Source organism: Leguminivora glycinivorella, chromosome 5 (genome assembly GCF_023078275.1).
Source record: "Leguminivora glycinivorella isolate SPB_JAAS2020 chromosome 5, LegGlyc_1.1, whole genome shotgun sequence".
In the NCBI taxonomy this organism is placed as follows: Eukaryota; Metazoa; Arthropoda; class Insecta; order Lepidoptera; family Tortricidae; genus Leguminivora; species Leguminivora glycinivorella.
In genome coordinates, this window is record NC_062975.1 from 13,994,488 (window position 1) to 14,055,435 (window position 60,948).

The 60,948-nt window shown below is 37.7% G+C and overlaps 2 protein-coding genes across 4 annotated transcripts; one reads left to right on the forward strand and one right to left on the reverse strand.

Moving 5' to 3' along the window:
* Window positions 1–10,891: 10,891 nt before the first annotated feature.
* Window positions 10,892–39,402, forward strand: LOC125226059. Of its 3 annotated transcripts, none has more exons than XM_048129893.1 (9): window positions 10,892–11,108; window positions 31,714–31,792; window positions 32,462–32,716; window positions 32,819–32,935; window positions 33,164–33,205; window positions 34,155–34,303; window positions 34,423–34,523; window positions 34,609–36,828; window positions 37,050–39,402. In XM_048129893.1, exons 2-9 carry the CDS (start codon window positions 31,784–31,786, stop codon window positions 37,301–37,303), a joined length of 3,147 nt encoding a protein of 1,048 aa, XP_047985850.1. In that variant the 5' UTR covers window positions 10,892–11,108; window positions 31,714–31,783; the 3' UTR covers window positions 37,304–39,402. The 3 variants fall into 3 exon arrangements, with proteins under 3 accessions (XP_047985850.1, XP_047985849.1, XP_047985851.1); XM_048129892.1 differs by lacking the exon at window positions 10,892–11,108 and adding an exon at window positions 24,291–24,413; XM_048129894.1 differs by lacking the exons at window positions 10,892–11,108; window positions 33,164–33,205 and adding an exon at window positions 24,291–24,413.
* Window positions 39,403–39,544: 142 nt separating this feature from the next.
* Window positions 39,545–58,494, reverse strand: LOC125226522. Its single transcript, XM_048130508.1, has 9 exons — window positions 58,367–58,494; window positions 54,589–54,699; window positions 52,935–53,953; window positions 52,361–52,519; window positions 48,692–48,803; window positions 43,746–43,927; window positions 43,093–43,178; window positions 41,255–41,422; window positions 39,545–40,602 (listed from the first exon to the last, which is right to left on the reverse strand). The coding sequence occupies exons 2-9, from the start codon at window positions 54,697–54,699 to the stop codon at window positions 40,394–40,396; spliced, it is 2,046 nt and encodes a 681-aa protein (XP_047986465.1). The 5' UTR covers window positions 58,367–58,494; the 3' UTR covers window positions 39,545–40,393.
* Between the last annotated feature and the right edge of the window lie 2,454 nt (window positions 58,495–60,948).

Sequence of the window (60,948 nt, forward strand, 5' to 3'; positions counted from 1 at the left end):
TCTTTAAAGCAAGAGTAAATAGGTATCTCATAGGTAAGCGTGCTCCACCGTAGACCGCATCATCACTTACCATCAGGTGTGATCGTGGTCAAACGTCTACCTATCCATACTAAAAAAAAAAAAAAAAAAAAAAAAAAAAATACACTACCTATAAAGAAAAAGTAGCAATGAAGGGCTTTTCTAGTAAACACGTCCATCATATTTTCGATTTTAGCTGTTATAATAATGTACAGATGTAGTGCAAAAAGATTTGCCTTCGTATTGTTACGGAAACGTACGAACGTGTCATGCTATTTCATTATCTTGACAAATACGAACGTTTCCGAAGGAAACCCTTTTCGCCCTACATCTGTAAAAAAAAAAAAAAAAAAAAAAAAAAAAAAACCTGGCTACATTTATCAACGTGCCCGCCAAACTGTAAAAACAGTTTGTTGGCGGAGACATGCTCTCATATAACTAAGCCTATTTATAAGCTATAACAGGTTTATTACGTAAAATAAATAGTATGTGTCTACTTTAAAACTGTAATGAAAACAGTTGAATTCCACCATAAATTGAAAACTTTATTGCTAAATATTTCGAAATGAAATGTTTATACGGACAGACAAAAGCACTGCCCTTGTAAATAGTGTACACGAGTACATATCAGATATTCATTTTTATTAACACTTTCGAAACCGGGCTATTTTCAACGGGGAAACCCATGTAATCGGCTACGCTTCTACGAGCGGTGTATCGGGTTCTTGTAGCGAAAGTGTTAAATATTCAACGTAGGGCGGCGATGTTGTAATAAAGAAAGTGTGCAGAAGCTTACTTGTTATTCAAAAATATTCCGTTTTGATTTCATCTACCTTTTCCGTCCGTCCGTCCGTGTGATAATGATAACCCCAACGTGATATATTGTTGGATAGGTATTTATATTGTTGGAAAAAAAATGAATAAGGGTTTACTAAGATTGTTTTTTGATAATATTAATATTTTCGGAAATAATCGCTCCTAAAGGAAAAAAAGTGCGTCCCCCCTCTAACTTTTGAACCATACGTTTAAAAAATATGAAAAAAATCACAAAAGTAGAACCTTATAAAGACTTTCTAGGAAAATTGTTTTGAACTTGATAGGTTCAGTAGTTTTTGAGAAAAATACGAAAAACTACGGAACCCTACACTGAGCGTGGCCCGACACGCTCTTGGCCGGTTTTTGTTTACTTATGTCATCTTTACAAGTGTCGTGTAAGATTAGCTGGTGTCGATGGCGTCAAACAAAAGTGTTTCTACTTACTATTAATTTTATGTCCATGTTATCAAAATACTTATCATCAAGGAGAATATTTAAGCTTATTGTTCAAGTAAATCTTATTATAAATATACATTAACATTTAGGACCTCCGTTAACAATAGGTATATGAACCGAACCATATTACATATTTCACTGATATCTGTAGAGCTTAAAATTGTTAAATATTAATCAATACCATGGCTATATTACCAAATCTGAATTAATATAAGAACCAAAGCTGTTGTACCATCAAAACGTGGATAAATGTTTCCTGATTTTTCCGAGGTATTATTTATTTCATTTTATTTATCCAACTTTCGGTTTGCTAGCCTTATTTTGAAGGCTTTTCTACAAATATGTCATACTAGCTTTAGCCCGCGGCTTCGTTCGCTTTAGAAAGAGACAAAATGTAGCCTATGTCACTCTCCATCCTTTCTACTATCTCCACTTTAAATCACGTGAATTCGGCGCTCCGTTTTGCCGTGAAAGACGGACAAACAAACAGACACATACACTTTCCCATTTATAATATTAGTATGGATTAGTTCTTTCATCTACCGATGCCGCTTACTTTAATATTTATCATTTTATTCGATGACCAAGGTGTATTTGTGACAATCAGCACATCTCCAGCATGCACGTTGCCAATGCTTATTTATAAATTTTAAAAAGTTTATAGCAACCACTAATTGAGCGTTAGATTTTTGCACGAATGTATCTCTGTCGCGGCGTGGCCGTAGAGGCGGGTGCGCAAAAACCTGAGGTATAATTTCGGTGGAAGAAGGCTTGGGCCCTGGGGCGGCGGCGGTTACATAAGTTCATCTAGTTTCAAGGTCGAGGACGTTGATCCCAAATCGCTGATCGCGTCCTGTGGAGGGGCGACTGACCAGTTTGGATGTTCACTCCTTTTTTGTCTAACACTACATATACACATACTCAGCACGCATTAGATATTAGACGCAATAGATTTTAAAAAATCGGCGCGAATAGATTTATAAGAACAAAGATCCATACTAATATTATAAATGGGAAAGTCTGTTTGTTTGTCCGTCTTTCCCAGCAAAACAGAGCAACGAATTGACGTGATTTTTTAAGTAGAGATAGTTGAAGGGATGGAGAGTGACATAGGCTACTTTTTGTCTCTTTCTAACGCGAGCGAGCCGCGGGAAAAAGCTAGTTCTTAATAACTTCCTTTAGTGACATTTAATAAAGAAGCCATACTAATTAAAATGTATTATAGGAATGTGTTTCAGTTCAGCATTTGAAACAACCAAGAAATACCCTATGGATAAAATGTCAGTATCTCAACTCCAGGAAGACATTCGTGCGATGGGTATCCTACATATCTAACATGCTATCAGACATTCTTGCATAATGCTCGAGAACCAAATAGCTCACGATATGTGCCAATAGAATGAATGGTGCTAAAAATAAATATTATCACACCTTAAGACTATTGGATCATCATCAATATCTTGCGAGATAATAAGAATATTTTTTTGTGTGCAATTAAAATGCTTTAATTGTACAGTACACTACAAAAAATACATAATTGTCAACACTGTATGTGTTGACCTGTAGTGAGGAGACTGTTTTCTATTTACTGTAGTATTTACTTTACAACACAACTTTCTTGAGCTTACTCTCTATGACAAGGCTGATAGTAAATTATCATAGATAACGTACCTATTTAGGTATTATACACTATACAGGGTGACTGCTTATTCGATCTATTCATTCAAAGGGGTTATTCTATAGGTTATTTGCAATATTTTTAGTCCAGTCAACTAGCGGTCGAAACTCAGTAGTTTTTGGCACGTATTTAACCGGGCGACTAAATAACCATAAAAATGGGTATCAAAAATAATAGTTTGGCGACTAAAATGGGGCCTCAAATTATTTCAATATGAGGTAGCATTTTAATGTCATTACGGCTGCGGTTTATTCAGACGGGAGTACCAACTATTTCTTTGGCAACTGAATTATTATATTGGAAACCAATTTAGAGATACAGTTTAATAGGAAAACGGCTATCTATTAATATAAAATATACAGTTCTTTTAAAATATTTATATAGCAAATTAACATAAAAAGTACATTTAAAATTTATACATCGGCACTCATCACCTGAGCTGTCATTTCAATAAAAAAAGGATTCTTATAAAATATAATGGTCGACAAAATATTATACTTATGGGTAAGAAATTAGGTGTTTGGGAGTGCTGGCAACTTCGTCTCTATGAAAGAATTTAACTTTTCATGACGTTTACTCTATCGAATCTAAGGCCGGTCTTACGCAGTCTTAACATCACTCTGAAAGATTCAATTTTTTGGCAGGAAAACCTTACTCAGAATATGCCTTGGCATAAATCGTTCCGCAGATTTTATTATATCGAATATTATGCTGGCATAATGTTAATGAGCAAAATAATCTTCTAAATTAAGAGTACTTCCGTAGATTTTTGTTTGCATAATATTTAGGCAGTAAAAAGTTGTCCATCTTCTTCCTATTTCTGTTTTGATAACGAGTCTTGTGTGTTGAGGATGCAAGATACCTAACACTCCTCCTCGCTTCGCTCGTCGTCGTACCTAACGGTGCCTCTGGGACTGTATTTCATTTCCTTTTTGCTATCGTTGTTTTGTTCATACAAAGTACCTAAGAATTATGCCATAGCAAATTTGGTAGGACTTATATTCTACTAAAAAAAAATCTAACCCTAACCCACTTTTCTGCTAGCAGAAAATAATTCTGCTCTTGTACCTCTAATATTATACTATACGATTATCACGGTAATTTTTTTAAATACCATGTCGGTGGTAAACAAGCATACGATCGGCCTAATGGAAAGTGGTCACCGTAACCTATGGACGCCTGCAACTCAAGGGGTATCATACGCGCGTTACCGACCCATTAGAAGGTTATACACTCCTTTTTGCTGTGTACTTATTATAAAATTATTTGGTACGCGTTCCCTTATAGAGATATTTGCATAATGTTAATGAGCAAAATAATCTTCTAAATTAAGAGTACTTCCGTAGATTTTTGTTTGCATAATATTTAGGCAGTAAAAAGTTGTCCATCTTCTTCCTGTTTCTGTTTTGATAACGAGTCTTGTGTGTTGAGGAACTTGAGGATGCAAGATACCTAACACTCCTCCTCGCTTCGCTCGTCGTCGATAATTCTGCTCTTGTACCTCTAATATTATACTATACGATTATCACGGTAATTTTTTTAAATACCATGTCGGTGGTAAACAAGCATACGATCGGCCTAATGGAAAGTGGTCACCGTAACCTATGGACGCCTGCAACTCAAGGGGTATCATATGCGCGTTACCGACCCATTAGAAGGTTATACACTCCTTTTTGCTGTGTACTTATTATAAAATGATTTGGTACGCGTTCCCTTATAGAGATATTTAAATACTACTCGTGGTTTACGGGTCGCAAATACGATGTTTGAATAGAATAGAATAAACATTTATTCGTGAACACAGGCAAGACAAAATACACATAATAACAACAAGACAGAAAGGAATGAAGTGCCACGAAATGGCCACCTCACCGTGATCCTCACCTCACAATGATCACCTCAGCGTGTTGCTGGTGACTTCCAGCGCTGATCCTCCGATGAGACCATCGGTACGTAGCAACCTTCAACTCATTTTCATAAAGAAACGATTTTATATGTGTTTTAAAAAAACATACTTCCCATTAATTTTTTTAGTTGCCTCCACAATTTAAATACTACTTTTTTAAACGATGAGCTAAGTATAATTATTTAGGTGCTAACATCTATATGACTACAAATATTAAAAATCTTACGCTTTTCAATACTAGGTGCCAATTATTATTTTAGTCACCAAAGCATTGTTTAATCGTTTGAAATTTGCTGCCGTTTTATCAATAATAATGATGCTTAATATTTGAGGCTCATATATTTTTTTTGTCGCCACAATATTAAAACACAGCCAAATTATATTATTGTATGCCCGACTTAACTTCCCGTTTAATATTTTAGTTGCCCGGTTAATTATATGCCGCAGTTTTTGAGCTATCCGAGTTTTCGAAAAAATCTACCTCTCGGCCTATGAATGCAAATTGTAAAAAGTAAGTGCATGATTGGATGATAATTTTTATTATTATTTTGTAGCCCATGTATGAAGGATTATCTTTAACATTAAAATCATGTAAAACAAGTTATGCATGCTTAATAAATAAAAGGTTAAAGTCACAAAATGGAGTATTTTTTAAACATTTCTCTTAAACAAAGGCGATTTGCCAAAAAATGGGATACTTCGCGTAAAAATTACAGAAACACATTCTGTAAAAATAGTCACCCTATATGTATGTAATGATTAATATACTTCTTCAAAAATAATTAATACACCATGCGATACTTGCATATTGTATTGGATTTTAATAGGTAGGTAGGTATATAAAAGTACCAAACAACAGTTTTCAACTAAGCGTTTGCTTAAGTCGTAATTTGTTATTAATTAACACGATTAGGACGATGGCCTTGGCTATTCATCGGCCGAAGCAAATCCATTTAAGTCCAAAATGCGCCGAACGCGTTAATCTTTTTTTATCCGATCTCCATCCCATCACTCAAACAATAGGATAAGTAGTTAATTTATTGAAAAAAGAAGCTAGCTACCGAAACCATAAATCATTACTAGTCACTCCATTTATACGAAGCATGGCATAATTTCATTACAAATTTTACACCCCAGGGTGGTCACTCGCTTTCTTTTTAAATCAGGACAAAGTATGATAATAGGGCTACCCCTTTCTTTTATAGTCCGGCTACTGCACAATAAAACTCTTTCTGAAGGTTGTAAATGGTCTTTGACTGTTTAATTCATGCGGGATGCATAAAAATGCGGGCACTTGTACCTTGACAATCGTCAAAATTTAAAAGAAATTGGGTGGTTTATGATTTTGAATTCTTGATATCATTTACCCGTAGAAAGTAATATTTGAAGACATATCTCACACTGTATATAAAAATGTGACTTGTTTAGCTACATTTCCTAAATTCGAATTAGGTATTGATAACATTTATGAAAAATTTAAGTTAAGTAATTGAATTTGTAATCAGTAAAGATCGTTATCAGCGTACTGTATTGGTGGCAAAGTATGGTTGGCAAAAAAACAAATACACAAGTATTTAAAACATTATATACTTAACCAATTAAGAAATATATACATATTTATAATTACTTATCCAAATTACATTGAATAAATAACTAAAATTTGTTCAACACATTTGGCTGTCAGTCGTTCACGTCGATTAGAAAAAAAACACTTTTAAATAACTAAATTACCTGGGTGCGTAGCCGAATGGCACAAACGCTCACGAAACGAAACGCTAGTAGATATCTATCCCTATCGCTCTTGCGTATTGGCGCGACAGAGCCGGACTACGTTTCGTTTTCGTTTGGCGTCGGAGAAATGCCATTCGGCTACGGGGCCAGGAAGGTTGTTATAAAATCTGGGTATTGTGTCAAATCCATACTGTGAATGAAGATACTAGGATTATTCGTGCACTTTATTACACTCCCCCGTGCTCGTCGTCGTGCATTACTTTGGACTCTAACTAGGTACTTGAATAACAATTCTAGATAGTCGTATCTAGAGTGCATTTGATTATTTGGATTAAAATCGCGTAATGTATTTTTATGACATAATTAATGTCATTTGACGTATATTGTTTTAAAAATATATAGTTGGTTGGAAAAGGCTTTGTACCATAGAGGTGTAATCCTAAGAAGGTAAGTATTTATTTTGTAGTTAAGAACAAAATGAATATTTTAATGTGAGTATTTGTTTTTTTTTTTGCCAACCGTACCATTTGCCACGAAAAGTGCACCTTGATAACGATCTCTAGTAATCAGATATAACAAAAAAGACCGAACAGAGAAATATTTGATATTTTTTGGGTCTTATCTTTTATAATCTTAACCTATGATAATGTCAATTTGCCCAAGTTAATTTCAGCCTTTAGTAGTACACCAAACGCCCTTTGGTTTTCGCATTTGTCTCCAACAGTAATGTAACTGTTCCCTTTGAGTTTCTGAACAATCGCACATACTTTTGTCACAGGAAACGTAATAGTTTCTGTCTTTGTGTTTTTTTATGCTGCAATGTGTGTTTGGGTGGATGGAGGACCGTTAGATTTTTTACTTATGGCTATTATAATGGGCACCCTTTGAAAAAATAAGGCTCAGCAGGTAGAGCAAATCTCCCGATCAAGGACTACGATTATGGTCGCGATTGATCATGGTATAATATTTTGTGTTTTTTGTCCCGTCCCACATTTCTGCTTTTATGCAAGCGTAACATAACTGTAAAGGGCTTTTGAAGGGCTCAAGGAGGACGATTTGTAGCAAATGCCAGATATTACCGAACCTCCGTTTTAATCGCTTTCTTACTTCAGCAACATTCGCTGTTCTCGTAGATGTTATTTAATTATTTTATGTTTATTACACAAATGAAAAAAATCTTAAGGCACAAAAAGGACTTAATGTTTGGCATTATCTACCAGTCAACCTCGACACATAGGTTAGGAAATTTATATATAAAAATAAATATTGCTAGGAGACCTTACACTTACACAGATCAACCTAGACGTGCTAGGCGGCGATATACAATTATACATGCGTATATTAGGGTGGAGCGAAAAAACACTTTTCTGGAATTAGCAAACCTAATAGTTATCAATCAATGCCCCTTAGGCCTGATTTAGACGGCGTGCGAACTCGCATGCGATTTTGGTTACATTGCGGGATTTTGAGGTTACAAACAATTTTGCACAGCCATCAAATACCGCAATGTAATAAAACTCGTATGCGAGTTCTCGTTCCATCTAAATGGGCCCTTAGTCTATGAAGCCTTTGTGCAAATTTTCAGCTTTTTAAATCAACATCTTCTGCCTCCGCATTAGGTTTGAAATTTTGAAAATCTCATACAAACCTGAAAATTCAACTTTTAGATAAAAAATGTTTTTCGGCAGTATTATGTTCAGTATACATTATTGATACATATTATTACAAGAAACTACCAAAAATTGCGAAAATAGCGTTAAAAATCGCCAATTTTCAGTATTTTAGCGGCTATTTTGGCGAATGTACTGAAACTAAACAAACTTTGGCGATTCTTGACGCTATTTTCGCAACTTTTTGTAGTTTCTCATAATGATATGTATCAATAACATATACTAAACATAATACTGCTGATTTTTTTTTTAATATGAAAGTTGAATTTTTAGGTTTGTATGAGATTTTCAAAATTTCAACCCTAATGCGGAGGCAGAAGATGTTGATTTAAAAAGCTGAAATTTTGCACAAAGGCTTCATAGACTAAGGGGCATTGATTGATAACTATTAGGTTTGCTAATTCCAGAAAAGTGTTTTTTCGCTCCACCCTAACGTATATACATAGATAAATATAAATACATATGATATATGTATACACGGTGTCACATGAGGAAACCGAATATTTTTAACAGCGTATTCCTCATCATATTAGAAGAGTAAAATGTCATATAAACATTTCTGAATTTCGCCTACTTTCAGAGCATTTAAAAAATAACAATAACTTATTATTTGTCAGAACTAAACGCTATTTTGCCAAAATATAGCGTTCATCCAAAAACAGAACAGAATTACGAAGCAGTAATTACGTGCGCCCGATCAGGAAAATAATCCTGCATCCTGGGAAAAGAGAACTTTGGTAACATGAAAATTGTACGAATGCACCCCCCACGCATGTGGTAGCCTCCTAACTCGTAAACAATTATTTTCTTCGAGAGATTCATTTTTTTCTCAGTCACCTTTTCCAGTTTTACTTTTTAGGCTTATCTGTTTTGGAGTCATGACCACCTTCCCCACACCATTCAATTTTTTTTGTTTTTATTATGGCGAATAAAGTCGTAGAAGTATACTTGTAAATGGTTCCGTGCTGCTTCAGCTTTTTGCATATTGTAGGTAGGCAAGAACTTGGTTGTAAGGCTCTGAAAATCTAGGACTCGTTCAGTCTAGAGCATATTTAATCGATGACATAGGTAAATAATAGTCTATGTTGTACGGAACAAGGCAAAACTTTAAATGACAGCTGTTCATCAGAGCCTTGAAAAATGCATCGGGGCTGATATGTATTAGAGTACATATATATAGCGCAGCAGCTTTGTTATCGTGTAATTTACACGGGCTATGAAACTCGAAGTACCTATTAATTAAACTTACTCGTTTTGATAAGATACTTAAGTAGTTTCTAATTAGTTAACATTTGATAATCAACGTGATAAATTGATAATAATGAATTTAAACCTATTTTTCGTAAGTTTTATAAATGTTGTTACATAGGTGTTTTAGTGTTCTATTCAAATTGCATGTGACATTTTGACATAGTCGGTGGTTGTGATATATCGAACACTATAATTGCACGATTTGATATAGTAAATGTTCTGACACAGTAGACGTTCTGAATTGTTGGAAGTTCTGACAGAGTGGATGTTCAGATACCTACTATGTTCTAACGCAATAGACGGCTTGACATAGTGGACGTTCTAACACAGTGGACATTTAAATAGGTACAATGAATGTTCTAACGCAGTAAACGACTGACATAGTGGAGGTTCTGACAGAGTGGACGTTCAGATACAATTATTACAAGTTAGGTTCTAACGTAGTTCACGGTTTGAAATAGTGGAAATTCTGATACAGTAGATGTTCTGATATAGAGAATTTTCTCACACAGTAAAGGTTTGACACGTGAACGATGCAACGACACTGTTGTTCTTTTATTCTATTAGAAATATCTAGATTTGTAAAAAATGCTATACTTATTGTTCATAGACAGATTTTACACTGTGATGTATGTATGCTCCATTTAAAAGTAGAAATAAGGGATTATTTTACTACTTATCTGCGTACATATGTATATGTACATATGTACGTACTTATTAAAAGACAGGCTAACTTAGCGTTGTTATAACCTAACCACAAAATTAAAATTTTGAAAAAACCCCCGACCGCGACATAGTAGACCGATTTTCATGAAACATGGCTAAGAACACTCCCGACTTACTCAGCTTTCAGACAAAAAAAACGAAATCCAAATTGGTTCATCCGTTCGGGAGCTACGATGCCACAGACAGACACACACACAGACAAACAGACAGACAGACAGACAGACGGACAGACAGACAGACAGACAGACAGACAGACAGACAGACGGACAGACAGACAGACAGACACGTCAAACTTATAACACCCCTTCGTTTTTGCGTCGGGGGTTAAAAAACTGACACAAACAAGAGGAGTTCGCAAATATTTAAGGCAGTCTAATCCATTTGTGGACTGCGAGACCCCAAAAAAATTCAGACTCTAATTTTTTTGTTTGTTCCAGGTCTCGTCTAGGCAATTCCTAGCAACCACCATGGTTGTGGTGTCAGAGCGAGACGGAGCACGGGGCGTCCCTGTCTCGCGTTCATTCACCCGATCGCGGAAGAGCCGCAGGCCGCAGGTACGGCGCGCGCGCCGCACATGGCCGCTGCTCAGTCGCAGGAAGCCTCCGACCATGAACGCGATGTTTTATCAGTATCCCGGCACTCTCGGCCCGTCACGCCGCGCCGGCGACATGGACTAACACACCACACTAGACTGCTAGCAACATAGATCTCAAGAAAAGACTTATATTTTTTAATTGTAATTTTAAGTGACGTTCTTGTGAGGTGGATATTTTTAAGTGATATTATTTGTGAAAAGCCGGGATTTTTCCAATTTGGATTTTTCGGCGTAGCTGCTTTTGGATTTTTGGCGCACATGGTTAGTACACAAATACACATTTAATTTACGCATGTGCGAAAGACGCGCGTGATTGTCTTAGACAGTTAAAAGACATCAACGCGCATCTTACCCGCAGGGTCCAGGCTCTGGATGTTTGTAATTAACTTTGTTTACCTGTACCAAATTTCAATACCGACATCTTAATTGTGCAATAACAACCATCTAAGGCTGGTCCAAAAGTTTACAAAAACCTTATCAATTAATTTATGTTTGCCAATTGTTATATTTTATCGGTTTTTGTAAATTTTACGAGTCTCATCTCTACTACAATACTACTGAGAATTGTAAATACGCCAGAGGTAAGAAAACGAAGCAGAATACTGAACTCATTTACATCAATTTCCCCATGGCGCTAACTGGGTAAGTATATCATGTCAATGCTGATGAAAATTTAGATCATTGTCAATAGATTTTGATGTTTTTCAGCAAGGTACTCTACTTATGAATCCTAGGTTCATCGGGTTTTTAGGGGTGGGAATAATTTTCACTATCCAAAAATGTCGGAAAACTGCATATATTTCTTGGGAGCTTACTACCTAATTATTTCTAATTCATAGTTTTATACATATTTACGTCACGATAAACAAGGTTATAAATAGATGAAATTATTAGATACCCAAAACCTTGATGTACAAATTGTACACTTATGAATAGTAGATAGTTACTATTGTTCAAGTAGAATTTGCCGGTAACTTAATATCCTCTGGGTATGTTCAAAAATAGACATCCTAAATTACCATAAAATCTAGCAATCTACACACACACACACACACACACACACACACACACACACACACACACACACACACACACACTATTGTTATTTGGGCCGTCGCTATGTGCAAAAACAGAGCCTTGAACCTGTGGCCGCGCTCAAGGTGAGCGCTCGAAGCTTACGCAACGCGGTGTCGTCGAAATAAGGTATTATGTAAAAAGCTCCATGCAATCAAAGGACGAGTCCACATGGAATGATTCGCGCCATGTTTTTTACTGTAACTTGATTGCACGTGATTATCAATGTCTCTGGTCAATTACGACGGCTCAATAGCATAATATGTCACACAATATACTATATTGAATTGAAATTATGTCCATTTATATTTCATCATCATCCTCCTTGCGTTATCCCGGCATTTGCCACGGCTCATTGGAGCCTGGGGTCCGCTTTTGACAACTAATCCCAAGATTTGGCGTAGGCACTAGTTTTTACGAAAGCGACTGCCATCTGACCTTCCAACCCGAAGGGTAACTAGGCCTTATTGGGATTAGTCCGGTTTCCTCACGATGTTTTCCTTTACCGAAAAGTGACTGGCAAATATCAAATGACAATCGAATGTCCATTTATATTTATATATATATATTATGACAAAATTTGGACATGCCTAGCTGCAAACTTGCTTCGATATTTATACATACCTATGCTTGATAGAGCATATTTCTTAAGAGCAATGTTATCTATGGTATCGTCAAAGTTATCTACGTTGGTTGGTAGTTTTGGCGCGAAATTAGTTGTCAATTGGCATGTTCTTATAATCACTTAAGAGTAATTAATGGCACTCTAAGATACATAGGTAATTGTAGGGTCTCCATAAATACATTGTCTACCCCTAATTCATCACCATTTTCTGACAATCAAAGTCATACTTAAATAATAACTTTAATGACTCATGTAAATAAATCAGGCTCTACATCCAATCCAAACCATTTTCTGAAAAAACCTGCTGCTGAATATTAATGACGGACTTAACCTTACTGTCCACGATGCGCACCTTTAATAGGTGTTGACGTTTAGTAGCATACGTTAAAGACTAACCCCTTAATTCATATAAACGTGCTCTAAAGTTACCAAGCCGATAAAGTTCGTTTGTCCCTTTCCGACGTATCGGTGTGATAGAAAAGGACAAACGAACTTTATCGGCGTGATAACTTTAGAGTACGTTTATGAATAAGGGGGTAATTATTTGCACGCAAGATAATTTATCTATCTTTCAAGTAATTTACATATAGAGTAGAGTAGGAATAGTAACCAGAGTAAATTCCACGCAAAACTGCACGAACTAATTGTATTACAAAATGTTTTCAAATGCAGATTGCCTCAAAATACATATACCTATATTCATAAATTACAAATACATACTTAATTGTAAAGATTTCCTAAATTGAAATATAAAACACTAACATGACAGTTGCATAGAATCAAATACATTTTAGTAAAAAACACGAATGTTAAAATGTTAATTATCTTAAATCACAATACGAGACGCGCTCCTATTTCCCGGGCCAGCAATCTAGTTTAAACAACGTGCCATAATTAGCGTGTAGCATAACAAACACATTAAAATTCACCTCTCGGCTGCACTCAACCTGTTTTATAGCGCCTGAAATAATAAAGTAAAATGTGCGATTACTTTATGTAAGTACTCTTATTTACTCAAATGCGCGCTACACAAGTACACACAGATAAAGAGAACTTAACCACATAATGTAGCACAACACGCAAACAAAAGTGAGCCCAATGCAAATCGCAAAAGACGTAAATTAGCACGGCCGCATCCGGCCGCGGTTTCGGCAATGACACTGACAACGACCGATGATATAACCGCGGCCGTCAAACCCGTGAAAACTCGGTCATCGACCCCACTGCGCTCGCGCCGCGGCCTGCCACCCGCACCGCTTTCACTTATGCGATTTTCATTCTTACAACACAAGCTACAGAGTCGATTATCAAACTTACGACACCCCTTAAATTTTAAACAGTTTACATCTCGGACTTGAAAATTCGTGACGCAAGTACATTAGCAGGCTCTTGAGTCTTTCTTTTGATAAAATAATGCAAAACCTAATTGCATACTAAATGAGTTTCTTTGAAAGGCTGTGACAATACGTGCGATGGGTTCGTCAACAACTGCCGGAGCAAGGTGGCTGAGGTGTTTGACATCAGCAGATACATCCATCAAAATGAGACATGTCAAAGGCCCCATTTGGATTTTTTTTAGCTGATGTCATTTTCTGCGCTGTTTTTGTAATGTTATTGTTTCGAAGCAGGCCTTAATTCATTTGTCAGTCCGCCTGTCACAATTCTGTCATTTCTACGGCTAGTCATAGGCAGGGATTACAGTTAAGTGTAGGTTACAGTAATTGATAGCTTTATGGCAAACCAGTAATTGGCTTACAATGGTTGTCTCCGTCATTTTAACGACATAATTATACTGCGACTAAATTGCTACGTATGACATAAACCACGCTTGATAAGACTATTGACTACATTGTTTACGTGCAAGTGAATATCAAGGTAAAAAAAGTACTTTAATATTTACTGATGATATCTCGGAGCATAAATCCGGAACGCCCTCCCGAAAATGAGGGCACGAAATTAGAACAACATACACTCCTAAGCAAGGTCATGGCTCAAATCAAAGCTTTCTTCACATGGGAAGGTCCTTGATGGGTAGAAAGTAAATGCTCGGCACGCGTGGGCGCAGGGGGGGTGAGGCGCCCTGCGCGCGGAGGGGGGAACCTGTTCCCACAACGGTACCGTGGTGTCATGCCTCGAGCGCACGCACCCATTATGTAATAATCTTTTTCTTGCTCGGATTACTTGCCGCGACGTAACCATTCTATTCTGGGATAAGGATATTGACTCAGGCTTTCGATTCATTAGATCAACAATAAATACGATGTACTTACATATTTTAAATTAAGATTATGTTTTGGGGATAGGGAACTGTTGATCATGCGGATTCTGAATTGTACACGATAGGTTTACCACTGGCTACCTCACTAAGAAATATTATTTCATAAAGTAACGATCCCAGCCAAGACCGTAGCCCTTCGACTACGGGGGAGATATATGTACTGCAACATCTACTCTGTATTGCGTTTCATACGAGCAGTTGAGTCACATACATACATCATTATTTTCTACGTGGATTCCAACTAACTTCGAGTCCCAAGCGCCAACGTATAAGTGCCAAATGCAACCAGCATGCCAATGAAAGTAAAGTCACAGGAAGCCTATAGTACATATTTAGATGAGTTCGCGAAGTGGGCCGTTCACATACGTATTATTTATAATATTATAGGCAGTAAGTGTGCCGTCAGCCTTCCGGCCACACTGTATACCATTAGACCATTACCACGAACGTAAAGCCCCGTTCATTCATTGTTTGTCACCTTGTGATCACATATTTTATTCAAATTGCTGCGGTTTTGTATGAAGCAATCGTAAACAATAGTAAACGGTCACTATGTAAAATTATTGTAAGTAGAAGTATTATGTGGGTTTATAATACCTACATTGTAGATCAATCTTCTCTTATAAACTTTAGTAACATACTAATAATAAACCAGAAACCTACTTTATATGTTTTTAATTACCTAGACACTATTTATTATAGACATATTATACGTACCTATAAATACGAACGACAAAAACGTACGAAAAAATATGTCTATACTAAATATATAGTCTATATATTTAGTATAGACATATTTTTTCTTGTAATACTTAAGGCACGCATAGAAATCCCTTTAAAAAAATCCCCCATGCAGAAACTGGAACTAGGAAGAGATCTGATACAAAACACCTCTGAAAAAGTGTAACTCATTGAATATCCACGAACTATCACTAAATACGTTGTGGTTCAGATGTATCACTGTCTTAATGAGACGTTTTTGGTTTAAAAAAAAATCGACATTTTTAACTCTGACATAAACGATTCGTGTCGTATCTAGATCTATTTTTTACCATAGCCATGACAAAATAATAGTTTAAAGACTAGTGCACTAATACCATACATTATGTTAATGAGAATATTATGGAATGAATATTGAAGGCTTTATCTCTTACATAATACACGGAAGCCGGGACCATCGGCGTGTATCCCGCTGCGCTCTGATTTCACCCTCTTGTATTTATTTTTTTCCCTTTTATACACAACCTAACGGGACCAGATACCGTATGAGAAGCTATTAGGCCGCATACGTAACATTAAACCTTGGGTGAATTTACCTGTTGGGAAAAAAATGTACAGGTTGGGAGAGTCTTAGGGACTGCGAGTTACCGCCGTATCGAGTAATTTTGCTATATTTCGGGAATGCGTTTCGAACTAGATTTTTAAGAGAATACCTACCGATAAAGGATTACATGTAGGTAATCCCATTATGTTTTGTACATTAAAATAGTTTGTGCTACGAATATTTCCAAGCGTAATCAGGTTGCTATATTTTTTAGCAGTAGCTTCGTATCTTAACACGGGATTAGTTTTATTTGTAAAATGCCGACCAAAATATAATCTTTTAAATAATTATCACCTTAAATTTATATTCATCGCGATTTATCTTTTGTGAGACAAAACAGATGCGGGGATTAAGTTTAGGCTCCAAAAATAATAACAAACAAGCGATTTGACCACATTTCCACTTTGTTGATAGTGAACATCTATCGTAACGGTATCCTCCACAAAGGCCCGTTGTGCCTTTGATATATCGGTCCATTCTGTCTTCCAAAAGTCACTAACAGAATAGGGGCGTCGTAGACCATTGTGACCTTTCTCTTTTGGCTTCGCAGTTTCGTCTACCTGCGTTTTAACCACTTGCCGGGTCCTTTTGATTTTTTATAAGCCGGTAACCGTGGGTAATCAGCTTTTTACGACTTCGGTGATTATTGCTCTCAAAAGCCGTTTATGATCAAACTCGTACCTGTATTAATGTCATTATAATGTCGCCACTTTAACCAAACTTGCCAAACAAAACTATAATTATTTACAACAATTTTTTTTGAAATTAAGGTGTATGTACAGGTAATCATTAAAATAATAATTAGGTATAATTTCGTTCTAGTATTATATTTCGAGGACGGTAAGCCAAAGCTAACAAAGAAAAGTATACCATCGGCATCGATGTGGTTTGCCCGATCGATGAAAGTAAAGGCCGGTGCAGACCGCGGTCCCGTTAGCCGCGCGGGCCTCGGCTCACGGAATACTAAGCACTGACACACAAGGCGGCTTTTGACCCTAGCACATTCTAGACTGGAGCTGAAGTTTATGCACTGTAGCTTACCTAGCCCATGTGTGAAAATCGGAAAATTACGTATTTCCGCCCAAAATATTTTTTAATTTGATTTGCATCTTGTTCAAAATTTGTAAAATACATATGTATATTGTACAGGAATAACAGGTTAATAACGTAATTTAGATCGAATTTGCATCATAACTGTTTTATGTCATTATTAGCTATACAACGTTTCTTTCACTAGTTACCTAAGCAAACAATTTGCTAGCAAATTAAATCCTTATGCATGTTTATTTTGCCAAAATTTGATGAGTTGGATTTTTAAATTAATATCAATAGATACAAGGAAATATGTTTGCAGTAAACTCAACGGTAAATATACTGTATATCCAAAAAACATTACGCGCTTCGAAGAAATCATCAACAAAACTAAAATGTATAAAACCATAGTTAAACATTTGGGTATACAGGTAAACACTAAAACAATTTTACTTAAAAAAGGATAACATTGCGTTGCTAGCATTTTTTTCCCAAAGTTTCTAAAACGTCTGACTTTTTGCACTTTTTGTCGTCCACCGTATTGTCTGACGACTCATTTCTAAGACAACCTTTTCAATTCGCTAAAGCAATTTGTGCAAATGGCCCTTGTTTTATTAACCCAACCGTCCATAAAACATGAAGGTTACATGAACAATGCTTTGTTACGCAGTTGTAGTCATTTATATTTGGCAATTAAGTACCTGCGTAATGTGCCGACAAAGAAAATTGCACAGTTTGCGTCAAAAGCGAAAATGTTTTCGTGGAATATTTCACAAAAGGGACGAGATTAGAAAATTTCGCCAGCTCAGTCGGGCTAGCCGGTTAGTTGGTGGGATATAGATATAGAGGAGGACAACGACCCTACGCAAAATTCGCTGCATTGGGCTAGGTCTAGTACATGCGCGTATGCTGCTATGAACACGGAAGCGGCGGAGAGGGAGCGCGCTATGCACCCGCTTCCGGCAAGAGAGGGAAAAAGGCATGAATGAGTATTGAAGCCTGCCCCAAGAAGGGGGAAATCGAGTTTGCACTGCAGAGCGGCGCTTCACAGATACGGGTATAGACAGGCCCTACGTCGAGCATTACACTAAATGGAATCAATAATCGTTCCGCCGAAAAACATATGCACTTTATATTTGAACGACACAAGCTCACAACGTAATGCTATGCAATCAAATAACAAGCACAGCTACGGCGTATTGCAGCTGAGATCGCTTGCTTACTGAGAACTTTTCTCTAAAGAAACTTATTTCAAGCTGTCTTTTGGTATCCTTTGAAACCGTGTCATATAACTTATGCATCTGGCCGGGGGCGGCTTGGTTTTCGTGTTTTGGTAACGGCAAACTATCAAACTTCCTTTGGGTATAGGTAGGTTTGAATAAACACTACGGAGCAAATAATCTGGCCAAAATTGTATAAATAGGCATATGTGATGATTATGTACTTTATGATGCTACAAATTATGGAATTGTCAATTATTTGTATGTGTGCACTTAAAAATTAGAACTTAGATTTTCATTTTTACCATCACTAAAATTGCTGACAAATAAGTACAGAAAAATACAGCCGCTTAAATAGCTGATATGAAAGTAAATTAGTACTAATATTAAATAGTGATTTTATATTAGTACTAACACAAACACGTTTTCTACAAAGCAAATCTACAGAAAAGTTACAGTTTAGAAGCCTAAAGGAAATTGTTTAAGATGTCAACGACCTGTGCCCAATACTCGCACAGTACAACGCATTGCCCGCACACGGCCGCAGAGCGATTTATTCGCCGCGCGAGAGCGGGACCGACGCCGGGCGGCCGGGTAGTGTGGGACGGCCCAGGCCGTTCACCCCGGAAGATTCAGTGTTTTGATACCGCTCAAGCCTCCGACGGAAAACTGCATTTTCTTTGATGCGCCACAACCATTCACGCTCTGGTTGCTTGTCAATTGGTTGGGCTCGATTTCAAATGACGCCAATCAACGTTGCTGTTCGACATAAATACTCTATTACATAGGTATAGTATTTTAAAAATAGAAATTTAAATTCATAAGATTAACGAAACGAAGCCTTATCTGATCAATCGTATTAAGTACGCAATGTATATTTATAGATAAATCTTAATCTAGGATGAATGACATTGATTTTTTCAAACGCGTGGCATTTTTAAGCCCTCACATATCTCATTTACATCACAAATTGCATAGCGCGTGAATCGATAGAGGCTGCCTGCATCCCAGACATTGGGGTAGGTCACCCCTAGAGCTTCCATGTCCTACGGCAAGAAAAATACGCGTACACCTATAATAGTCGGACTCATTGATAAATCGGTCAGGGGTCGGCGGCACGGCACCGGGTAATACGTAGTAATGAGCATTCTGGGGGTGAAACACCTAGTTAGCGACTGTTTACTACCTGTACTTGTATCAACATAAAAAAATAAAACTAACTTCTTTAAATAAAAAAAAATATTTAAAAATCTTTTTCTAATACAATACTCCTCAGTATGTTGTCTGGTAGAGATCGCTTTAGCGATAAGACCGCCTGTTGTCTGCCTCTATTTATAATCATTTGTTTTATCTCCACTGTATCTTTTTCTGTATCTTTTGCTGAGGTGTGCCAATATAGAGTATTCTATCTATCTACTAACATACAATTTATTTGATGGTACATTATTTATAAATAAAATAATACTTTTTAGCTGCAAAAAAAACTAAAAGTGAAGACCTTAATTTTAGGCTAACATCGGCAGTCACTTTCAAAATGTATAAGATTTCAGAGTAAGTCTAAATTATACTTACTGAAAATTAACCGCCTTTATGACCTGAAACAAAAAACATCAGTAAGTACGAAAAAGCTAAATCTCCAAAACGAATATTTATATTTAATCATTCAGCAGAGTTCAAACAAAGACTCAGAATTGCATATCGACACGTCCATCAGTTTTCAGTTGTTAACAGATTACAGGCTGTAAATAGTGAAATCAATATTGGATAATGGGAGGTGGGCGCGGCGCGGCGGCGGTGGAGGAGCACCCTTACCACTTACTTTACTTGTTTTGCAAACAACCTATGCCCATGCGTGCATCAACACGGGATGTTTTAACAAATTACTTACTTTACGGGTTTTCATTCGTGTAACTGGGAAATAAAGAAATATTATTTTAGAAAATATACCAATTACTATTATAATAGGTCAAGATAAACTTTCGTTACATTTGCAATGACAAAAGTAATCATTCAGTGTCAAATGTACTATCATTCTAAATATATGTCTTAATTTTACAAGATGCTAATTTTATTATAACAATACAAATAATTAATACAAGTTCACGCACCTTAAGTCAATTACTGGCGTGAATCCGCTAAAAGATATTCGATGTCAATGGTGTGAAAACATATCCGCAACGACGAATAAAGCAATGATTACTAATTAAATAAATAACGATTCGCGAGTGTACACAGGAAAGAGTGAACCAAGTAAATCTTCGTAAGGGTGGCCGCCCGCTGAACTATCGAGACGATAATAACCGTAAGTTGGATTGGCAGCCATCAATTACCATAATTTTATTTTTCCGTTTTATTTTATTTTATATTACAATAGTTCGTCAGGAACTACGTATTCGCTGGTCCTTCACCATTTCGTGGGGTGCGCTTGCTGGAGTCTTTGACCAAATTGTGCAATTTTTTATTGAGCGGGAAGGTACATTCTGAAGTCTGTCCGTTTTTGTACGGAGCTTCTCTCTGCGCTTTAAAGAAAAAGGAGGGAGGGATACGCCCAATAGCTATTGGGAGCACTTTCCGGCGACTAGTCGCCAAGCTTGGTTGCCGTGCTGTGAGAGAGCAGATGGCTTCTTACCTTCAGCCACATCAAGTGGGTTTTGGGGTCCCTTTAGGTTGTGAGGCGGCAATACATGCAGTTCGTACTTTTGTTTTGGATCCAGAGAATGCAGATAGTTTAATCGTTAAAGTGGATCTAAAAAACGCCTTCAACTCGGTTGAAAGGGATTCCCTCTTAAATGAAGTTAAGGAATACATACCATCTCTCTTCCCCTTCCTCTACCAGGTCTACCACCTACCATCCAACCTCTTTTATGGTTCTGATTGCATAATGTCTCAAGTAGGTGCGCAACAGGGAGACCCGCTTGGCCCCCTCACGTTCAGTCTCGCAATACAAAAAGTTATCACAGAACTCAAGTCTCCTCTTAACATTTGGTACCTCGATGACGGTACCATTGGTGGTAAACCGGAAGAGGTAAAGCGAGACTTGCTTGTATTGTTACCGCGTCTTAGAGATATGGGGTTGGAAGTGAATGGTCTAAGTGTGAGTTTTTTCCTTGTGGATCGGTTTCCTCGCCTTTTTTCGCCAGCTTATCATCCGTGCTGCCTGGACTTAGGGAACTGAGCTCTAACTCTTTAAATTTACTCGGTGCTCCTATATTTTCATCTGCAGTTCCTGAGGCTCTGCGGACACGTAGGGAGATGCTTCTTCTTGCTGGCGAACGCCTCAGAGGCATCAATCCTCACGTAGCATTGGCTCTCTTACAAAAATGTTTTGCAGTACCAAAAGTGAATTAGCTTCTGCGTACGGCCCCTGTATGGATGTACCCTACCGACATCGATTGCTTCGACGTCGCGATAAAGTCAACGATAGAGTCCATCGTCAACATTTCCATGGATGAAAACCAGTGGACACAAGCATCCCTTCCGGTTCGCTATGGGGGTCTCGGCATACGGCGCATTAAGGATGTGAGCCTGCCGGCCTTTTTAGCGTCTGCCCATGGGGTTGCCAACCTTGTTGCTAACATTATATCTAAAAATGGCGACAGGGTGTGCATACCACATGTGGCGGACGCTATTAAGGCTTGGTTGTCTATTAACACTGGAGCGACGGTGCCGGAGAACCCTAACGTTCAGCGTGCTTGGGATGACACCCGCTCTAAAGCTGTAATTGACAATCTCATCACGAGTGCCGCCGGCGTTGACCGTGCGCGGCTTTTGGCAGTGTCTCAGCCCGAGTCAGGAGCATGGCTGCATGCGTTGCCATCTCCTCAACTGGGTACACTGCTCGACGGTGACTCGCTGCGTGTGGCCGTCGCTCTCCGCCTGGGCTGCGATGTTTGCCAACCACACACATGCATCTGCGGCTCTATGGTGGGAGCTGACGGCCACCACGCTCTGAGTTGCCGTCGCTGCGCAGGAAGACATCCGCGACATTTTGCCCTCAACGTGACCATCCAGAGAGCCCTAAGGTCGGCTGGTGTCCCTTCGGTACTTGAGCCACCAGGACTTAGCCGCACTGATGGTAAACGTCCTGATGGCCTGACTTTAGTACCGTGGGAACGGGGGCGGTGTTGGGTATGGGACGCTACGTGTGTCAGTACCTTCGCTGCCTCCCACATCTCCCGCACCTCGCACGCGGCCGGAGCAGCGGCTCAATCGCAAGCGGGCTTGAAACGCCTAAAATATCTTCCCATTGGCCCGGGCTACATATTTGTCCCATTCGCGGTAGAGACGGCGGGGAGCTGGGGAACAGACGCGAAGTGCTTTGCACGCGAATTAGGCCGTCGACTCAGGCAAAAAGGAGAAAGCCCCCGCTCCGAGTCGTTCCTGGTGCAAAAGCTGTCCATTGTAATTCAACGCGGAAACGCTGCGAGCGTCATGGGCACTTTTGCACCGGGAATGACAGGGAATAGTTTATTTTGATAGTTCTAAGTTTTTATTGTTATTAGTGTTCAGTTATCTGTTTATTTTGAGTGGATTAAAATTTAAAAAATATATGAATTATACCTATTCCAGATATTTTTGCAAAGTTAGTTTAGCCAGTCTCTACAATAGAGAATGTAACCAGGGTTCTAGGGACCGCACTATAATAGGGGCCATATTTTAGCTTCTATTATGCCATTTAAATTAATCATAGTACAAAAATACTTATAACACAAACTTAAATAAATAATCTGTTTAGATTTTAATCAAATTATAAAATTTAACATTCGTTTGATGCATTATTTTCTCGACACAATCTACATTTTGCTGAATTCTAAAATATAGGCAAAAACACTTATTTATTTCTACTAATCAACATACGTTTAGTGTATCCCATAGGCTGCCCCCGAGATCCCAGGGTAGGGGTGAGTCGTGTCGTTCACCCCCGATAGTGAAAGCGTGTTCCGGGGTGGCGCAGGCTTTCGCTGCCTCTCTCACGCTACTCGCTCGCACGTTGTTTTCAACTAGTTTTAATTAGTGCTTTTTATCAGCCATGCGGACTGATCCGCGCCGAATGTACTTATAAATAGGGATCGTGTGATGTAATCATTGAATCGTTCGGTTCATTCACTGTTTCCCTTATAATTGTATATGAATAGTATTATAGGTAATTATATCTTGAAAAAAAAATATGAAGATTGATAGTATTGATACATTACAGGTTATTTGTATAATAATACCTAAATTTCAAGTGGTATTTAAATGTCGAAAATTCAAGGGTCATTTATAAATGGTAGTTGTACAAAGGCAGGCCCGTTTTCAAGTAATAAAGAATGCTTCCGGATATCAAAACCCCGTTCGTTACTACTTTATCTATAATTTTTCTTTCATACTTTCTGTAGTTGTATGTTTTTATAATAGAAAATAGTTTTATTAAAATAGAAAGTAGCTTGGAGTGCGATGATCGTCAATAAGGCCTCGCCTCGGATCGGGAGCACGGTCGCGGCCGCTCGCGGTACGGAAGTAATGAACTTGAATGCAGTTCGCGGCGCCGCCGCCGTCCCACTCGGGCTCCTAGCCAAGCCCTAGGCGAGAACGTGACGCACTCACTGCATTTGCTGTCAAATTCGTCCGCATTCTCCATCACCGGCCGCTTTCGTCGTCGATGCGTTTATCGGAACGAGACGCGAATATGTGTGTCGATTGCATTCTCGTCGTAAAAGTGCATCTAGGTCGGTCGGCGCGGCGGGTTAGTACGATGCGAAGCGGGTAGACGTAGGGCAGGTCGGAGCTGTGGCCTCCGTTGCATAATGCGCACAGCGCTCCGGCGCCGAGCACGCCGGCAGGTCCCCAGCCGCCCCGGCGCCCGCCGGGCTGCCCCCAGCGCGCGGCTGCGGCCCCACTGTCGCTGCAGCGCTCCGCAGCCTCCACCACTCTCATCAGCCGCTCCTCGCCACTCTTCTTAAACCCAACACTTTTCGCGGCGCTTACGATACACACGAGAATAGTTTGGATGCACTTATAAAGGAATGACATTGTAAGTTTAATTTTCAAAGTTTTTACTATTACCAAGTTCGATTTTAAAATTATATAAATCAGAAAGTGGAGTGTAAAGAAAACAAATCACGACATAAAGTGCCTCTTGAATGATTTCCAAAGACGCGGATATGATTTAGTGATTCTGATTTAATGTTTATTTAAGTGTCTGTGAAATCATATTCTAATTCGGTAAGTTACTCGTGTATAATTGTGTACCATCTCATTATATGAGTTGATTAAAATTTCCGCATAAAATAAAAGTATTCATTAAGTCCCATGCAGATTTACAGATTATCTCGGAATGTGAGACTAATATTACTGGCCATGGTGTTTCAGTATTCGTTATTGTTCAAAAAATTAAAAAAAACTAAATCTAGGTAGGTACCTACCTAAAAATGTGCTAATATTCGAATGATTGAAGGTTATGCCATAATTACTCATAATACCTATTTTAGCCTGTTCCTGGTCGCAGATTATTATCAAAATTTGCACCCATAGCAAGTATAATGTCATTAGAAATCTATAAAAAAGTAAAAATACAATCATCTCTTGATATCTCTTATTGAAAAATACAAATCTCTTCAATCAATCTCTTAAAGGCCGGCAACGCACCTCCAACACCTCTGGTGTTTCGGGTGGCCATGGGCGGCGGTGATCGCTTACCATCAGGCCTGTCTGCTCGTTTGCCTCCTATCCCATAAAAAAAAAAATCATGCAAATTTTACAAAGTTCAATTTTAAATTATAAACTGCAGATTAATAATGCAATTAAATTCATCCATACTAATATTATAAATGGAAAAGTGTGTGTGTTTGTTTGTTTGTCCGTCCTTTACGGTAAATCGGAGCGACGAACTGTCGTGATTTTTGAGTGGAGATAGTTTTAGGGATGGAAAGTGACATAGGCTACTTTTTCTAACCCGAGCGAAGCCACGGGCAAAGGCTAGTCATGTATATATGTAGGACGATTTCTTTTAAAAGTATAATTACCATTAACCAACATAAAATACGCCATTTCCGACAACCTATTACTTATTTGTTCCCATCTCAAGGTTATGCAAAGTACCGTGCAGTTATCTCACAGGCAGATAACGTTGCACTTACACGCTCTTACACAACTGATATCCAACCATTTCCGCATTAGTGTTTGTCTAACAGTTACACAGATTTATATGCGATATAGGTATATACATATATGCGTGCACTTATACATCCATTTATTATTAGACGGCAAGGTTAACGGTGCCCGTCGCACTCTGCCATTGCCGATGCATGCGATATTAACACATGAGTGTAATATGTGGACGCATGTACGATGCATTTTCATAACGAGAAATCACAGATGTTATCTAAATTGTACTAGGAAGACATTACATTTGTGATCAAGTCCTCTTAAATGTTGTTTAACACCGCTATTTTTGTTTTTAAACCAAAGCATTAGACGTAGGCGAATGAAGCAAAGGTACCTAATATCTAAAAATTGTTACGCTGATTAATAATATTATCAAGGACGATATAATACGGGACAGACAAAGCCCATACTAAAAAGCGTACCCCTGAAATGTATGGGCCTTTCAGGCTTAAAACTAGATGGCGGTGTTTCGTAGCCTGGAAGTGGCCAAAGTCATATTTTCCCCAAATAGTTTTGAGTGTTTTTATTTTTTATGAGAACAAATGACATGCTTCTTTATTTTAATATCATGATATCACGTCAATACACATTTTGAAAAAAATTAATTTGTAGGCATCATCAGTAGTGTAGTTATCATATTTATCGTATTTAAAAGGTGGCGCTAAAAAATCGAGATACGATTCTTAGTATACAGATTGTAAATCCTATATAAATTATCCTTGATATTATGTAGCTTCCCATACGTATAAAATTACAGCTCTTATACGTGGATTAGGACAAACTAATTAAATGTTTTAAGGGCTTTAGTTGCACACAAAAATAGATAAACACGATGTGTAAGCATATTTTTGCTTACAAGTTCCACAAATACATCATAGATATAACCCGTCGCTCCAAGTCTCATTTTACCCACAGCATCTATACCAAAGCGAATATTCAAGGCTGTATCATAAGCATGAAGAAACTGCACAATCAGCTGAGTATTTTTCAATATGCACATGACCTTGCCTGCTTGGCGTCGCTTCCATCGCCCGCAATAAAACTGGCCATCATTTTGTTCTCTAATTTACTGCAGATATATTTCACGGAAATAATAACGCTGTTTCCTTGAATACTTTATGATATTTAGACTCGATTCAAACTTTAAGAAATATTAGATCTTGGCATAATATGGATTGTGAGTCAAGACAGTGAAAGGTGACCGTTTGCTTTATTGAAACATAATTTTTGACCCTAACGAATCGCTATTGTGATAAAATAACAGAATATACGTTAATAATGTTTTAACCCTAAAAATATGAAGCTCAATGCTGTTTTATTGAGTTTCTTTTAGGTAATTAGGTGCCTATTGTGATTATTAATTAATAATTAGCAACTTAAACGTCAGAAAGAGCTTGTGTCTTGAAATCATACTCAACGTTTTGTTATCGCAGTGTCATTATTGCCATATCTTTAAAAACCCGTATAATATGTGTGTCACTAAAGGAAAATTCTCTAAAAACCAGGCCGAGACTGGGCCATTTTTTTTTTCAAATTGTCACCCCACTTTTTTTTCGATTTGGAATTTTTTATGTAGTTTTTCCACTCAAAATCGCGAGCTCTGTCAATCCTAATAGGAGAAAAAAGTGTCCCAAGGTTTTTTCCCATTCCGTTACTATTTTTTCATACATTTTGTATGACGGTAACGTAATGGAAGGTTTGAAAAATGTATAGAAATCTTGGGACATTTTTTTCTCCTCTTGGGATCGAAAGACCTCGTGATTTTTAGTATAAATTGCGTAAAAAATACCCATGTTACAAAAAAAAGTGGGGTGGACAACTTTGAAAAAAATGCCCCGACTGCGCCAATTTAGACAATATAAATTGACCAGCCCCAAACTGACCGGCCCCAAAGGTCATGCATGTAACTGTTAAAAGAAGCCTCCAATGTGCAAGCGCAGCGGTGACGTCGCGACGCAGCGGCAAAGGGCAAGTTCAAGTGCGCGCGCCAAGGTTGCCCGCCCCGCTGCGCTGGCGCCGGCCGCACACATGTTTACATTAGATCGGATAACTGAAAGTAATGACTTTCGTAATGTCAAACGTTACCCTCTCCGGTTGTATGTAATAATTATTTATTTTAAATATTTTGGATGGAAGTAAAGTTTAAAAGGCGGAATTAACGCTTTGAGACATTCTCTAACAGTAAACCACTGGCAAATATAAAAATCACTTTTCGGGATTACATATAAACGTTTTATATTACGAATTACTGCATTTTTGTTCTATCCGATACCAAATTTTGTAGAGCATAATTTTTACCTATTTACTTAACAAGCTTACATAATTATATTACAACCTATAAATACGCTAATTCGTCGCCCCTTGCGTCCTCCTGCGTGTATTTGTTTATTAGAATATATGTATTCAAATTATAATAATTTCCAATCTTATGACATCGGTTAGAATTAGAACTATCTTTTAATTAATTATTAATTTAGTGCAACCGGGAAGATAGTCTATTTCTGGTAATAATAATTAATGATATCCTGTATTTGCTATCAGGTTTATTAGCGCGGTGATATGACATTATGATAACATACTAATAAATGATTTGTCATAACAAGCTAATTTCAATTAAATCCATTTACATAATGTGTCAACTATTTCCGCCTAGCTAAGTCCACAGCTCGCCTGTATATCTTCACAATGTATATTATTTGAAGATTTAATTCTCATGAAACTATGAACTATGGTTCCATCACTTCAAGGGACAAAATTACGGAAGTAAAAAAACGTTTCATAATAACGTACAGTAATCGACGTTAATAAAAAATAAAACGTATTAACAAGAGTTATATTATATGCCACGCGTACTGGAAGCAAGGATCTTTAAAAATACCAAAAACTAATAAAAACTAGCTTGAAATTTTGAGACAAAATATGTTGTTCTTGACAATAGTAATGTATATCTTTAAAATAAATACTGTAAGTATCGGGTGCGTACCGATCGGTATAACTTTTTTTGATATATTTTTAGTCGATATAACGATCATTTGATATAACTATTGAATCATATAACAACAAATAATATACTGACAAATTGTATAATGGTTATTTAATATAATGATCATTTTTTCGAATAACATTTATTATAACATACTTTGAATATAATGCTTATTTCCGATAATAAATAAATTGTATAACACAAATTCTTTCTAAAGCACAGTTAGAATTGCACAATAAATTAGATCCATCATTTACCAGAAAAGTAGATTACGTTAGAACTGTGACCCTTACACACAACGCGCTGCTACCAGACAAACAGGTTAGGTTAGGTTAGAACTGTGACCCTTAAACATTATGTACTGCGATCAGAAAAGTAGGTTAGGTTAGGTTAGAACTGTGATCCTTTCAAAAAAGAATAAATTTAATTCATGAAATGATTTATACTGTTTGCTAGTTATATTATACTAGTCGTATATCAATAGATAGTTATACCATACCACGATTATTATAAATAAGTGTTATACGAAATAATGATTATACAAAATAAAAATAGATATTTTGTGGTTATACCAAATGTTAATTATGTCAAATGAGTGATTATACCCTCTAAATATATACCAAATGTTGTTATATCAAATGTTACTATACCAAAAAAAGTTATACCAATCATTACACACCCGTAAGTATCATAACCCCAAATATTACCATGATTGGTTAAGTCATTATTAACATAAAAGTACCAGTACTCGACAGTGTACCACTAGATGCCACATTCAATCTTTAGCCATTGTCAATAAATGTGACAGAAAGGCGTCCACCTATCGTGCATTATTAGCGTATCGAGCCCTGATACTCTTACCTTATAAATAACGCATATGTAAAAAAAAAACGAGGAAAACCGCGAAGTCGATCGATAAACAAATAAAGGCTCATTCCGTTACCAGCGGGGGTGTGCATCGCGTGTGACATTGCTCTTGCGTCGCTTGCGCAACCGGTCACGTGCACGGGGTGTAAACATGCCCTTACGCAATCATTAGCTGAATATAGTCCAGTATTGTTGCTTGGTTTACGTAACTTTTACTTTGGATTTTTCGCGGCTTAATTGCGACAGAGCCATCCTAATACTCGTACTAACGTTGAAGTAATGTTATACTTAAATAAATTACTTCACAAATAAAAAAATACTTTAATGTACATATTAATATGTATTTTATTTAACCCTTCTATGTAAACCTTGTATGTAATGTTCCTTGTATGTAGTATCATGATATTATTTACTATTGATATTTTGATCTAATTGTAAAAAAAATACGCCGGCGGCCGATCGTAACATTAGTACAGGCTGTTAATATTTCATTGGTAGTGACGTTAAACCAATAGATAGATGGGACAGGTTCGTTTGGTTGCTTGTGATGTTAGGAATTTCAAGATCTTACGATCACCTGGCGTCATAAGTAGCGTTTAACTGTTTTGAAAACAATTAATGGTACATACATTGATACGTTGGAAAGTAAAAGCAAACGTTAAAACTCACTTTCAAACCATGTCATAAAACTACCAACTATGTTATTGGTAATATTAGTTAGGTGACGTCAGAGCCAGGAAATAGAAATCAGAATCGTTTAATAATAGCTTGATTTTGGCACGCCGAGTGATTGGCATGGTCACACTGTTGTCAAACTAATGCAACGCTCATTTCACTACTGTCGTCATTATTCATCACTTGCATAATTAGGAAAAAAAAAATCAAGTTTATGGGTGTATTGTATTCAAACTCGGTTTCTAAACAAATGTTTAACACTAAGACTTTCAGCCCTTATGATGCTCCTACACTGTGTGACGGGGACAGCGTTATGTCAATACCATCGCGCTATCCCTGTAACACAATGTTATATAACATAATAATAGCCAGTGTGGGAGCATCATAAGGGCTGAAAGTCTTAGTGTTAAACGAGCATTTCTTATTATTTTGCCATTTTTTTTTTTTTTTTTTTTTTTTTAGAATTTTAGGTCAATTGTACTTAGTAGAATCACGAGTACTTTCAATCTCACTGGGAGACAAAAAGTGTCCCAGAATTTCCATACATTTTTGTTACTTTCCTCTTTTGTTACCCCACACAACATGTACGGAAAATGGTAATAAAATAAGAAAAAATCGTATGGGACAATTTTTTTAACTACTAGGATTGAAAAAGCTAGTGATTCTGAGTAGAAATAGCATATTTTTTTTCAAAAATATCTCATTTCATAAAAGTGGCAAAAAAAAGAAATGCTCAAAAATTTGTTTTGTGGGAGCACCATTATAAATATTCTGCTATGCACGAAATCATTTTCTCGTCATTATGTTGGTTAGATTTTTCATCACGGAGCTTTGTACTAAAGATTTCAGGGTTGATCACGACAAACCAGCGCGTATTTCCTGACAACTACTGCTTAATAAGCATGTACTGTACAGCCGCGCATCAACACATAATGTCTGGTTACTTGCGCAACGTTCTGAATGTCAAACGGGTCGGTTTCGAAAAACACATTTTCGGTCCCATCGGCAGTCGAGTCGTCGCACTCACGTCTTCCGGCGATTGTGCAATGAACTGTTGAACTTGAGGTTGCTTCACTTGGGTTGCAACATTGAGACAATCTTTGCTTTAAAGTTCTCGCATTGCATCAGACACCATGGAGATTTAACGATTTTTAGCGCTTCGAATGGAATGACTTTAATTTTATTGTCTATTGACTTTGCGTAGTCATTATTTCATGGGGTCAAAAGCTTTTTCATTTCGAAATTCTTTATTTACTGTTAGCAAAGATAGGCTTCTCAGAATTCGTTTATTTTCTGATACCTAATAAAGAATTTTCCTGAATCGGTTATTGTAGCCAGCCATGATGCTACCTATATTTTTACTAGAAATTGTTGAAATACAGGGCAAGTCAATTATTTCCGTAAAGAGGTACACTAGTTAATAAAAGTAATATTGATAGGTATTACTGTATTACTCGTAATTATTAATACTTCTAAGTAGGTACATTTTCTCTAAAACTGCAAAATTTTACGAAATGCTTGGCAAATGTTCAAGCTGCAATTATTTATTGTAAACCTTGGGCGCGTTTATTTTAATGCAGGAAGTAAAATATATATTATTGTAACAATACACAGGTATATAACAGTATTTTTTCTTTTATAGGTACATGCTGTCAACGGTTCAAGACAAATATGAACATACTGATTTGAAGAAACAACAATAATCGATCAAAATGAGACTGGTGAGTAACCAAATATTTCAAAGCGACACGATTTAAATTAACGTGTCTATTAGTGCCAGTTGACCTTTTGCTCAAATTTGGAAGTGTCTAACGGCAAATTTAATTTGCGAAAATAGATAGAAGTAGGCAAAGGGGAAGTGTCGGTGCGCAGTGGAAAGTGCGCACTTATCGTGAAACTGGGTCAGTAGTGGCACCTCCCCTTTATCGAGCGGCTCCGGAGCCGTCTCGCCGCACGAAAATAAACCCTTTGAAGACAAAAATAAATATCAAAGTAGGTCGCTAAAGCCTTCGGATGCATGCGGGTGTGAAGTGGAAAATGCACTTCGCCGTGATGTTTGCATATTTTTGGGGCTTATTGAACGCTCAACGGGGGCTTTAGTGTCCTTAATATTGATTAAAGTAATCTTTATCCCTTTAACTACTGCAGTCCGATATATATGTAGACATACAATATTCAGCTTATTTCACGGAAGTCTGATAAATAAGACAAATCTTCGTATTACCGACACCGACACAAGAACACTCGATGAAAAATTCTAAATGGTTGAAAAATTGAACATTTCTCCTTATACCCACTTTAACAGTGATTGCTCAGTTCATAAGTTAAAGACAAGAAGCCCAATAAAATTGTTATTAGGCGTTTAACAATATGTACTGTATTGTCAACAGTCAACAAGTGAAGAGGTAGCCAGCACGACGGTGGTGGGCCGCACGGGCAGCCCCGCCGCCGCCACCGCCGCCGCCGTGTCCAGCGCCAGCGCCTACGATGTCACGCGCATGCGCGAAGAGGAGTTCGAGAGGCTCACGGTGTACATAGTGATAGATGTGCCTTGCGAGCGAGGCGCGCCCAACAGAGCCGAGAAGACTCTACCGCGCAGCCTAGCACTCAGGCCGTCGGCAGTTCTATCCACTCCTAATACACCGGTAAGAATTTAAAGAAACGTTCAAATATTAGTTCTTCTTTCTCTTTAAATGTTACCAGGATTCTCTTATCTACGATCACTAATGTAAAAAAAATACCCACAGACTGAAGGTGTATGGAGCATAGGCGTAATACCCCGCGGCACGCGTTTCGGACCCTTTGAAGGCACCCGAACCCCAAACAAGCCCAATGACAAAGTCTCTTGGAGATATTATTGGAGGGTAAGTCCACAAACTTTACAAAAACTATAACATCAATCTTCCACTTTGCTTAAGACATCTTTGGGTACGACCCTTGTAAATAATGGATCACTCTTCACTTAGTAGCGTCTTCTGAGCCACCTATCTGACAAATAGGCACGTTTGACTAACAATATAGCAAAACAGCTTTTGTACAATATGCACTAGTTATTCTTCTTAACTAACCGATTCATCTCTATTTTGGGCCAGGTACAAGAAACTGTCAGACATCATACTTACGGAAATATAAAGGTGAGATCGGGCTTCATTTTTCATACTTGGTGATGGTACCTTATTAATTATAATACATAATTTGCATGGTATTCAATATGGATATAGATTACCGGTGGTCTATTTCACAATAGTGACAATTGTCGCCCGACAGTGACATTTCGCCGTTCATTGCATGTTCAACAAGGAAATATTGACGCTGAGTTACTTATCAACCCAGAAATAGGCACAGAATTGTCAGTGTCGATGTCACTGTGGTGAAATAGCCTCTGATCAACAATAGTTGAACAACTGAAACTTAGGAACTGTTTTTACTATGGACAAACGAATAATTTATAAATATTTTTCGTCACTTTCACTTATTAGTCAGATTAGCTGACCATAACAACTTGACTCTTTTCAAGTCAATTTCTCAACGAAATCCTTACAAAGATATTGCCTTTTGAAAATAATTCCTTATACCAATTGGTACAATATCGTTATCTCCCGTTGTCAATAATGAATTGAGTGACACTGCGTCCTTGACTTTGCTGTAGTAAGCATTTACTGATGTACGCTATCTGCTGCACGCGCATTGTTAATTCTCGTATCTAGCCGGTCACGTGTCCCCTATATCATTTGTTTGACTTTACTATTGACTAGACTATAAATCTCTCTTTTCCGATGAGGTCTAACGCCTTATTCTAGCATTAGTATATCCGTATTTATTTAAATAAACATGCAACTGTAGTACACAAGTGTGCAAATGCGAGTTACGTTTAATAAACATTATGTTGTTATTAAAGGGACATTATTTTCGAAGGCGCTTACGGTGTTATGAGCGATGTCTGTATACAAATACGACGCCGCGGGACGTGAACGCCATCGACAATAAGGTTCCTTTACCCTGATAACGTCACATATGTGTTAGTAAAACAAAGCTCCTGAACTTGTAAGAGTGTATGTTTTATTCTGAAATGTCTATTTGCAGATATTCAAGGATAGCGACTACTATTACCTTGATGGGTCGGACACGAGTGTGGCGAACTGGATGCGATACGTGGCGTCGGCTTACTCCTTGTCCGTGATGAACCTCGTCGCTTGCCAGCATCAAGAACACATATACTTCTACACCATAAGGTAGCACTCACACTTTACCACATTCCTACTAAATCTATTTCTTATCATTTTAAATCTAACGTAAAAATAAATATCGTGATGGATAAAAGAGTTTTCTTTAAATTTGTGTCTGGTTTCAGGGACATCATGCCAAACGAAGAACTGATGGTGTGGTATTGCAAAGATTTTGCAACGAGGCTAGGCTACGATATTGATCCAGAGCGAGCCACGTACTCTATTTGTAAGTATAGACATCCAATAAATATGCGATTAAACATTATTTTATATGTTTGAATGTGATTTTAACAAAATCTCTTTATTTTCAGGCAAAGAGGAAACCATCAAAAAGGCATATGGAATACCACCTGCCCCAGTTCATCCCGAGATTGCATTCAACCACATGAAGTATGTTCTTGGACTAACAAATGCCAAAGAACTTTTAGAGACTGAAATCCCGAGCAGACGCAGAAAGCGAGAACTGAGTGATAAATCGTTCCACGACAGTCCGCCCCTGCTGTGTCGGGAAGATTCAAGAAATGTCGCCAAAAATGACAGGACACTTGTCAGGACCGACATATCTCCGACCATCATTCATTCAAAAACTGATAGCCCTATTGTAAGTGAACACGCACCTTTGTCACCTAGCGGCTTAATGCAACCACCATCACCCGTGAAAGTGCACCACAGAGACAATCCAACTTTAATAATTCACCAACACAAAGAAAGCACATCACATGTGGTTATTCATCAAATGGAGAACCCAAGAGTTCATGCTAATAGATCACCTGCTCAGAATCATCACTTAAGGGACATGCGAGGACCTTCACCCATGGCTCAGCACCTTCAAGAAAAAATTGGGAATCGGTCACCCAGCCTCTCTCATTGCGGACCCCACTACGACCATCAGCTAACCCCTGCCGACGGCTCTGTCAGGTCCGATGAAGGCTACCACAGCAATGGCTATCATGATGAATTTACACCTCCAGAAGATTCAAGTGACTCTGATGTCGAAAACTATGTTCTGGACTGCTCTAATAAAACAAATGAACCCAAAGAAACTGTAATTGTTCAAAAAATGGATCAAGATATGCATCGCAATGAATACAGAAAAGTAAAGATTAAGATGCCAAGAGCATACCAATACCAAAATCATAAGGACATGGATTGCGAAAGTGAGAAAGAGCTGGTAATAGCTGAAGAAGTTGGGGACATTTCACCACAAAATTTATCGCCACCACGTCGCGATCCAGCAACATCGACTGTGATCGTCCTCGAATCGTCTCAAAACACCGTTGTTCCATTAAATAAACCATATTATGAAGAAGGGTCAACGTCACCATCTCCACAACCAGCTTTCATGAGGTGTTCTCCTTCTGATACTCGCATTCTAGAAACTATCTTAACAACGGGCAACAGGATTGATACAAATAATAACGATCCAAACCGCCGACAGCCCAACGCTACACCCCCACCTTCTTCGCCCACGGAAATGGCTTACTCGTACAAGAAGAGTCAACGGTATGGAAATGCCTGCAGTCCGGACTCCAGTTCTAATTTAACGCCGCTGCCATCTTTATTGCCACTGCCACAACAACTGCCGACACCTAATTCAATGTCCGTTTATTCATCGTCACCACCGCACACTATTCCTCATACTACCGAGATCCGAGAAATCAGAGAAATAAGGGAAATAAGAGAAACGAGGTATGAAAGCCACTATCCCAACTACTCTTACAATATTTATTCTCCACCGAACTCTACAATAATTACTCAACTTGGGTCTCCTCCTAGCACGTATTCACCGACTGTTACTTCTACGCATCAATATGAAAGATCTCAAAATGGGCACAGTAATCATCACTATCCATCCACTACTAGTGTAATCACACTGAAAAACTGCTCACAATTAAGTTTGATTCAGAACTCAAACGGAAGTCCGCAACTTGTACCTCCGCACGGAAGCATGAGCCCCGACGGCTCCTGCGGCCTCATGATGGCTCCTCTGAGCCCCAACTCGCAAACATCGCGCGGCTACAGAAGTTTACCTTATCCTTTGAAGAAGAAGGACGGAAAAATGCACTACGAATGCAATGTTTGTTGTAAAACATTCGGTCAGCTTTCTAACTTAAAGGTCCACCTACGGACACATTCAGGAGAGCGACCGTTCAAGTGCAATGTCTGCAGTAAGTCATTTACGCAGCTCGCCCATCTCCAGAAGCACTATCTCGTGCACACCGGAGAAAAGCCTCATCAGTGTGATATTTGCCAAAAACGATTTTCCTCCACATCAAACTTGAAGACTCACCTGCGCTTGCACTCGGGTCAAAAGCCGTATGCCTGTGACCTTTGCATGCAGAAATTCACACAATTCGTCCACTTGAAACTTCATAAGCGGTTGCATACAAACGACAGGCCATATGTCTGCCAAGGATGCGACAAAAAGTACATCAGCGCTTCGGGCCTTCGAACTCACTGGAAAACTACTAGTTGTAAACCGAACAACATCGAAGAGGTCCTATCCATCACGAACGCTGCTAACACTGAATGTAAGTTTAAGTTTTTTGATGCACCACACTTAAACATTTTTCCACTTTCATTTTTAATTTAATTTGCAATTTTGATTCAAATATTCACTAGAGAGTGTATACGCGAGCACCGCCGCGAGAGCAACTGCAGCGCGCTGCACTTTCTCTTCGCGGGTGAACCGTAACTTTCACTTGCGCTCTCGCTGAACGCGACCGATTTCAATTTCGCGTGCACTTTGCAGGTCCCATCGACAAAGACTGTCACGAGAGGGAGGGGCTCGAGGCTTACGAGGTGCACTCGGCCGGGCAGGGAGGGCTGGTCGGAGGGGCGCGCGCGAGCGAGCTGCTGGGCGCGCACGCGCACGCGCACTCGACCACGCCGCACCTGGCGCCGCACGCGCCGCAGTACCGGCCCGAGCACGAGCACTACGCGGCCGGCGAGCCGCGGCCCAGCGTCATCGAGTCCAGCCAGCCGCTCATCATCGAGTGCACCTGAGGCGCGCCGCCGCCGCCGCCGCCGGGCGCCCGACCCCGCCGCTACATGTGATCACTCAAGTATTCGTGTTAACTAAGGAACGATAGCGTGACGAGCGCGTCCTCTCGTCTTCTCCAGTGGCTATGAGATTACGTATCGAACGTTAAGGTGTAAATATATTTTTGTTAATAGACTTAGTTAAGTATAAGATCGATGAGAGAAGTTGATGAGTACTAAGTACTTAGATAAAAGTTGTCCCGGTTGGGAACGTGTATTATATTATGCTAAGCATTTGAATATTATTAGATCTAAGGTAATCAGCAGCCTTTGATTATAGACAGTAATGCTCAATTTTATACATAATGGTAGAATTCTATTGTAAATAGAAATTTTCGTGACATCGACTTTATTTTATTTAAATATATTTCTATGCAATATGCACTCATTTTAGCATTATTTGGTGTCGTTGTAAAAGTGGTATTGATATTTGCGATTTTTGTTTTCCGACTCTATTTTATACTCGAAGTGAGTTTTTAAATACACGCTGCAGTTGTTGCAAAATTTATATTTGCCTTCAACTTTCCAGTGTTTTGGTAAATTCATTAATGGTCACCAAAGAACGTCTCTCATTAAAGTCACAAAGCTTATATTGATGCCACTTAGTTTCTGTAAGATCCGCAAGGTTTGTTACGGAAGCACTGGTCGTTAAGGTTGTTACAAAGCCAGTTTATTGAAACGCATCATTCTCGGAATCAAGTAATTAGGGCTAGGTGCCAAAAGCGCTCATAATGTTTAAGTTATCCTAAAGAGATGTTCGTATAGTATTTTAAATCGTTGTTCCTAATGAATATTCGGAGAGTAAGCGCTCGCGCGCCAACTTAATTCTAATGTTATAAGACTAGAATCGACGAATGTGTACATTATCCCTACGCTAGAACAAATGGTGCTTCACATCGTAGAGTGACGCCGGCGGCGGCGACCGCTGCCGAGGCCTTACTACAGTATCTATCGTAACGTTAATTCACTGAGTCTACTAGTTACTATTTTGTATTAAATTCCAATTTCGATTCTCCTGTTCGAAAAGGCTGAAACAAAGTAATATAATATAACGTTTGGCGAATGTCGTTACTAAATATTCGTTAAGTGTCGCACGTTAGTGGACGTGGATCGATAGATAAGAAGTAAGCTTATTACGTGATGTAATACCAAACGATAGCTTTTTGTATATTTCTATGATTCATACTATTAAGATTTTTACACGCAATCAATTTGAATTATTATCTGTACATTTTATACTTACATATAGTACCTACCTAAAGTTTTATATGCCGAATACTCACCCTAATAAGTATCTAGAACGGGGCCGGCAGCACTATTTATATCGACGTTACCTATTCGTGCCCTTATTTACTATGATACCGTTAATATTTTTTCATCGTCGTTAATATTCATTACAAATTTTAATATTTTATGTATGTATTATTGATATATGGTATGTTTACCTATTAAACTACTATACCTAGTACAGGGTGCTGTACACAGGAAGTAAAATACTGAGTGAAATCGATTAGGTTCTTCGTCTATTTAATAGATGATGTCGCGTCTTCTTGACGAAGGATAATTGATATAGGTGCATAAGTAGGCATGTAGTTACAATTTTATACCATCAGAAGAGATCCTTAAGTAAATATATGCTTCCGATTTCTTCCTAGCGTTGAAACTTGTTTTATGAGATTGCACTTCTTACAGCACTTATATAATATCAAATAAACATAAGAAATATTGGAACACCTACTGAAGTCTTCTCGCCATTCCTTATATTATACCGTAAAATGTTTTGTTTGAGATTTGTATAAATTGTTTAATAATTGTTTTCAATAAAATTGTTTTTGCGTATACTACGTAATAAAAGTTGTCTAAGATTATAATTTACAGAACTGAAAAACGCATGTTTGTTTAATATTGTTTAGTTTGTCATTGTAAATACTTTCCCAAAGAGGGTAAGCTAATCTTCAACTGTTCTAAATAAGATATCCATCATTATGCCGTCATATAACTGAATCAGTCTTGTATAAACGATAATAACACTTATAAATAAAATAGATCTTCATAAATAATATTTTTAAGTACTTAAGGTACTGTAAATTTAATATTATATCGAGCATGTATCAAACACCGAAGTTATTAGATAAAATCACTTTGAATGTCAGGACAATTCGAATGTAGTTACACTGATGTAAGATATCTAGCTGATGTCATCCATGTCTTACGTGGTTGGGTCGGGAAAGGAGAAATTTATATGTATAATTCCTATTGTCAGTGTAGCTTACATAGGTTCAAATTGGCCTGTATATTATTACTTACCTCACAACATCAATGAATAAAGAAACCGGGTTACGTCAAAACTTCACACAACAAATAATATTATTATTAGGATAAAATACATTGCAAATTGTATCTAAAAACATCGGTGAGAAGCATTAAACACTGTTTATGTAATCCCTGTGCTTCGTCGGTACTTGGGCGCTACCTATTGTAAAGGCCTGTAATTTTGTACACCTTGATCGGTAATTATTTTACAACACCAAATCCTGATAAAATAATAATAAAGCAGGAAGAAAATTAAAACAATGTGGTTTCATTATGAACTTTATTCAACCTATAAAACATATAATTAGCTATTAGATTTGTGATTGCTCTCAAAAATATTTTTATTTACACGCCCATAATGCAATGGACTCCACACTACACATTTAAAAAATTGAGATGCAAGGCTCCTAAGTCATCCTTGTCAGAAATACCCTGAGCACCCTCGATATGCAAAATAAAATAAAATATTGTATGTCTCTATGTACATCCTATTGCCTTATGTACATAGGTACTTTCTAACCTGATCTAACGCTAACAACCTGTACCTACTTGGCTGCCTTCCGATGATGCTTCAACACACTTGACAAATATATTAACCCCTCGTATGCTTAGACACGGATCCGTGCGTGAGAATTTCAATCTATTGTTGTGTGGGAATTTTAATCTAATATGTTAAGGTCACTATTTCAATGATCAAAATTGACAGGCCGCATACTAGGGGTTAACCATGTCCTTGTATGATTACGTCAAATTCTCCGAATTTCCAGTATTAGGTTCTGGGGCAGTACATCTCTTCATATGGGTCCTCATGTTTGAAGACTGCGTGAAGGCCAGACCGCACCGAGGGCAGGAGTATGGCTTGGCCCCCGTGTGGAAGTTGACGTGCGACTTAAGATGATGTTTCTTTGTGAACGATTTTGGACACATCGGGCATTTGAAGGGCTTCACGCCTGCAAAATACCAAAACAAAACTTTAGTAAACTCAATGTGGCAGCTACGCAATATGCTCATCCCTTACCTATAGGTAATCGTTAACTCAGGTACCTACATTCAAAAGGAGCTTATGAATCTCTTCGGTTAGGACAACCCAACCATCGTCAGATGTAAGAAAACTGGGTAAGCTTAAGGCTTAAGGAAAATTAGACTTTGTGAAGATTACATGAACTAATTTTTAACAGCCAGTGACATTTGGGGTCAAAAAATACCTTCCGCAACATGTCTCTACGGAATTATCGGTAATACCTGTATGAAACCGAAGAGTTAATTTAATTAAGTTTATGTAATTGAGAGACTGTTGATCCCACAGACAAACTCATTCTGTTCCAGAGTTTTGTGGGATTATATGTTAGATATAAGTTTGTCACTGTATTTTAATAACAATAAATACATACACACAAAAGTCATGTTAGATCGGTCAGCAAAGCATTTCAGCAGTGCGGGCAGGCGTAGGGCCGTTCCCTAGAATGCGTCCGCTGATGCTGCTTCAGATGCATCTTGCGGGAAAACGCCTTACCACACGTGGGGCAAACGTGGGGATTCACTCTAGAAATACCTACCGCAACATGTCACTACATTGGAATAGAAGCAAAGATAGATCATTACCTGTATGAAGCCGAAGATGCAAAGTCATGTTAGATCGGTCAGCAAAGCGCTTATCGCAGTGTGGGCAGGCGTAGGGCCGTTCTCCGGAGTGCGTCCGCTGATGTTGCTTCAAAAGCATCTTGCGGGAAAACGCCTTGCCACAAGTGGGGCAAACGTGGGGTTTCACTCCTGAAATGTATATTAGGTATATGTTGTTTTATCGTTTTTGTGAGTAACGACTAATACTGCCCCGATAAAGCAATTAGCGGTATCTCAAAATCAAATGCATTTGAAAATGGAACTGTCATTTAGAAAACTTAAGGTATATGTTTGCATTAAAATTTTATTTGGGATACCGCCAATTGCCTTATGAGGGCAGAATATTACATATTTTTAAATTAATGGAAAAATGGAAAAATTCACACCTCCGGCAGGACTCGAACCTGCGACCTTTGGCCTTGCCGGGGCCATCGCGCTTCCAACTGCGCCACGGAGGCCTGCTGGATGTGTGCGAATTTGTCCATGCCTTCCCTCAATTCTCAACCGCCTTAGGGTGGCGTTATAGCACACAAAACTGACAGCGAGTTAATTTTTGTTAACAACTTACGCTAATTAGGGGGACCCAAATTCTGAAAATGCCCATAATCTAATGAAATCCAACAGATACTGAAAATGCATGAACCATGACAAAATTCATAGGCGCTTATCTGGAAACAGAACTTTTTATCATCTATCTATATCAATGCAGCTCGCGGTGAAAGTGAAACTCGTCCGAGTGTGTCGGGCGGCGCGGCGGGGAGGGGAAAAGTACAACGCATCAGAGGAAAAACTAGCTGCTGTGGCTGGGACTAACTTACATGCCAATTCTAACTTACAGTGATATCCGTAGAGTATCTAAATAATATCATCCAAATAGCATGCTTTTCTTTCGCACTTGCCCGCAGCTGTTAGCGCGGCCGAAACGCACGATTGCTGAATGACGAATCTTTCGAATATCGTTTTGATTTCGGTGTACATTCGAACTGGCCTGTTAGTGATTGCAGTTGCATTCAAAGTACTTGCATGCGTTCTCTTATCTATAATTTTCGAACTGTAATATACGTCAAATACTTATAGTTACGAAAAGGGACTAAGTATGAGAAAGAAAATAATTCTTATTTTATATCAATTTAAATAGATATCGTCCTAGAACCCTAGTTTACACTCTTATATTATTAGCCGGGTCCACACAGAGCGAGGCACATCGCGAGGCAATTTTTTCGCGCGGAAAATGTGCTATGTAGCCGGATCTCGGCCGAGAAAATGAATCGAGAATGAATTGGGTCGGGTATGACCAAATATGCCAGTGTCAAAAAAACAAATTCTTCAACCACAGATGTCATATGTACCATAGATCAAGCAAACGTATCTACTTAGCGTGTCAAATGAACTCAGTAAAATCCACTGACTGAGTTGTCCGTCTTTAATCGCAGCTTGCAGCTTTCGGGCGTCAATTTTTGTAAGTTGAACTCAATCAAAACATAAAAAATGCCTCGTTACGTGATATTCAATTGCAACAACACAAAAATTATGAACAATCAAGAGCCTGAGACATATTTAAAATTACAGGCAAGAAACAACTTCAGTAGGTACAAAATTTGACACGCTCGGCCCCTATACAAATAGATGAACTTGTTTCTTCTATATAAATAGAGTTCTGTGTCTTCAACCATAAAAGTGGTTTTGATACTGACAGATCCAAGTGAAATCTAGAGCCAATATTCGGCGCATATTACATTGTTTTTTTATTATTGATCAGCTTGTTGTGCTTTATAGAGTCAGTACCTTTGAAAAATATAAATTAATATTCAAATACTAGCCTGTGTGGATTCGGACGTGCATGTTGTAGGCGACTCGTTGATTGAAGGATTTCGGGCATTGCGAACATTTGTACTCCTTGCGATTTCTGAAAAGAAGGTACGATTTAGATACCATAGTAGCTTACTATGTATGGTGTCAAATACATTTTAGATTTTTTAAAGACTCAAGTATTGAATAATACAGGTCTAAAGCACCACAGCCACTCAGAAAGGATTTTCAACATCTTGTCTCACCTATTAAATTGTTAATTTTAGTGTAAAATTTGGAATCCTTTGTGAGCTGATAAATAAATATATTTTTTTTTATTCCACCTGTAAGTCCGTTTTCACATTATCCGATCCGATATCGGATGTCGGAAGGATTTCAATGGAAAAAATCCAAGATGGCGCCTGTTATGTATGTGATATCGGTCCTTCATCCGACATCGGATCGGATAATCTGAAAACGCACTAAGGGTGCAGCGTAAACCCTAGCTATTGACTCTCTAAACTTTGGGATATCTATTCTACAGGAAAGACTCTGAGGAGGAGTGTACGCACCTACTTATGAACTTTTTATAAAAATGCACACTAGTAGGCTACACACCTTAGCACAATGCGCATAAAACAACACACCTCACGTAAGCTTGGGTATTACGAGTAGTCATAGTTACCTATGTATCTTCATGTGGCTACTGAGGTACCCGCGGTCGTTAAAAGACTTGCCACACACGGCACAAGATGCGGCGAACTCGCGGGTTCCGCGATGTACCGACATATGGTATTTGAAGTTCCGCAGCTGAGAGAAGGTTTTTCCACACTCGTTGCAGGCGTAGCGGCCTCGGTTTGACTCTTGCTGAAAGTACAAGTATTGTGTTTTGAAAAGCATTAAAAGAATAATTAAATCAGGAGACGCTGGGCGCTGGTAGCCGTAACTTTTATTTCCTACACAATATTTCATTTGTTTACGATAGGTTCTTAATTTGATCTAGAGAAAACAATCCTTAGATAAATTACAAGGATGTAGATTATCAATAATCTAAATATATAAAAGAAGAAGCTGACTGACTGACTGACTGACTGACTGACATATCAACGCACAGCCGAAACCGCTGGTCCTAGAGATTTCAAATTTGGCACGTAGGTTTCTTATATAGTGTAGAGGAGCACTAAGAAAGGATTTCCTAAAATTCACCTCCTAAGGGGGTCAAATGGGGGTTCAAAGTTTGTATGGGGAAACAAGATTAGTTTGACTATTTTATTCGAAACTTCACAGGAAGATTCCTTACGACATATGACTGAATACGTGTTTCAGGTTTTTTGAAAATTTAACCCCTAAAAGGGTGAAAAGGGGGTGATAAAGTAAAAAAATCAATATGGGTATCGTTTTTATAGTTTATCGGGTCGCTGATCACGATAAATACAACGTTTTTAAAATCTAACGAGGCGGAAGTGAAATACCTTCTCCCCTGTTGTGGTGCAATGGGGTTTAAATATCAAAAAAATATATAAATAAAAGAAGATATTGACTGACTGACTGACATATCAACGCACAGCCGAAACCGCTGGTCCTAGAGATGTCGAATTTGGCACGTAGGTTCCTTATATAGTGTAGAGGAGCACTAAGAAAGGATTTTTCAAAATTCGTCTCCTAAGGGGGTTAAATGGGGGTTCAAAGTTTGTATGGGGAAACAATGTTAGTTTCACTGTTTTATTCGAAACTTCACAAGAGGGATCCTAAAAACATATGACTAAAGACGTGTTTCAGGTTTTTTGAAATCTAACCCCTGAAAGGGTGAAAAGGGGGTGATAAAGTCCAAAAACTAATATGGGTATCGTTTTTACGGTTTATTGGGTCGCTGATCACGATAAATACAACGTTTTTAAAATCTAACGAAGCGGAAGTGAAATACCTTCTCCCCTGTTGTAGTGCAATGGGGTTTAAATATCAAAAAATATATAAAAGAAGAAACTGACTGCCTGACTAACTGACATAATATATCAACACACAGCCGAAACATAGGTTCCTTATATGGCGTAGAGAAGCACTAAGAAAGGATTTTTCAAAATTCTCCTCTTAAAAGGGTGAAATGGGGGTTCAAAGTTTGTATGGGGAAACAAGATTAGTTTGACTATTTTATTCGAAACTTCATAGGAGGATTCCTAAAGACATATGACTAAATACATTTTTCAGGTTTTTTGAAAATTTTACCCCTAAAGGGGTGAAAAGGGGTAAAGTCAAAAACACAATATGGGTATCGTTTTTATGGTTTATCGGGTCGCTGAACACGATAAATAGGTACAACGATTTTAAAATCTAATGAGGTGGAAAAGAAATTTTCTCCCCTGTTGTTGTGCAATGGGGTTAAAATATCCAAAATAGCCATTAGTTGCATATATGTATATTATGTATATATCTTTATAATTATTAAGTTGACTTAGTTTAATTTAGATTAGTTTTTAATTTAATTGTATTTTATTTGTCTTAAGTTAACTACTAATATGTACTTTTTATGTTAATTTTGTTAATAAGTTATAGAATAAAATAAAATATGGTACTTACTTAAATAAAATATAACATAATCCAAAATAGCCATAAGTCTATACTAGTTTAGTATAGTAGTTTAGTTTTTATCTTTACTTCTGGTTCAAGAGATTTCAAATTGACACGGAAGTTCCTTAGAGGACCACTAAGAAAGGATTTTTCAAAGTTCACCTCCTAGCATGATAATTTGACAGGGACAGGGACAGGTACAGGGACAGGAACGGGATAGGGTTAGGGTTAGGGTTAGGGTTAGGGTTAGGGATAGGGATAGGGATAGGGATAGGGATAGGGATAGGGATAGGGATAGGGATAGGGATAGGGATAGGGATAGGGATAGGGATAGGGATAGGGATAGGGATAGGGATAGGGATAGGGATAGGGATAGGGATAGGGATAGGGATAGGGATAGGGATAGGGATAGGGATAGGGATAGGGATAGGGATAGGGATAGGGATAGGGATAGGGATAGGGATAGGGATAGGGATAGGGATAGGGATAGGGATAGGGATAGGGATAGGGATAGGGATAGGGATAGGGATAGGGATAGGGATAGGGATAGGGATAGGGATAGGGATAGGGATAGGGATAGGGATAGGGATAGGGATAGGGATAGGGATAGGGATAGGGATAGGGATAGGATAGGGATAGGGATAGGGATAGGGATAGGGATAGGGATAGGGATAGGGATAGGGATAGGGATAGGGATAGGGATAGGATAGGGATAGGGATAGGGATAGGGATAGGGATAGGGATAGGGATAGGGATAGGGATAGGGATAGGGATAGGATAGGGATAGGGATAGGGATAGGGATAGGGATAGGGATAGGATAGGGATAGGGATAGGGATAGGGATAGGGATAGGGATAGGGATAGGGATAGGGATAGGGATAGGGATAGGGATAGGGATAGGGATAGGGATAGGGATAGGGATAGGGATAGGATAGGGATAGGGATAGGGATAGGGATAGGGATAGGGATAGGGATAGGGATAGGGATAGGGATAGGGATTGGGATTGGGATTGGGATTGGGATTGGGATTGGGATTGGGATTGGGATTGGGATTGGGATTGGGATTGGGATTGGGATTGGGATTGGGCTTGGGATTGGGATTGGGATTGGGATTGGGATTGGGATTGGGATTGGGATTGGGATTGGGATTGGGATTGGGATTGGGATTGGGATTGGGATTGGGATTGGGATTGGGATTGGGATTGGGATTGGGATTGGGATAGGGATAGGGATAGGGATAGGGTTAGGGATAGGGATAGGGATAGGGATAGGGATAGGGATAGGGATAGGGATAGGGATAGGGATTGGGATTGGGATTGGGATTGGGATAGGGATAGGGATAGGGATTGGGATTGGGATTGGGATTGGGATTGGGATTGGGATTGGGATTGGGATTGGGATTGGGATTGGGATTGGGATTGGGATTGGGATTGGGATTGGGATTGGGCTTGGGATTGGGATTGGGATTGGGATTGGGATTGGGATTGGGATTGGGATTGGGATTGGGATTGGGATTGGGATAGGGATAGGGATAGGGATAGGGATAGGGATAGGGAATAGGGATAGGGATAGGGATAGGGATAGGGATAGGGATAGGGATAGGGATAGGGATAGGGATAGGGATAGGGATAGGGATAGGGATAGGGATAGGGATAGGGATAGGGATAGGGATAGGGATAGGGATAGGGATAGGGATAGGGTTAGGGATAGGGTTAGGGATAGGGTTAAGTGCTCAAGCCAAACAGAGAGTAACAATATATATAAATCTGATCATAATAAAACGTGGTGTTCCGCAAGGATCAGTTCTGGGACCGCTACTATTAATGAATAATATAATGATATTTATTAATGATCTTCCTGAAAATATCTCCAATGGAACACCCTACATGTATGCTGACGACACCAGTCTGATTCTGGGTGCAGAGACTCACAAAGACCTGCAGAATATAACCACCCGCGGATGGGAGAATCTCTCAGAATGGTTCTCCGCAAATGGTCTGTCGCTCAATAATGATAAGTGCTGCTACATGATATTTAAACGCGCATTCAACTCAATGGACTGTTCTCTCAATCTGCCTTTTGCTAAATCGGATACAATCCGTTTTCTTGGTATCGAACTAGACCAACATTTAAGATGGCATGACCATATAAATTATATTGTAAAACGACTAGGAAGTGCATGTTATTCACTAAAATCGATGGCTAAAATTTGCGATAAACAAACTCTGAAAACTATATATTACTCATATGTAGAGAGTATAATCAGGTATGGTATCGAAGTGTGGGGCAGCAGTACAAATGCAAATAAAATTTTACTAATGCAAAAAAAATGTATACGCTTCATTGAAGGTTATTTCCCTGAAACGCATAGGGATCTTTTTATAAAAAATAACATACTCACAGTAACCGCATTGTATATATACCAAATCTGCTTATTTGTCCACAAAAATATAGGATCATACCAATTCAAAAAATAATGTGAAAGATATCCGCTTCGTCGTAATTTAGATCTTATGCTACCCGAATCACGTTTTGCATATTATAAGAAAAGCATCAATCATATCGCAATTAAAATATATAATTATCTTGACATGAAAATTAAAGATTCCACTAATGTTAAAGAGTTCAGTAACAATTTGAAGACATATTTAATGGATAGACCTTACTATAACTTGGACGAATACTTTGGCAAAATATTTGATTGACATAGATAATTTTATTTTAATTTTTATTGTTTTAAACTATTGAATTGAATTAATGTGACAAATTGTATCAATTTTTGTATTGTAATTTTATCATATCTATGTTCTAATTTTTATTCTTATTCATCATTTTATCGCATCGTTTTAAATTTTACACTATGAATTGTTTAATGTTATAATGTGAATTTTATTAATACCTTTTTGAGATGAATATTCCTACATACCTATTTGGTTTAGTTTAGCTTAAGATTCTATTGATACTGTGTATCCACTACTGCATGGATTTGTCCTTATTTGCAATAAAGATTTGAGTATTGAGTATTGAGTATTGAGAGCTTATATTTCAGTCCTTAGCTTACTTTACACAACAGATAGACTTGCTGCCTTCGAGATGTGGCTCTACCGAAGAAGTTTTGCGTAGAATGAAGAAGTCTCCAGAAATACTCAACATCATTAAGAGACGAAAAACAGCATACCTGGGTCACATATACAGAAACAAGAAATACAACTTATTACAGACAATTATCGAAGGAGAATTCAAGGGAAGAAGAGGGAGAGGTAGACCTAGATATAAATGGATAGATAACATTAAAGACTGGACGCATACGAAAGACGCAGCCACCCTCAAGATGTTGGCAAAGACCAGAAAGCTTAATGCCATGCTGACCGCCGACGCCCATTAGATGGACATGGCACCAGAAGAAGAAGGAGCTTACTTTAAAGAGCTCTCATTAAAAAATAAAGACTGCTTTTCCAAACATTCTTTCACTAATTCTTAGAACAAATTAAATTATCCTCATAGAAAATAATTTAACTTGTATTTTTTAGTAGACACACCACTATTTTAACTATAAACTGAAATAAATGTCATATACAAAGAAAAAATGACCAAGGCCTCCAAGTGTCCAAAGCTGGATTCGAACCAGCGTCCTCCGTTATCGCGACGAATGCCTCAAACCACTCGGCCATTCGGTCACGGCGGCAAGGGTCGAAATTTTCAAGTATATACTTAGCCTGCGCGTCATATGACACGATTACCGAAGGCTAAGGCGCCCCCTGCCATCTCTGAGATAGAACTGAAACTAGTTCGATCTCCTAACTGAATCAACCCATGTGATTCTTTCACTATCCGTATTTCTCAGTTACCTAATTTTTGTCGTTCGGTTTTTCGTTTTACATGATACAAAGGGGTGTATCATTATCAGACTAAGTAAGAACAATGGCAAGCATCTTAATGAGCTTTAGATTATTAGGCCGAAAAATTGAGCAATGATCAGAAATGTATGCCGCTTTTACATAACCATTACATTTAAAATAAATATTATAGGACATTCTTACACATCAGATTGACTGAGGGCCCACGGTAAGCTCAAGAAGGCTTGTGTTGTGGGTACTCAGACAACGATATATTATATGAATATTTGACGACCGGTCTGGCTCAGTCGGTAGTGACCCTGTCTGCTAAGCCGCGGTCCTGGGTTCGAATCCTGGTAAGGGCATTTATTTGTGTGATGAGCACAGATATTTGTTCCTGAGTCATGGATGTTTTCTATGTATACAAATATGTATTTATCTATTTAAGTATGTATATCGTCGCTTAGCATCCATAGTACAAGCTTTGCTTAGTTTGGGGCTAAGTTGATCTGTGTAAGGTGTCCCCAATATTTATTTATTTATTTATATATAACTAGCTTTTACCCGCGGCTTCGCCCGCGTAATAAAAGTATTCTTATTGAAACGTTTACAAAAAATAAGATTTTCATTTGGATCCGTAGGTTTCTTTGTAGGTAAGCGGGGCAATTCTCGACTGGGGGGCCATTGTAACTGATCTATTTGCTGTACGGTCAGCCAAGAAAGTGGTTTACCACTTTTCGACTCTATTGATCGAAAAGTGGTAAACCACTTTTTTGGCTGACTGTACCTTACACATATTACTATTGTTTTAAAAGAAATTCTTGCAATTATTGTAGAATTGTTACACAGCGACCACAGCGTAGGTAGTAGGTACGAATATGTTTGTATTTTACCTATATAAATATTTATACTGGGGAAACTTCATACAACCCACATAACCAGTATCTCGACGCTATGGTCGGTAGGGTAAAAAGTACTTCCTTGCATTACCGCTTACAATTTTTTCCATTTTGCTTATAGGTACTTATTGCAAACGTAAACATATAAAAAATAAAACCGCCTTCAAAAAAAGCGTGTTACAAAACACGGAGAAACTAAAAAGCCAAAAATAATAAACCTTCGAATTCAGATTTCTTATCGGATTGCAATAATCTAAACATCCAAATTATAAAAAAATCAATTATTTTTGTAGTCGGTACCAGACCTGTTCGTCGCCTTGCTATTTCCTGTTTGCCCCACCCAACCATACGCAGGCTGGCCCCGACTCCAAAAATAATTGATTTGTTTATAATTTGGATGTTTAGATTATTGCAATCCGACAAGAAATCTGAATTCGAAGGTTTATTATTTTTGGCTTTTTAGTTTCTCCGTGTTTTGTAACACGCTTTTTTTGAAGGCGGTTTTATTTTTTATATGTTTACGTTTGCAATAAGTACCTATAAGCAAAATGGAAAAAATTGTAAGCGGTAATGCAAGGAAGTACTTTTTACCCTACCGACCATAGCGTCGAGATACTGGTTATGTGGGTTGTATGAAGTTTCCCCAGTATAAATATTTATATAGGTAAAATACAAACATAATATATTCGTACCTACTACCTACGCTGTGGTCGCTGTGTAACAATTCTACAATAATTGCAAGAATTTCTTTTAAAACAATAGTAATATGTGTAAGGTACAGTCAGCCAAAAAAGTGGTTTACCACTTTTCGATCAATAGAGTCGAAAAGTGGTAAACCACTTTCTTGGCTGACCGTACAGCAAATAGATCAGTTACAATGGCCCCCCAGTCGAGAATTGCCCCGCTTACCTACAAAGAAACCTACGAATCCAAATGAAAATCTTATTTTTTGTAAACGTTTCAATAAGAATACTTTTATTACGCGGGCGAAGCCGCGGGTAAAAGCTAGTAATCAATATAATCATATCATCAATAATAATCAGGGAGCGTACTTTTCATGCCGATGACATCAATTTGACGTCACGCTCCATATAGGGTGATCACAAATTGTTTTATTGTTAATTATAAATCATTAGTCATCAATCATTTTAAGTTATGAATTTCTTTGCATGGTAATGAATGCAAGAAGGATGGTGTGCTTTACGTTAGAGAGAAATTCTCTTTTCTACGTCTTTATTGTAATGTGTTGTTATCAAGATTTAGATTAGATTTCTTTATTTCATGATAAAAATTACACTATAAATTTGTTACATGCCAAAGTTATGTTTATCTTCTCATCATGATCGTCAAAAATTACATTATGAATTGAAAATAATAAAATGAATAGTTTCTCCCAATAAGGATCGTCATTTACAAAGAGAAATACACAAAGCACAATAAAATTAACAAATGAAATAAAATCAGAAATGAAATACACAAAGCACAATAAAATTAACAAATGAAATAAAATCCGAAGTCAGTGTAATCAAATGCATGCTATCACAAATTCAATTCCATGTACTCATTTACAGAGTACAGAGGGTTATCTAACAAAAGGTTTCTCAATTTGCGCTTAAATGCTATTTAATTAAATTTATTTATAAAAACAAATCAAATAATTTTATTCACGTTTCACATTTCAAGTAGGTATTATTTATGCCACATGTAAATGGACTACTGTATTTGAAGTAATTTGTACACGATTAAAATGATTGACGACTAATGATTAATAATTTACAATAAAACTATTTGGGATCACCCTATACGGAGCGTGACGTCAGATTAATGTCATCGGCATGAAAAGTACGCTCCCTGATAATAATCAATAATTGGTATTGGATTCAGAATAGCATTTCACTTACTGGCGTATAGTTGCTGTTGTTTTAGACGTAGGCGTCTTCTGACATTTTATTTTTGTACGTTAGATGTTACCAATTACCATTTAAAGTACAAAAACGTACCTGAGTATGACTATCCGGATGTTTGCTTTCTTCGAGCGACGAAATTGTCTTCGGTATAAAATGGTCACGATTACAAAGGTCAGACGGGCTCTCCAAACGGTCATCCTTGAGCGTGGTAGGTATGATATATACGTTATTATTACTATCATTTGGTAAATGCTGAAACATTAAACGCAAGGTTTTATAGATTCATATTAGTTTTCTCTCAAAAAAAAGAAGAGTTTATAGGAATTTATATTATGCCTCAATAAAGTTTATTAATTAAAATATGTCTAAGGTTTTTCTTAATATCTGCAATTATGTTTAGTTACTAATGTAGTTACTAAAATTAAATGAAAACAATTTATAAGTAGGTATGTATGAGTTTTCTTTTCATTCGATAAGAGGCAAACGACTAGACAGGTCGCATGACGGTAAGCGATCGCTGCCGCCCATGGACACCCGAAACACCAGAAGGATTGGAGGCGCGTTTAAGATGGGTGCGGTAGATGTACTTAAATACGCACTTTTCTTGAATGTTTGAAGGTTTGAGTAATCTAAGATAACAAAATTTTGAGTAAAAAATATAACTTACAATATTACTGGGTCCTTTTCTTCGAATGGTCTGAAGCTGTTAGGTAATCGAGGACACCAGGGACTATCCAGCGCTTTATTTAAGATCGCCGCCTTATGTTGTATGTTACTTTTCTCAATTTTTATCTGCGTGCAATTATCTGTCTTAGTCACATTATTTTTGGCAACTGATGTCGGCATAGCTGTATGAGCTTTCTGTAATATACTTAAGTCTAAATACGACTTATGTCTAGAATTATTTCGCAACGTATCCATAGAGATTAAAGATCCTGGCTTATCTATCAAAAGGTTATTTAAATTAGACATTTTTCTTTGCAGCCATGTTATAGCCACATTATCCTGCGGTTTACTTGTTAGTCTTAAATTATGAGGCTGACTAGTTGCATTATTATCGGATGGCATATTCAACATGTCAGGGCTAAGAGATCCATTCAGATTTGCATTCGTCAAGAACAGAGATGTCGGGGAGCGATAGCTTGTGTTTGGTATTGCTGGCACGCCCGCTGCCCGACCGTTAGCGTTACGGTTTCGAGGATATGTCTCCATAAATGAATCACGTAGAAAATAGTCTCTTTGTCGGTCTTCATGCGACGATTGCAGATTTCCCAAAACGGGCTTAAACTGTTCATTCCAATTCAGAGACGCTTGTATAATCTGTTCATAATCTGTAGCATCTTTTGTACTGCGTGAAACCGTATGTTGATACATTTTCCTAAAAGCGACTAGTGATGAATTACTATCATTATCTGAGCGTAAGATAAATGCACTAGCATCATTTGCTTCCGGTTTGTGTAAATTATATTCAATGTCAATATTAATAGAGAGTCGCGTCAAATACTGCCGGTCGACGAAAATTTGCATGGCTTTCACGATGTCTAAAAATTTATCGACCTTTTGTATCGACATTGTGACTTCGCCGTTGTAAATATAATAAAGGACCGCCGACAAGGCTTCTAGGTCGAAGTCGGGCAAGACAATTAACGTCGGCGCGTCTTCTATAGGACAAGAAAGCAGGATCCGCTGAAAGAAAATGAATGCTAATTAGTTTTAATGAATACTGAGCAAAGTAGCGGTAGCGTTTGCTTTATTATGAGGTGTTTTAAGCCTTTAGGGCCTATTCAGCCGGCGTATCATGCTGCCAATTTTATCACTTATCCACGTGGATAAAGCATCCGACACGCTTTAGCAAGTATGTCAGTGTGAGAGTGACAGATGTCTTATCCACGTGGATAAGTGATAAAATTGGCAGCATGATACGCCGGCAGGCATTGTTCAATAAGTTTTTGAATAAAACAATTACGCCAAAAAAGTGTCGTTCTGCATGAAAGTCTTCAAAGATGCAAATTTTGCTTTTAGAAAGGCATTGTCAAATAGGCGAAACAAACAAACAAGCTTTTATTTTAGTCCTCAAACAGGGTTTTTTTTACATTTTCCTAAATACGAAACATATAATATATGTAAGTATGTTACCTAAGTAAGGGTTAGGTAAAAATGTTCCTCCTCCACGCGAATCCGATAACAACATGTCACGGCACTCGTAGTCTTTTATCCTACATGAATACCTTTACAGCTACAACATACCTACATGACAAGCGTTTCAAACACAATTACTAAATAATCACAACCCAATGTTATGTTAAGAAAGACTGATATACCCTGAGGAAGCAGCTGACGCTAGCAAGCACAGCGCGGTGGGCGCCGAACGCGCGGCCGCCGCACAGCAGGCTGACGTCGCACCACTCCTCGCGTGACAACCAGTCGCACATCTGCGGATTGCAAACCATACACGTTAATTGATAGAAAATAATTCGTTTCACAGTAGGTAGGTAGTGAGCTTGAAAATTGCATGGAGAAATTATGAATTAATTCATTGATAAATTCGCCATTCACGTTTGCAGCTACATTATGGTGCTATATTACCTCACAAGTGCGATATGTACACTACGCAACTATGTCAATGGTTATAATGTAGGCAAAGTACTGTAAAAATTTGCACAATACAACTGCGAAAAATGGGAAATTTGAAACAAGTGGCAGTAAATTAAAACAAGAATGAAGAGTCACAGCTAACAAACAATAAGTAGTCTAGTAAGGTGCTCCGTACGGCTATGGTTTTCTGTCGTGGTTTTTACCTATGCTCTAATCAATAAATATTACAAATATACATAGAATAGGCGGAAACAATTCCAAAACACAGTAATAGGTAAGTAAGTACAGCATTCATATCTAAATACCACTCTCCGTTACTTTACTGCTCATAATTAAACTTGAAACTAGTCACGTACGGGCGTTTTTTAAAACTCATGATGTTATTACCGCTATTATAACAATTATACTTATGCCGTCGGTAATTTCCACGCATTTGGCAAAGCTACGTATGAGTAAAGTAGATACTTAAATTACATTAAATACTTCAGACTGTATTACTCCTGGTCCTGGCCTGGCCTAAGTAAGAATTGTCCCCCTCAATTACGTAACTTAAAATAAGCGTTCTGAAAGTTATTCTATTCTGGATCAAATACTTTAGTTGTAGAAAAGTGCTACATACATGTAGTACATGTATAAATCCAAGTCTCTGAAACAGATCAAGAGAGATCAGAGAGCACGCCTATCAGTGCGAGTTACATCATCATCCTCCTTGCGTTATTCCGGCATTTGCTACGGCTCATGGGAACCTGAGGTCCACTTTGACAACTAAAGCGAGCTAATTTTACACATATTATTTCGCATGACGAATAATTCCGAATCAAATACCGCATTAATATACGAATCAAAATCAGAATCCTAGTTTCTAGTAAATTGTTATCAAAATTTCACGGAGAATAAGAACTGTCATCAATTCCTCCATGTGTCTGAGTAGCTTCGAACTTAAACACATGCAAACACGGTATGTTTGCGACTGCGACACACTTTTAATACTCCAGTAGAGCAAATAGAAGCCTCCGTAACCTGTAGCGACCAGCGAGATGAGCAGAGCACACATCTGACCAGGTCAACGTTTTTAAACTAGCACCCGTGAAAGTGCAAACAAGTGACCAGAGAGAAAATTGGGTGCAATCGTCATTTTTACCGATTTGTCAACTGTTTGAATAGAGAGCAAGTCTCATTGCGGCTGGCGCCCGGATAGTGGGATTTATGTGTTTGCGATTCCAATAAATGTCTGGTGTTGAATACTGTAGTATCAACTACATTAATTACTTAATAAAAATATGAATTCATTGCGATCAACTAATTAGGTATCGTAAGTTCTACTAGGTAACCAAGTTTAGGATGGGGCTTTATTCGATATACGAAGACTAAAGTTTCTTGTTGATCCGTTGATGTTGTAAAAATCACGGTTTGTCGAATTGTAGCATTCATTTATCAAAATGAGATCCTAGCCATTCTCAGTTCGGTGACAAGAGTGACAACCAAAAATTATCTAATTATATGTACCTACCTATTTACGTTATCCAAGATTTATATTAAAATTAGTGATTGGTACCTATTACACACTCTCCACTACTAAACTATAGTTCGAACATGCTAAAAGCGACTTTGTGTAATTAAAAAATATGTTCATAATCATGAAGTTAAAGGTCAAGACTACAAAGTTGAGTGCTTAACCAATAATTGATTTGTTGATTTTGAACATTGACAAATGCCATTAACATCAAATGTACAATTTTCTAGTAAAAGTCGGTAATTTCACGCTAAATAAAACTTAACTTGAGCGAATGGGTTTGTTCAAAGTATTACGTAAATAATACTCAACTAGTTATATTGGCAATCTGTTGTTTGCAGTAGATTCAAAAAAGTACAAAGAACTTGAAGTAAGAGGTACCTACCTTAGAGCATATAATAAGTTGCGGAAAGTTTCCAAAAAAATCTTAAATTTCTTAAAAAATTCACGAAACGTTCACGAAAAATAAAGGGAATTTAAATTTATGGAAAGTTTCGATCCATTCGATCATCGTCCTACTACAGCCCTTAAGCGAGGGTAAATCTAGTATAGCCCTTATTAATTAAAATTACAATTAGGTAGGAAGGCAACACATATTGGATGTTGTTACTGTAGGTGCCATCGTGATCCGATGATCCCATGACGACGCCCTCGCGAGTTAATGCCATCGTAAAGTATTATTGGTCCCAAAATGTGTTACGCAACTGTTGGGAGTGATATAAAGATGTTTTTTTTTTCATTGTAAATGCACAGAGAACTATTTTATATGGAATGAACTATCGCCTGTATCTCCAGAATTTAGGGCCCATTTAGACGGTACGAGAACTCGCATACGAGTTTTATTACATTGCGGTATTTGACGGCTGTGCAAAATTGTATGTGCCCTCAAGTCCCTCAACAGCCCGCAATCTAACTAAAATCGCATGCGAGTTCGCACGCCGTCTAAATCAGGTCTAATACTACCTACCATAAGAGCTTAAACTTTCAAAAAGAAACCCTATTGCCGTTACAAAGGCCGACAACACTCTTAATTATAACCGTTCTGTTGTTTTGCTGTTTCGGGTGTCCATGGTCGGCGATGATCGTTCACCATCTGCTCGTATGCCTTTCATCTCATTAAAATTTGGACAGAGTTTTCTTTTATTGTTAGTAAGAGAAATTATTGATACATAGGAATGTAATCGATTAGTAAAAAAAAATACATTAAATAAAAGTTTTCTTTTTCACGCTAATTGTAAGGGAACAGTATGATTTTTCGGTTTCATTCTACAAGCTCTTGATGATAAGAATGAGATCGATTGACATGAAAAAAAAAACTTGCTAGTCTCCAACCGGCTTTTAAGGTTTCGGGATACATCATACAGGGTGCGATGAAAGGGTCAAAGGGTTTTTTATGCTACTCGATCCCATTCCCATTCAGGATCATAAGCCTGACAGGTATATAATATAATCATTTAAAGAATTTCCAGCTAGGAAAACCACAAATCGGAAAAACTATCCCATACAATTTGTATTTACGTTTATTTTTCACATGCTATTTTTGATGCCAATCGACTCCATTCCTATATTTCCAATCCAGTATCAATAGTTTGTTTCCTAGGGGCTAGGGGTCAACCATACTGGTATTGAGGCCAATCAGACCCTACGTAGTAGCAGGCCAAATTGCATGATTTCCTTCTTAGATTGGAACTGTACTTCTATTATGTAGCTTACAAAGTTATGATTAGAAACTGTAAATCTGATATACGTAAAAGAACAAATTACACTTTATATCCGAAATGAAAACATTGACTGCTAATTATCAAAACATCGCAAAACTTTTTTCAAAAAGTGAGAGTAAATTAATTAAATTATATGACAAATTGATGAGTCAATAAAAATGGCGCGAATTTAAAATATTCTAACTATGTGAGAGCAGTGCGCCCACAGTGATTTTTACTGACAAAGTTAGCTTGATAGACTTTAAATAAATATTGATGAATTCTACTTACCCTCCTCCAAACTCCTTAGTCCAACTCAGTAACAAAAATTAAAAAAAAAATGAAGTAAAGCTCACACACATGTACAAGTCGGGAGCACTACCGACGCGTCTACGGTCCGCAAGCGCAATGCATGTGCGATACCATTGCTGGCTCCACTACAGATTGGCACCTGTTTGAGAGCAAACAACTCTTTTTGGCACCTATTTGGTGAGCATACATTAACGTAAACGAAGAGGTATAATGTAAAATACCCTATAATGGATGGTGATGCCATTTTGGACAAAAAAAACACAAATCCGTAAAAATAAGTATCTAAAATTAGTTTCTAAAAACTGACGGCTTGTACCATAAACAAGTCATAGAGCTGCTTAATTTTGAAGTTTCATTTAATTCGGTTATTTCTGAAGGGTTTGGCGGCAAGATAAAAGTCATCAGTTTACTGAAATAAATATCAAGACGAATTCTTAGTAATGTTGCTAAGAGAGTTGAGTTCATGCATAATAGTTATTTGTTTTACAAGGGGGCAAAGTAGTTGTTTAACCGCACGTGCCAATATTGATACCCGAGCAAGCGAAAGATTCCAATATTGGAAAAAGTGGAATCTTGAGCGTTGCGAGGGTTTCAAGGCACGAAGGTTAAACAAACTGCCACCGAGTGAAACACAAAATTTTTCACCACACCAACACGAACAAAATACTAACTATAAAACATCAAATTAAATCTATCAATTTATTCAATATTTATGATTCAAAATCATCATTTATAGCACATTTATAGGTAAATTCTACCAGCCAGCTTAAGACATCAAGTTAAAATTTGTATGTAAGTACTTTGCACTCTCGTGGATAAAATGCAATTTTGTTATCTGCTTTCGAATAGCAAAGTAAGCCTTTATAATAAAAAAAATACTCGGTGTAAACTTGAATGAGTTTTACTTACTGCATTAACCATGAGATAAGGTATAAAACAAACTAGTTTGTTACTCCAAAGATGTAATGAAATAGTGTTATTTTGCGAGTGTTCATAACTGGACCCGGAAAACTGCGTACCTCCTATGATGGACAAGGAACAATTAACGAAACCAAAAATTACAAGAAACAATCCTATAATATTGTCTTCGGTTACCGCGATAGTTACTCATGAAATAAAACTATGGAAACGGATTAAATCGCGTATAATGAATTTAAAATACATCCCGACGTTTCGAACTCTTTACAGCGTTCGTGGTCAACGGGTGACTGAGGAAAAATTAAAATGTGCAAAAGCTACCCACTTACAAGAAATATTAACGAACCATGACCACAAATAATATAGATTTCTAAGGCAGGTTCACACACTATTAATAAAGCCAGTTATACAATATTCAAAAAATTTACCATTACTCTGTTAAAAAAGCAGTGTTTTTCATTTGCAGTTTGTTTCTTTGTCAATTTTGTGTAGATTAATTGGTTAATTATTTTTTAACAGCGACCCCCCTGCCTTAGGGGGGTTCGTCGCGGCATTTATCCAAGGGGGTCGCGAAGTTCAGCTCTAAGATAAACTTATAACAGGCTGGTTATTTTTTTTTTAACTTAAAAAGTCAAATTCTTGAAAATTAAGAGGTTAACCTTAAAACAACTCATTTTATGATAAATAAATAAATTGTGTTTATTTGTGGGAAACGTCAGCTCCTCAGAGGGTGGTCAGCTCACATAAATATGAAGTACAAAACTTTAAGGACTTCTTTTACTAAATGTGGATATTCAGCCATTCTTTTAACCCAAAACGCATCAATTGAAATGGTGCTTCTTTCACTGAGGCGCTGAGATCCTCCAGCTCAACGGACTTAAAAAAAAAATCTTAATCCAACTTTCCATCACTAATCAATGTTTCAGTTGAGAAATAACTTTGGAGTTGGTTTTTTAAACCTTGCATGCTCTCCACCACATCTGATGATATTTCTTGAATGATTTTAGCCATGCAAGGGAAATAATCAAACTGCATACGCATACGCAAACTACATGCTGTGTAAAAATGTTGTCCACAACTCAATTTTTACTAGAAATCCGTTAACTTTAACTTTTTCTGTATTTATGTTTTCGTCCCTTTCTTTGTAGACTTGCGATCATAACATTTAAGTGGTCAAAGATACGGGTTCTATATGCTACTTTCAATATCGTAACATAATCAGCAACAACATTGAAAAAACATTAATAATTCTGATTTAAGCTCAAAACCCGTCAAAACGCGTGTCAAAACCTTTCCTCTGGAAAGCCATCTCACCTCTGAGTGATAAGTGATAAAGTACACCCATGTCACCCATATCTACACATACTATTCGCAATAGTCGAGTTTGCAAATCTTTTCCTTTGATCGAATTTACAACTTTTATTACATCTTTCAGCACTAAGTTATAGGTAATATTAGAAACGAGGTATGGGGGTCGCGAAAAAATTTGAGAAGTCATAATGGGCCGTGGCACCATAAAGTTTGAAAAACACTGCTGTAAAGAGTTCGAAACGTCGGGATGTATTTTAAATTCATTATACGCGATTTAATCCGTTTCCATAGTTTTATTTCATAAACAATCCTATGTTAAACTAACCCAAACT

Bases quoted from the DNA above. Each gene is read 5' to 3' on its own strand.
- LOC125226059 (XM_048129893.1), top strand. The intron at 33,206-34,154 runs GTGAGATCGGGC...GTCTATTTGCAG, and splicing joins ATACTTACGGAAATATAAAG to ATATTCAAGGATAGCGACTA. The intron at 34,304-34,422 runs GTAGCACTCACA...GTCTGGTTTCAG, and splicing joins ATATACTTCTACACCATAAG to GGACATCATGCCAAACGAAG.
- LOC125226522 (XM_048130508.1), bottom strand. From the start codon at position 54,699: ATGTGCGACTGGTTGTCACGCGAGGAGTGGTGCGACGTCAGCCTGCTG. The intron at 41,423-43,092 runs GCTAGTATTTGA...TATACATTTCAG, and splicing joins GCACGTCCGAATCCACACAG to GAGTGAAACCCCACGTTTGC. The intron at 40,603-41,254 runs GTAATGATCTAT...GGTATTTTGCAG, and splicing joins GCATCTTCGGCTTCATACAG to GCGTGAAGCCCTTCAAATGC.